Source organism: Mus caroli, unplaced genomic scaffold (genome assembly GCF_978045245.1).
Source record: "Mus caroli unplaced genomic scaffold, Mus_caroli_1 scaffold_7, whole genome shotgun sequence".
NCBI lineage: Eukaryota > Metazoa > Chordata > Mammalia > Rodentia > Muridae > Mus > Mus caroli.
In genome coordinates, this window is record NW_028227262.1 from 22,075,481 (window position 1) to 22,147,569 (window position 72,089).

The window sequence follows — 72,089 nt, forward strand, 5'->3', positions numbered from 1 at the left end:
TAGAGGTCCTCATTGCCAGACTTCCAGAGTCCTTTGAGCACACCCCTGACGTAAGCAACCATTCTTAGAGTAGTCTAAAGGGCACAGGAAGGATACTGCTCAGAATCTGAGCAGCTGCACCCTTGAAGGCAGTTTAGTCTTTGTCCCCAGTGACTTTACATACAAGGGTCTCCATTTCTTCCCCCATTACCATGTTTTTAGCAAACACTGAGGCATGACTTACCTGTCTATGGCTTCTTCTTCTTCTTCTTCTTCTTCTTCTTCTTCTTCTTCTTCTTCTTCTTCTTCTTCTTCTTCTTCTTCTTCTTCTTCTTCTTCTTCTTCTTCTTCTCCTTCTCCTTCTCCTTCTCCTTCTCCTTCTCCTTCTCCTTCTCCTTCTCCTTCTCCTTCTCCTTCTCCTTCTCCTCCTCCTCCTCCTCCTCCTCCTCCTCGTCCTCGTCCTCCTCCTCCTCCTCCTTCCCATTTTCTCCCTGAAAACAAAAGGTTGTCTGATTTCCAATTGACTACATAAAGTGAGAGTTCTTCCAATGGGCATTCCATAACCCCCTAGCCTCCTTCCCCTGACATCCCTCAGCCAAAGCACTGTTGGCATGCACACATTCTCCATCATTGTCTGGGCCTCATCTCTGAAGAATGCAGCCAACCTCTGGAACTTCATGGCAACCTTGTGGGCACCTTGCATGTCTTTGATAGCTTCCAGATCAAAGTCACCTGATCACACCTGACTTCTTAACAGCCCCAGGAGAAGGTGAGAGCCATGGTCCTACTATTTTATTTTATTTTACTTTATTTTAATGCAAGAGAACACCAAGACTTAAAACAAGCTATTGGCTGAATCAAAATCCCGTGGACAATGAATTGTGCCCATTTTGCTGGCATTCTGTGCATTAGAGCTGTGGAATCCTGAAGGAAACGCGTATATCAGCTTCCCCTGAGAGATCATATGGTATGAGCATTTGGCTCTAAAGCTAACCTATCTGAGGGTTTCAAACTTACCTTGCCTTCTCCTTTGGTCAGGGAAATTTCCCCAGTCATTTCAGATTAGGCAATGAGTCTATAAAATAAGGATAGGATATCAACCATGTATGTCAAGTATCTGGCTCATTGCACTTCTCCAGCACCTCAATTGTTTATAGTTTGTAAAAAACACATGTTATTGTTTGCTTTCTGTTGTATGATCAGCCACTCAATCCAAAAGCACTGTGTGGGGGACAGTGTGTGTGAGGGACAGTGTATTTCCAGGCCATAGCCCATCACTGTAGGAAATCAGATTAGGAAGTCAAGCTTAGACATCCATGGGAGAATGCGCCCAGACTCGTATTCTGCAGGATCACCTGCCTAGGGATGGTACCTCCCATACATTCACCAGCAATCAAGAAAATGCCTCACAGATATGCCCACAGGCCAATATGACAGAGACAATTCTTCAGTCGAGATTCTCTGATCAACCAAGATTAGCTGTCCCAACAACATCCAGCTGTCTCTGAAAAGTGTATGAACATTCACAAGACGCTACTAAATTTGAGAATGCGTGGGTAAAAAGACACCATGCTTGACTTCAGGGAACTTACAGCCTCTAATGAGGAGGCTACTCTAAGAGTGGTTGCTTACGTCAGGGGTGTGCTCAAAGGACTCTGGAAGTCTGGCAATGAGGACCTCTATATCATCCAGGAGCAGTGAGATTGGACTCAATCCTATGACCCAGCTTTACCGCTGCTGGACACATGCCCAGAGGACTCTAGTTCCTACTACAGAGACACATAGCCATCCATGCAGACAGCCGCTCTATTCACAATAGCCAGGACATGGAAACAGCCTAGATGCCCATCGGCTGGCAAGTGGCTAGTGAAATTGTGGTATGTATACACACTGGAACTTTGTACAGCCGTGAATACAAATGGAGCAATGGGATTTGCAGCTAAGAAGATGGAGCTGGAAAGATATATTGAGTGAGATAACCCAGCTCTAGAAAGATAGATACCATATTTAGATTCATGTGCGGATCTCATTGTTGAGTCTTCAGAATTGTGTGTTTGGCTTGGATTTGCAGAATCTAGGGAACTAGGAAGGGTCCATTGTTCAGGAGAGAGAATAAAGAGTCTCAGGAGAACGATAGGACACAGATAATATAAGCAGGAAATGGAATTTTGATTGGGGGAGGGGAAAGAATATGATCAACATATGTTATGAAAAAATTGTATTAAAAAAAAAGCATTTGGCTGAGCATGGTAGCACCCACCATTAATTCTAGCACTGGGAAGGCAGGGGCAGGCTGATCTGAATAAGTTAGATCCCAACCTAGTCTACATTGTCAGCTCTATCTCAAAATAAAACAACAAAAAAGAACTTTGGTTTACAAATTATTTCTTCTTCTTTATGTACCTTGCAGTCTGATAAGTCTGCCAAAACCAGGAGATTCAGTTTAGAAAATAGAAGGTAATTACTGTGTACAGCTATAGACAATTACATATTAAATAAAGATGCACTTACTTTTATTTATGTTTTACCAGCATGTATCTTTGTGCCTCACATGTGTGCAGGGTCTCCATCAGCCAGAAGAGGATGCTGGATCACCTCACACTGGTGATACAGAGGAATGTGAGCCACCATGTGGGTGATGAGATTTGAACCCAGGTCTTCTGGAAGAGCAGTCAGTGCTCTTAACCACTAAGCCATCTTTCCTTCTGCTAGTGAGACAAGTGTGACACTTCAGCCTGTGTATCAGTCTAATAGTGGGCAGAACAGCTTCATGATATGTAATCATTAATGAAAAGACAGACATGCTATCTGTTCTCAAGTGTCAGTGAAAAAGGACAGGTTTGTTTGTTTGTTTGTTTGTTTGTTTCTTGCTTTTTCGAGACAGGGTTTCTCTGTATAGCCCCGGCTGTCCTGGAACTCACTCTGTGGACCAGGCTGGCCTCGAACTCAGAACTCTGCCTGCCTCTGCCTCCCAAGTGCTGGGATTAAAGGCGTGTGCCACCACTGCCCGGCTAAAAAGGACAGTTCTATCAGCCCATTAACATGTGGTAAAAGTCATGGTGTAAAGGTGATGATGGGACAGAATACAGATACCAGGAAAAGTGGCACAAAGGGTTCCACCTAGGGTGCACAATGAAAGACCAGAGGGGCACCATTAAACTGACTTCTGAAAGCTGACTGGCTCTGGAAAATGTGTGAAAGCAGAGAGTCAAAAAGAATTCCCATTCTCTCCAGGGATAAACAGCTCACTGCCTTGGCATCTCTTTTTCTTTCTTGAAGCATTTTTGTATGAAATTATACTAATAAGCACACTGAAAAAAAAGTAAAATAACCAACCAACCAGCCCACTTCCCCCGCTCAACACTTCAAAGTATTCGCTTTCGAGTGAGCATTTTTCTAGACACAGCTACGTATGTATTCAGAGGAACAGGTAGGCATATTCAACACACGTATTTTTGTAACAATGAAGTCACACGATACTATGCCATTTTCTTAGACAAATATGTTTAACTCTCACTAGCATTCAGCATAAGGAAACAATGGGAGGCAGGCTGTAGGGCTTGATGAACAATCCATGTGTTTACACAGGAGACTGTTTCTATAGAACACACCACATCTAAGACAACAGATTATGAGAGCATTACAAGAGCGTTCTGAGGTGAGACTGTTGCATTGATATGATACAGGCATAGGCTATTTGTGGCTGGGTAAATGACAGGGGCAGTAGGGGAAGCAGCACCTCTCCCTCATGTCCTAGGTTTGCTAGTAGCACCCTTAGGTGGTGCTTAGAGAGGAAGGTTAGCTGAAGGTCAAACTCAGCAAATGACCCGAGCAAGGGTCTGAGCCTAGACCTGTCTGTGTCAATATTCTGTGTCTTTTATAGCAATAACCAGGTCAGGGATGGGACCTGGGATGTCTAAGTGGCTAAGACTCCTAACAGCACCATCTTGCCTGACCCCTTTCCCTGGAGCGCTCTGTGAGAACCTGGGCCTGCTGTAATTCCTCCAGCCTGTGCTTCACTTTCCTGCATTGTTAAAGCCCCTAGTGAGTGCATCTGGAGAGGACACTTGGTTTAGCAAGCAAGAAGTTCCTTGCCTTTCTCTACAGGGTGGATGGCTCCAGAGTCAAAGGCGGGAGCACAACAATTTGTTAAGACTCCATCAGTCTGAGTTTACCTTCTGGTATTAAAAGGAATGCATTTAAAATATAATTTCAGCCCTAAACGCAGGACAAGGTGTCCAGGCTTTGTGAGAGACTGTCATGGCTCCACTGTGGTATCCCAGGGATTCAGAATGCCCATTTAGACTCTGTACGGGTGTGTCTTCAGGAGCTTCAGTTACCAGTCTTCTACTCAAACAGGGATGTCACTTGTTCAACCTTAGACTCTCCATAGAAGGGTGTGACTGAGCAGCCAGCACACATGGCCTTCCACTATGTTCAGAGCTGGCCTACTTTCTGCTCGAAGACCAGGCTTTGAGACCTGTGCTCTCTTCTACATGACCCTGTGACTTTCCTTCCCAAAGAGCTTGGTTTTCCTCTCTCCTCAATGCATCCTGTTACCCTCAAAGCTGGAGGATACCTTCTTCATCCAGATGCCATTTATTCCTTGGCGCTGGGATAGTGACCTCTGCTGGGGTCTGCCAGTGATGGGAACTGAACCTGGGTCCTCTGCAGGAGCAAGAAGTGCTCCCAACTGCTGAGCTGTCTCTCCAGTCCCTCAACAGCTTTCTTCCCCATGTTCTTTAGTATGCTTCTGTTGGTACCCTGGCATGCTAGTCACAATTCAAAGTCACTGAAAAAGACTGACCCTACAAGTACAGTGTTTTTTTTTTTTTTAAGATTTATTTATTTATTATATGTAAGTACACTGTAGCTGTCTTCAGACACTCCAGAAGAGGGCGCCAGATCTCGTTGCAGATGGTTGTGAGCCACCATGTGGTTGCTGGGATTTGAACTCTGGACCTTCGGAAGAGCAGTCGGGTGCTCTTACCCACTGAGCCATCTCACCAGCCCTTTTTTGGTTTTTCGAGACAGGGTTTCTCTGTATAGCCCTGGCTGTCCTGGAACTCACTTTGTAGACCAGGCTGGCCTCGAACTCAGAAATCCGCCTGCCTCTGCCTCCCAAGTGCTGGGATTAAAGGCGTGCGCCACCACCTCCCGGCTACAAGTACAGTGTTTTAAGGTCACCTATCACCATGCACACCTGTACACTTGGTTATAAAAAATCTAATTCCAGCCTGGTGGCTCATTCTGGTAATTGCAGGACTCGAGAGGTTGGGACAGGAGTATTGCTTTGAGATCAAGTCCAACTATGGCAGAGAGAGAGAGAGAGAGAGAGAGAGCGAGCGAGAGAGAGCTCAGCCACTTTTACATAATGTGTAAATAGGCCCAGCAAATATATTTCCATCTGTTGTCCTCGTCCTCGGGCATGGCTGCAGAGATGGCAGCTGGTATCAGTTTCACAGAGCTGTCCAGAAGCTGGGAGCTAGGGACCCAGAAAGAAGGCTGTGGAAGGGTCTGAACTTTGGAGGCTCCTGTCTGACAGTCTCAAGCAAGATGTGGAATAGGACATGGTCATGCGGCTAGAGGACAGGGTCCACAAACTTGACTTTAGGGAAGTTAGTGAGGCTGTTTCACTGAAGGTCAGCTCATTAATTCTGTATTGGTATTTAGAATTGTGTGTGGCTGTATTCATGGGAGTCACATGTACCCACGAGTGTGAGCATGTGAGGCTTGAAGGCAGAGGCTGACATTTGCTGTCCCTCCACTGTTTTCCACCCTCTTGACACATTCATATTTTATTTGATTATCTTATGTATATGAGTGTTTTGCCGGTATATATGTCTGTGTGTCATGCGTATGTCTGGGGCCTGAGAAGGTCAGAAGAGATCCTCTACAAGAGCAACAAGTGCTCTTAACCATCGAGCCATCTCTCCAGCCCCATCCTCCTTCTTTTTTTGAGAAAGGATCTCTCCCTGAACCTGGGGCGACACTGGCCAGTCTGTGACCTACTGAATCCACCTGTCACAGACCTGGCCCTCCCATAGTGCTGGGGTTACAGGTGCATGCAGCCATGCCTGGTCCACCATGGCGGGAAGGTGTGGTAAAGCAACTTCCACCCTGGGGAGAGGATGCAGAGGAAGAGGATGGCACAGCCTTTCTCCCCATCATTCCATTCTGCACCCCAGCCTATGGCATGCTGACACCCATATTCATGGCAGGTCTTCCCCTCTTCCCTCTTCTAAGTGACTCTAAATCTAGTCAGCATGAGAGTGAAAGCTAACAAATCACCACACTGAGCCAGGACTTTCCTTTTTTTCCCCCAGTCATGATTATTGTTTATCTTCATTATTTTTCTGGTTAGCAGAGGAATACATTCTTGTGGTAAGAAACTCATTCTTGGTACGTGAGTGTTCCCTACACCCCCTTCGAGGGGAAGCCACAGTCAGGAGTCAGCACTGTATTTGGGTCTGTTTAACTAGGCTCGTGGCATCAGACGCCTAGGTTGTTTCCAATTTTTCATTATTAAAGATAACGTTTTGACAAATAGCCTCCTACGCAGACTCGTGTGATAATTTCCTTTGTGTAGATTCCTAGAAGTGAAATTACTGGGCTAAAGGGCGTGACGTTTTCAAAGCTCCTGACAGACACTGCCAAAGTGCTTTCTGGAAGGATCGGACCAGTTGTACTGTTGCCAGCATCCATGAGCACACGTGACTCTCTCCACCTTCCCTGGGATTTCTCAACTTCTCTCAGCTCTTCCAGGGAAGCGACGCAGCTTTGCAGAAGGCACATGAAGCCGGACTCACTTGACTAGGATTCAGGGGACCAGATTTGAAGTTCTGACTCCACAGAAAACTCACGTGTGAAGTCACCCCATTTCTCTATCTGGTTAAAATAAATAGTCACTCTGCAATGATTCCTAGTCACAATTATTCCTCCCTCTCTGTTGTGCGAGACAGGAGCTTACTATGCAGCACTGGCTGGCTTGGAACTTGCTGTGTGAGACCAGGCTGGCCTTAAGTTCATAGAGATTTATCTGACTCTGTGTCTTGAGCACTGAAATTAAAGGCTTGGACCACCATGTCCAGCTCCCTCTGTGACCTCCTAACAGAACCTGATCAGATGTTTACGCCTCCTCTGAAGCCTTAGCACTGAGGTGGATGTAGCTCTCAGCCCAGTGGGTAGACACCATTCATATGAGTAGTGGTTCTCAAACCTTGCAAACTCAGGACCCCTTCACACTGTTGGAACCCAAAGAACTCATGTGCATATGGATTGGGTCATATTTTCTGTGTTTGCTTCTAAATATGAGAAAAATCATAAAACTATTAATTTAAATACAAACAAGTCTATGAACATACTTTACAAAAGTTAAAAAAAAACAAAAGCAGAAATAAAAAATCCTTGCTGTAAAGAAAAACAATGTATCTTTCATCTCTTTATTGTCTGACTTAATAGAAGACACCTGGGCTCACACATCTGTCTTTGTACTCAGTGGGGTGGGTAGCTGTCCATCATGTACCTAGTCCACCCATCACCTAGTTTCTGTAAAATTGACCCAAGAGAGAAAAAGACAATAATTGTCTGCAAACCACTTTGACCTTACAGAACTCTAAAAAGATGGCCACAACTGCAGGACACTACAAAGCCCAGCTGGAAACCTGCCATGGTGACTCCATTGTCCTAGCCAGTGATCAGCTGGGGGTAGCACATGACCCAGGATTGCCCCATGAGGCACTGGCAGAAGCTACTGGGGAACTCTGGGAAAACGCTTATTCTCACTGAAAAATGTAACAAAGGTGGCATCATGTCTGGACATAAGGTCAGGAAATAATAAAGCCATAACCAGGGTCTGGGAACAGGTAAAGGGGGGGCTGGGGGGAGGGGAGGGGCTTGCTCAGGGTCTGACCTCATGTGAGGTAGACAGACATGGCAAAAGAATGAACCATGAGGAAATGGAGGTGTCTTAGTGCCATGTCCTGAAGTGAGGAACACACCACTTGAGGGATGTTGTCACAGAGTGGAAGCTGGGTTGGTATTAGGTGGCTGTGAGGCGACCAACTCGGCATTTCTCACTGGTCCATAGGACTGGAAGTTCCCACTGAAAGTATAAGGGTAGAGGAAGATGCTGGGTGATTCAGGATGTTGGGGTGCGTTGGCTGTTCTTGGGTAGTTCTCAGTAAAGACCTGTTGGAAAGACAAGTGAATGCCAGACACCTTCCCTTTAGCTTCTGTGCTTGAAACACTGGGCAGACTGTGGTCAAGTTTAGCTTTGTGGGGTGATGCCCTGCTTGAGAATTCATTTGGATTAGCTTTGCACAGGGGTCTTGAAGCTAGGTGAGGGAGACGGGCAGAGTGCAGAGGGAGACCCAAATATCTTATCCAGATTAAGCCCACGGCCATGCTTAATAAGCAGTGGAACTGGAGCCAAATCCAGGAAAGCCTACTACATTTTCAGAGACTGGAATTAGCAGGCTGGTCAGAGAGGAGCCATGTTAGATCCACACAGCAGCCCTCATTCTGTGAACTTGTGTCACTCAAGCTTGTCCCTTCTCCAATGGCCATCTGCAAACCATTTTTTTTTTTAATTCTAATGTTTTAGAGGGCCTGGGGTCGCTGTAACAAATGACCATGGATGGGGTGGCTTGAACAAGGACTTGCTTCTCACGGGACATTGGTGCCTGGGAAGTCCACGATCAGGATGCTATTTCAGGACGTGGTTCCAGGGAGGGCTGGCTTCCTCCTCTCTGGAAGGTTGTCCTTGTGCTGTGTGACCTTATGTGGCAGAGAGTGCAGAGAGTGAGGGTAAATTCTCATGCTTGTCAAAAGGATGCTAATCCCACTCAAGCGGACTGCATCCTCACCCAAGATTCTACCTTCTAACAGCAGCACAGGCAGGAGTAGGATTGCAACACAGAGTTGGGGGCATAGAGAGCAATTCACTCCATATCCCCCCCAGGGGGGTTACCTCCAACAGAACGCAGAGTAAATACGAATATTTCCAAGATCTAGCAGCAGAAAAGATCAGCGCCTTTCTGTGTCCCAGGCATTTGCATGCACGGTCTCTGTTCTAGTTTCCTTTCTATTGCTGTGATAAATAAAACACCACAGCTAAAAGCTACTTGGAGAGGAAAGGGTTTCTTTGGTTAACACTTGGTGTCACAGTCCATCAAGGGAAGTTGGGACAGGAACTTAAGCAGGAACCTGGAGGCAGGAACTGAAGCAGAGGCCAGGGAGGAGAGGCTTACTGTGTTTCTTTCCCTGGCTTTGCTCTCTTTGCTTTCTTATACCAAGAATGATGCCATTCATGGTGAGCTGGGCCTGCTCACGTCAATCACTGACCTAGAAAATGCCTCCATATGCTTACCTACAGACCAATCTGACCAAAGCATTTTCTCAGTTGAGGCTACCTCTTTCCAAGCATCCCTAGCTTGTATCAAGTTGACAAAAACAAATCAGCAAAATCTTACTTCACACACTTATAATAACTCTGAAACTTTGATGTCAGGCTCCTTGTCATTTAGGGAGTTCAGATAGTATGAGAAACCTGCTGGGTTACCTTAGAACCTAGTTGCTGCTCTTTCCAGATGCTGCCTCCAGCCAAACACTGCCTGTCTGTGCGCTGTATGAGAGCTTCCTGACTGTATGCTGTGTGAGAGCTGCCTCTCTGTGTGCACTGTAGGCAAGAGTGGCTTCCCTGTGTGTGAAACCAGCCAAAGATACATAGAAAGACCCTGTCTCACAGCAGCAAAAAGACAAATAAGAAGTAAATTAGCTGTAGCACTTAGCAACACAAAATAATGGTTCCTGTCTACTAAAACTCAAGTGAAGTTATCTTATCTCAAAACAACCCCACAGGTCAGACATTTTCTAGGCAAGCTATCAAGAGGTATGGTAGGGCAGGTGGGAGGATGCGTCTCCATTCTGGCCACCACACATCACTTCATATAGGTTTCTGACTCTGCTGGCTGTTCCTGGGTAAGGGCCATTCCAATCACTTCCAGCAAGCACCCCCAAGGACTGTGGGACACACGTGGTTGGTCCTGACCTTTATCTCGAGTTTCCAGTAAGGTTCATCTCCAATACACTCTCCTGATTAACACAGACCTCTCTGACTCTTGGTGGATCTCACATCCCTCAGTGCTCGTACAAGAAAGCAACTACCGAGATGACATTGGAAGTCCCGGTACAGAAAAGGAACATTCACTATGAAGTGATGTACAGAGATTTCTTTTCGGGGCACCAGTTACTATGTGACATCTGGCCCTTGTATTCTGTTTCTCCCAGAAGCCCCAGATGGCTTCTTAGAACAGTTGAGGACAAAGGGACTTGGAAACTTTCCAGGCCAATCCTTTGTTCCCCAGGTGAAGTATCTGGGGCTCAGAGAGGATGGGTGTCATGTCTGAGTGGTCAGAGCAGAAAGTGAAGAAACAGAAGTCAGGTGAGGACACACCCCTTTTTTGGATGCTAGCCTCTTGTGTCAACTGACTCCAATCATCTCCAATACGACAGCTCATTCACTGACTTATTGCAATTGTTTCTTAGGCTCGTTTGTCAATCTACATAAGCAATTATGAATTCTATGTCTTTACCACCTGTGTTAAACATGTTAATATTTTGCATTTATTTTCAGCTTATCTAGAACCTTTAGAGGTGTTAATAGTGAGACTCGGAAGTTTAACCTTTAGTGTTTGTAATATTTTTAATTGTGGGGTGTGTGTGTGTGTGGTTTTGGTGCAGGTGCCCTTGAAGCCCAGATGAGGGTATTGTTACCCCTGGAGCTGGGATAACAGGTATTGAGAACCACCCAACATGGTGCTGGGAACCAAACTAAAGGTCCTCTACAAGACCAGTATGTGTTCTTAACGGCTGCGACATGTCTTCAGTCCAAATTTTAATATTTTGCAATTTGCTATATAAAGCCCAGATTTAACCTAATTTTAGGTTAATCTGACTTTGATCAGATTGTATTGATTGTAGCCTTTTTATTGATACTAGTTTTTATCCATTGAGACTTGAGCTCAAACGATCGTAAGATGTAAAAAGCCAGAAAAAGATCATGGGACTTGACACAACCTTCTATAGTTTTGAAGGCATCTTCCTCATAGACTTTAAAAGAGTCCTTTACTTAGTGTGTTTATAATACAATTCATGTGCACTAAATCTGTTTCTGAATGTTGTTTTTATGAAGAGAGTTAGTGGATAAAATGATGTTTTTCAGGCCTGGAGAGATGGCTCGGTAGTTAAGATCGGTTGCAAATGATCTGTTCACATCCCAGCATCTATACTGCAGCTCCCAGCCTTCCAGTTCCAGGGGAGCTGACCCTCTTATCTGGCTGCTGATGTCACTACACACGTGTAGTGTACAGACATACATGCAGGTAAAACACCCATACCCATACAATCAAAATATCCTTTAAAACCATATTATTCTGCACCAAGTTGTTTTCTGGAAGCATCCTCTTATTGGTCTTCAAAATTCCCCTCCATGTGTGTTGTCTTTCTGGTATGACTGACCCCCACTACAGGGCCAGGGTTTAACCTAAGTGGTGGTGACCGTAACCATCACTGAGGTACCAATACTTATCAGAGCACACAAGAGGTCTCATAAGCAATGTTTGCTGGACAATGGACTGAGTAAGTGCTTGCTGTCCGCTGAGGGAGATGGGTAAAGAGGCAGAACTGACATGCTGATTCCAGCAAGAGCAGCAAGGATGCCATTCCCGTAAAGACAAGAGAATGCTTGTTTCCGGCCAGCATCTGCCAAAGATGGTCCAGGAAGGAGGACAGGGATGCGGATCATTTCTCAGAAACGTCTCCGTTCAGGCACAGATTCAGTTGGACTGGGAAGCAAAAACTTGCGAGGGAGTAGAAAAGGAGCGAACAGGGTCTTTCTGGCTACTCCCACCTTCTCTCGCTCCAGCTTTCTCTGTCTTTCCCCACTGCCTTGTTAGCAGTGAATGCCCGTTGCAGAGTCTAAGAACTGCTGTGACCCAGGAAGAGCCTGAAATCTGAGGGAAGAGAGGCTACAGCCAGGTGCCTTGACTGTTGCATTGTGAAGCCTGACTGGCTATAAACTCTCGTCTCCTCATTAATGAAAAGAGACAAGTACGGCTCATATGGGCAGGAAGAAACCAGAAATCACATGCACAAAAGGCAGGGAGCATTTAAGCAGTGCCAGAAGTTGATGTTTGGAGCATATTGCCTGAGGGGTCTCCATCAGAGAGGACCAGTTGAGTCCAGGTAGCCTGGCCTAACTAAAAGAGAGTCACTTGGTTGGTGTTGTGTCACCGTGACTGCTAGCTTTATTTTGATTGTTAAATAAGCTGGGTGTGTAGGTTCTCTCATGTGTATTTGAGCACTTCTGAGTATTCTGACATCTTGGTCATTTTAAAAAAGTACAATCAAGCATAAAAAAAATCATGTAACAATCTGATCTAATTTTAAAGAAAAATTCAAGTACTTGACATACGCAGCCAAAACCTTTGCTTCTGAGACATAAGATAGGAAATGTTAACCACTTCCAATCTTTCTTTATATGTTTATTTATAAAATTATGAGAGGTACAATTCTTTCTTCCCCTACCTATGCAGAAGGTCAGACAAGATCAAGGGGGACTTGAGGGGAAAGTCGTGGGATTTCAGGAGCATTCCAGCATTCCCTTGAGCTTGAAGGGAAAGTTGAAACTCATTATGGTGTAATTACGTAAGGGGAATAGCGAAGGCTGTTTCCAATGCAGTCTTGAAGTTCACATGTGGGGACCAGATGGACCTCCTGTAAGCCTGAAAAACAGCATTGTTCCTAAGTGTGGTGCCCCCCACCTCACTCCACCCTGCCCCACACATAGGGCTTCAGTCTCCTTACATGTAGAATGAAGCAACTGGCAAAGATTATTCGTTCTCTACCCAGACTGTGGACCATGCTCCTTGAGCAGTTGCTAAGCCTAACAGAACTCAAAACATTTAGGAAAAACCCCTGCTATAGGTTGCATTTTAAACGTTTCTAAAGTTCTAAAGGCCTTGTGAGTCCCACTGGCGGCGTGCCCTTGAAGGGGACTATGGGACTCCAGAATGGTACACGCCTCACCACGGGGCCCAAAGCTCTGGGATGCCCAACTATTGACTGAAACCTCCAAGTCCATAAGCCAAATGAGCCTTTTCAATGTATGAGTTGATTGTCCCAGGTAAGCTGACTAAGGCATCTGAAGGGGTGACTAACATGCAGCTGGGGCTGACACAGTAACATCAGAAGACCTCTGTGGTCTCATACACCAGGAACATGCTATCCCTGTGACTTAACAGGGATGGAGAAATGGCAGTGCACATACACAATTCTTCCTCTCCAGTCCGTGAGACAAGGCTGAAGGTTACTAATTAATTTCATAATTGATGATTGTTAGTCACATTCGTTACTCAGTTCCATGCTGTAACAAAACACCTGACAGAAGTAGCCTTAGGTATGAACAGTTTATTTCCTGGAAAATGATGTGTGTTTCCAAAGATTTCAGTCTGCAGTCCGTAGCTCCATTGGTCCTGGGCTCCCAGGGAGGCAGACCATCACAGCATAGGGAAAAGGTTAAGGGCAAGAGACAGAGTAAAAAAGATGGGTGAAGGGAAAGATTAAGCCCCCAAGGACATGACCCAGTGACCTACTTTCTTTGGTTAAGTCCATATCCTGAATTTCCCAAAATAGTGCTGCCAGTTGGGGACTGAGCTTTCAAACACAAGAGTTCATTGAGGGGTTGGGAAGAAGGGCATAATATCAATCAAGAATGTTGTTTGTTTATTTCTGTACATATTTATTTATTTTGACAGTTCAATAGGTATAAATGACCCCTATGACCACATTTTTCTGACTCTTACATGATTGTCCCTATCTCCTTTGTTATATCTTTGGTTCTCTTGGCTTGAGCTGCTTGGTCTAGACTCTCATTTCTTTGGTTTGGTTTTGTATTTTAGGGAGCTGAGGTCTTAGATTCATATTTAGTTTAGCCTTGCTCTCTAGGGAGGACAATAGTGTTAACCCTGACTTATATATCTGTGGTGCATATTCTTTTATTTTATCATTGCATTCTTCTCGGTATTTCAAATTAGACTCTTAACTGTGTCTTATTTCCTATAGTTGTGGATTACATCGTGTGAAACATGGGTGTGCAAATGCTGACAGCTTCTTCATTTGCTGGTGCTGGGAAATATTTTCTCTCAGCACACAGACACACGGACACACACGCAGAGGGAGGGGGAGGGGGAGGGGAGGGGGAGAGGGAGAGGGAGAGCTATTCCTGCAGGCACGTTTCCACGCCCCCCCCCCAAGCTTCTTCACCTTCTAGCCCTCTTTCTCTCCTTCTTCATCGGGCTTTTCTAAATTATTGGAAGATAACCTGCTCTAGCTCAGTAACTACACAACCACATTCAAGACACTCAATGAAAGTATCTTTTTGTTCCAGATCATGTGTGGAATGTTTTTTCTAAAAAAAGACTTGGGGAGGGGTGTCCTGATTTCAATTGGGGTCCAGTTTCCATGTGTATTGTTTCTCATGTGGGGGTGTACACATGAACATTTTTCTTGTGACTCAAAACTATTTAGGGCAGAAAAGCATAATCCAAGTAAGAAATGTTTGGTAATTTTGTTAATAAGGTAAACAAGAAACTTCTAGGAGCAACTTTGTAGACCACCTGATTGTCCATCCACCCAAAACATTTACCAAATGATTACCCTTTATGTAAGAAACTGTGCCAATCACTTTCTGAGCAGAGCTAATCATTTCTCAGGGCTAGCCTAGCTGTCCTGCTCTTTGACACTGGACACGTTTTCCAATGAGTAGGGGACAGGTCCACCTCTGACCCACAAGAGCGTTTCTGCCTAAACAACATCAGAACAGCATCAGATAATGCTTGGACATCCTCAGTGTGTATCTTAGTTACAGCTACTATTGTTGTAAGGAAACACCATGGCCAAAAGCAACATGGCAGGAAAAGGGTTTGTTTGGCCTATGCTTTCATATCGCCATCCCTCATTGAGGAAAGTCAGGACAGGAACTGAAACAGGGTAGGAACCTGGAAGCAGGAACTAATGTAGAAGCCAAGAAAGGGGTGCTGCTTACTGGCTTGTTTTACCTGCTTTCTTACAGAACCCAGGGCCACCAACCGAGGAGTGTCACCACCCACAATGCACTGGGTCCTCCCTAATCAATCACTAATTAGGAAAATGCTCTACAGTTTTGCATAAAGCTCAATCTTCCGGAGGATTTTCTCAATTGAGTTCCCCTCTGCCATGACTCTAGCTTGTGTCAAATTATCATAAAACTAGCCAGCGCAGTATGTATCTGTGTTGTGCTTCGCATGGGTTGCCTCTGTGTCTTCCCAACCACTCCAGCAAACATTTGAGTAGCTGATTACTGATGTGGGAGGAATGCTTGTATCGCAATCTCCAAATCCATATATTAACCTGATCTCCCATATGATGGTCATCTGAAGATTGGGCTTGGGAAAGGAGGTTAGGGTTCAATGAAGCCTTTACAATGGAATAAATGCTTTCATAAAAGGAAGAGAAAAGGGCTGGCGAGATGGCTCAGTGGTTAAGAGCGCCGACTGCTCTTCCAAAGGTCCAGAGTTCAAATTCCAGCAACCACATGGTGGCTCACAACCATCCATAACGAAATCTGATGCCCTATTCTGGAGTGTCTGAAGACAGCTACAGTGTACTTACATATAATAAATAAATTAATTTTAAAAATCTGATTTAAAAAGGAAGAGAAGGAGAGAAGACTCAAGGTCTCTCTGAAGACACCACCAAGAAGAAAGCCCATGCCAAGAACTTCATCATGGCGGCATCCTCATCCCAGCTCTCCAACCTTCAGAATCCACGATATAAGCCACAGTCCATGACATTAGCATTAAGATAGCCAAGATGGAAATTCTCCATACAGGTGACAAAAACCAAGGATCAGGGATGTTCATTATAATATCTTGTCAAAGCTAGTCTACTGTTTCCTCCTGCACTCTGCACTCAACACAGTTGACCCCTGTTCTGAGCCCTCTCCTTAGCACTGTTGAGTCTATGCGTTGCTGATTGATTCTCTGGGTCGTGACCTTTTTCCACCTGTATGTTATAAGCACTGTGAGGGCTGACCTTTGTTTTTACTGCCCTCCACTATACCCAAATGAAGGCACAGTGCCTGCCTTATGATTTGACAGCACATGGACAGATATTCTAGCTCCAATTCCAGAGAAAGAATCAAACCACCAGATGCTCCCTGACACGCATTAATTTGACCGTATGCAATGTACATTATGTTGGTAAACTGTCCTGTGTTGCTTGAGTTCATTGACGAGTTGTCTCTAGAAATGGGGCCCTCTCTCCCACTTCAGACTCAAGTGTGTTTACGTCATGTGTCCTCCAAGACCTCTTTTCGGGGGATGGTGACAGAAGGGGAAGAGAATAACCAAACACCCCTACAGTAAAGACACCAGGCCTTTGAGAAGGTAAACCATCACCACCAGATGCTAATGTTTGCCCAGTGATGCACAAGGGCTGCCCTGAGAATGAGAAGACTCAAGTCTAGCCAAAAAGAGAGCACTCAATCAGGAATTCCAGCTAAGTGCCTCTACTTCCCTGGTCAGGGTTTGATGAACTTTAGGAGTGCTCAACTGAGTGATTTTACCTTCTTGCTGTTATTCATTCTTTTCTTTGGAAGGCTCACCTCAGGGAACATTGCTTCACCAGGACGTCTGTGTTGGAAACTCCAGCTGGCTGCCTCGAAGGGGCTTCCCCAGTTAATTTCTGCTGGACGTTCAAAGCACAGGATTTGATATTTTTGCATGATCTCTCTCATCCAAATCCTTGATGTTTATTTATTTTAATTTTTGCTTGTTAAACTTCCAGTAAACACATTAAAACAAAAAGTATGGCTATCGTAGATTATTCTGATGATTACACAGCATTTAAACATTTACATGTGGCAAAATGAGCATGCTCAAAAGACTTGAAGCACTGTGTGTAGACGTTACCAACTGTGGTTGTTTTAGATTATTGTTAAGAAAGTCCATTTTATGTATATGAGTGTTTGCCTGTATGTATGTCTGTGTCCCATATGTGAGCAGAGTCCCTAGAACTGGAGTTATAGATAGTTATGAGTTACCACGTTGGTGCTGGGAATCAAACCTAGGTCCTCTAAGGAGAGCGATCAGTACTGCTGAGCCATCTCTCCAGTTCCATTCACCGGATGTTTTTACATGGTTCCAAAATGTATCTTCCCACCTCATAAAACAACAGGAACAATAAAATGCAGGCCTGTGTTTTGAAACTTGTAGTTTGGGTTAGAAATAAGGTTTAGTAAGTTTGATCAGATATCTAAAGACTAAGAGCCAACGAAGTAACCACATTGCCCAGAGTCCAACAGCCAATTCCTGTCAAGGTTAACACTATAATATGGGCTTCCCAACAATTTCAAAACCTTTTGAATCTGACTAATTAAGACAGATGTATCCATTCATGGTCTACATTATTTTAGTATCTCCCCAGGCCCTATGTGACAAATAGCACTTCACCCCAACTTTCTATCCTCACTAAAAAAAGAGCAAGAAAAACCATTTTTCACAGTGGTATTTTTTCAGTGTTAGGGATGAACCCAGGGTATACCCCCCACCTTGCAAGTAAGTCAAGCGCTCTACCTCTGAGCTACATCCCCAGCCTCCTATTTGGATGTCTCAATCTTTTTCTGTTGTGGATATGAGCATTCATATGTGTGTGGTCATGTATGTATGCACTCTGACAGGGAAACAGGCACTGCACAGGAAGGTTAGGAGCCCAGGATCTATTTCCAACATGGATTGTTATTAAGATGCAGATGAGGGGAAGAGCCTGCAAAAGGTTGGTGGTATATTAAGTTCTAAACTTATTCTCACCTCGAAACAGCTGTCTTTCTTGCTTATTCTTTTTATATGAGATGCAGAGTAAAAAATTATTCTCTAATATAGAATACACATCGTGCCATGGGTGTTATTGACGACCAGTTTGTACTTAATTGAGTGCCATAAAGGGCTGTAATGATGGCTGACCTGATTTGTTTGTTGCTGACGGGCCACTGTCTGTTCTAAGAAATTCAGCTTTAATTCATGGGATAGATCCATGAGAAAGCTACTTAATGATCATGTCCATCTTACAAACAGGGAAACTGAGTCTCAGAATGAAATGACTTGTCCAAGAGCATACATCTTAGAAGGAATAGAGTCAGGACTTGAACCCATGTGGTCTGTGTCTGGCACCCATGCTCTGTTCCCCTCTTATGCATGGACCCCCTTGGCATGGGGACTCTGTGTGCCTTATTCTCTGCCGCTCCTCTCATCATGGGGAGATAACAACGGAGCTGCGTTGAACTGAATGGGAAAAGGTACTAGCTTAAAATGAACTCCTTTTCTTGGAAACTTCCAGGACAGATGCTTCAAGGCAACTCTGAACAACACCTTAAAGACAGCTCAGAATGCAGTGGTGTCTGGAGTGGGTTCAGTCTGAAAGGAACATTCCAGCCCGCTAGCCCCCGTGGGTTTTTTTTTTTCCCAGACATAAGGATTCAATGTTCCCTTGATTCCTAGAATTGTTTGTTGGCCAAAGTCGGAATGCTTACCAAAAATCACAGCAGAGGGACCAAAGGTGACAGGAACCTTGTGTTATCTTGTGGCCCAGGCACCTATTTACTAGGTTCCCATAGCTGTGCAGGGCTTTCCCCATCAGCTTCCTTTAGAATTACTCACAAGTACTGTAAGCAGGGGGCGGGGCATGTGGGGAAGAGATCCCTCTGGCTCTGGAGTGCCTCGGTGGCAGAAAGCCAAAGGGGTCTTAGGACCTCTGAGCCCTGCTGCCTGGACAAGAAAACTTGGCAGTCCATGTAGGCAGCTCAGAACCCGGAGCTGACTTAGCCACCATCAGTCACGGATCTCATTCACCAACTAACTGGCTCAACGAATAGGAAGGGCTTTTTCATGTCCCAGTTAGGAACACTAGTTTTCTAATCATTTTTTCCCTAGCTAAATCCTGTGTACTCTCAGTGTGTCTATTGTATATTCTTCCCAGGCAGGCTCACCTGTCAATACTGGTCATTGATTGGGGAAGCCATGATGCCCAGAGAACTCCTGCCTTCAAAAGGCAAACAGAAGAAAACCGAGGAAAATCCATAAGGCTGGTTGATCATTTTGATTTAAAATATAGAATTTTTTTGTGCTATATCATGCACTTAGGTCTTTAGAAATTCAGACTAAACTGTATTTATACTGATTATCGGGTTTTGGAGCCCCTTCTTAATTTTTTTGCCCTCTGGGATAAAGTTTCTCTCTCTTCATGTTCATTCTGCTCTTGACTCCATAGCACGGGTCTGGGGAAAGGCCCGGATGCGAGGTCAGCCCCTCCTCACAACGATCTATTACCAAGAGACGATTGCTGTGGGCATGTTTGATGGTTAACGGAGAATGGTTCCTAACAATGAATAATCTCTGAATTTCTTCTAATAGGCTGGGCGTATAGGCAAACGGTGATTTCTCATAAGGAAGTAGAACATTTCCTCATGGAAGGACTTAGGATTATTCGGGGGTGGGGGAGTAAATGATTTAAGTCTGAACAGGACTTACAATTTATTTATTTATTTATTTATTTATTTATTTATTTATTTATTCACTCATTTATTGGAATCTAAAGACCAGGATCGGGCCACTCCTCTCAAGACCCTATGAGAGGCCCCCTGCACATGCGTCTTCTAGAGTCCCTTCAATTGGAGAAAGGCAAGTGCGGGCCCCACTGAAGGAGCCTTTAGCTTGAAGCAGACATCCCCGAGCGTTGGGGTCCAGAAATCCTTTCCAGAGCCCCCGCCTTCCCCCCATGGGACAGAGCTCAGCAGAGATGCCAAGAACCTCATTCTAGAGTTGCTTCCAGCAACCTAGCACCAGGGTAATGATGTAAGTCTCCTACAGTGCCTTCCCCTGCCAGGAACTTAGCTGGGCAGGGCAGGCAGAGGCTTGAGGGTGGGTCAGGGTAACAGAGATGCTTGAGGGGCTTCTCTGAGCCCTGCCTGCCTCTCAAACAGGCTTCCCATGGCTCAGAAGTCTGGGGACCAAGCCAGGCAGGGATCATATCAATGGTGTGTGTGTGGAAGCCCCAGACCCCATTTCTAGCTGCCCCTTTCCAGCATCTCAAAGCAGACCAAATAAAATTGGCCAAAGACTGCCAGGGTGGCTGTGATTTGGGGCTCTCTGGGCCTGTCAGTCTAGTCCCCAGCCTGTCGCTCATGCAGCAGATAATTTCTGTAAATGCTGGTGACATGAGGGTGGATAAAATCCATTACTTCCTAGTTGGGGCTAATGTACCAGGAATGTTTGCCCCTTCTTCCTTCCTTCCTTCCTTCCTTCCTTCCTTCCTTCCTTCCTTCCTTCCTTCCTTCCTTCCTTCCTTCCTTCCCTCCCTCCCTCCCTCCCTTCCTCTCTCCCCCTCTCTCCCTTCCTTCCTCTCTCTCTCTCTCTCTCTCTCTCTCTCTCTCTCTCTCTCTCTCTCTCTCTCTCTCTCTCTCTCTTTCTTCTTGACAGAGTCTCTCTATACAGTCCTGGCTATCCTGGTACTAGCTATGTAGACCAGGCTAGTCTCGAACTCACAGAGATCCTCCCACCTCTGTTTCCAGAGTTCTAGGATTAAAGGAGTGTACCATCACATCTGGCTCTTTAAATTATTTTGTTATGTGTATGTAGGGAGGGGTGTGTGTGTGTGTGTGTGTGTGTGTGCAGGTGCCTGTAGAGGTCAAAGGAGGACATTAGATTCCCTGAAACTGAAGTCAGGAGCCACCTGACATGGTTCTAGGAACCAAACTCAGGTCTTCAGCCACAGCAGCAAGGACTCCTGGCCATCAAGTCATCTATCTCTCCAGCCCCCTGTTTATCTGCTTCATACAGTATCTCTTTACAGCTTCTCTGGGCAGGAAGTATCATCATCAAACAAGTCAACGAAGCTGAGAACTAGTTGATTGTCCATCAACTGCATATGGAGCTGAGGTGTGCACTGATAGCCCTCTACCTTCACAGGCACATACGGCTGAAGTAGGGAAAGCACACAGGAGGCAAGGGCCTGCCGAAGGCATGAAGGGGCATTGAGATGGGACTCTCAGGGAAGACACACAAGACATCCCAGTAAATTAAGGATGAAGAGTGAATAACTTCAGGCCATCTAGATGACTCAGTGGATAAGGACATGTGCCACCAAATGTGACATTCTAAGTTTGAGCCCAGGGACCCACATGGTAGAAGGAGAGAACTGACTCCTTCCAGTTGTCCTATGACCTCCGCATATGCACTGTGATATGTATATATTCACACCAATACCCACACCCACATAAACAAACAAACAAACAAATATAAGCAATGGAAATTTCTGAAAAGAACGACTAATTTATTGTATTATTGTAGTGGAAATAAGTAATAGTAATTGTTATTGTCATAAGCTACATGGTCTTATATAGCCCAGACTGACTTCAATATATGGAAGTAACTTGCTGTTGAGTCTCCCCTTTTCTTTTCTGCATCTAGCAACCTAACACAAGAAGCAGGAAAGCTATACAGTAGGTGAGACCAGGGATCCCAAAGACAAACTTGATGGTCTCAGTATGGAGTCAAGCTAGTCTGCATCCCACTTCATTAGCATCATGTGCCGATGTGGGATGGTTTTTTGGATGTGAGAAGGTGTCTTTGAATTCAGCCTGCAGCTACAGTCATGAATGAGCCTTGAAGTCATAACACTAATGGAAAAAGTCAGATGTGGGAGGATCCTTCCTCCAGGAACCATGTAGAATAGGCAGGCAGTGCACAGAGACAGGAAGTGGGATGGGTGTTGTCATGAGATGGAAAGAGAGGAGGAATTGGAATTGTAAATTGGTGGTTTACAAGGGCACAGAATGATGGTAAAAGAGTCATAAAGAGGATTGGTGATGGTGGTTACACATGGTAAGCATCCACCCAATGCCATCAACTTGGTGCATATATCAGTACTGCATTGTTGCAACAAAATGCCCGAAGCAGCTGACTTACATAGATAAAAAGGTTTTGTAGATCACTGTCTTTGAGATTCAAAGTCTAACATTGGGTAAGGTTTGAGTCTCTGTTGGTTTGTCCTCTGGTGGGAACACTAGATTATGGTGGAAGTCTATGGGAACAAAAGTCCATATGTTAAACAGGAGTTCAGAGACTAAAGATAGTTAGGAATTGATTTTTTCAGAAAAGTCCTCTACCAAGACCTTCTACCTTAGAACTTCCTACTAATCCCACCCCCCAAAGGCCCTATTCTCACCCACAGTGTCACCATGCAGACCAAGCCTTCAATGGCAATGGACCCTTGGCAGACACTCACCAAACTCTAGCTGCCTTAAATACATTTTTTTTAGTCAGACGTGATGGAGACACTTAAAGTCTCAGCTACACCTGGACGCTCATGGGTAGCCTGGGTAACACAGAAAGATCCCATTTCTTTTTTTAAAAAGGGAATCCTATATTATATGTATCTATACAGAGCAATACAGAAAGCCCCCAGACGGGGCTGCAGACAGCTTGCAGCAGGTTGCAACAGCCATGAGAACTCTAGAATCATAGAAGCAGCAGACTCTTCCTAGATGCTTCATATGCCTGTCACTGGGCTAAGAGCTCAGTGCCAGTCAGGCAAAGAGAGGCTTTTGGAACTCAGCGGAGGGCATACTGCAGATAGAGGCTCAGCCTCCACAGCCGCTCATTCTTCTGCCTTACAGGGTTAGGAGCACCAGCCTCTGGCTCCCTTGCTCTCCTCCACCCCTGCTGCAATGAGCTAATCTCCAAAAAGAGCCTTCGCACTTCCCAGAAAGATGGTCTATAAATACAGCATCTTCTTGTAAACCAGGACTCCAAGGTGATGGGCAAATCACCAGAGGTGTCCAGATGGGGTAAAAAGGGTCTCAGTACACTTAAATTTAGTCCCGGTCATTCAGCTCAGATCACTGGCTCCCTCAGCCTCATGAGGACTCTGTACACTGTCTGTGACTCAGGGATCCATCGTCAGCCTCAGATAGAAGCTTCATGAGTTAATGTGGGGTTTGGAAGTGAGTAAAAATATCTATCAATACTGTTGATATATCCCCAAGGTCCCAACTTTGGGCACCCTGTCTCTGCTAAATTCAGATCAGACACATTTATCCACTGATCAGACAAGACCTTACAAGGAAGCATCAGGAAGAGGCCAGGGAGGGCGATGAGTCACTTGGTGATGGGTCTCCATACTCTCTAGTAGCAAGATGGAATTCAGCAGCTCTCTACCCTGACACCCCAACACTTACAATAACAAAAATTCCGGGTTGTCATCTTTACTATGTGCAATGAAGCTCACAGTCGATACAACTCACCTATACATTCATAAAAGCTTCAACTGCAGGAGAAAGAAAAGGCAAGTAGCTTAACATACTCTGTTGTCCAATGCCTTAAACACTTGGACACTGCTACATAACAGGACAATAGAAGCAGTGAGTCCTGGCACACACCCTTAATTCCTGTCTAGAGACTGAGGCTTCAAGGTCTGGAGTTCCAGGACAACAAGGGCCACAGGAGAAGACTGTGCCTCAACCAACAAGGACAAGAAGACCATGGCTTTCACAGATACTCACATGGAGTTACATAGATGCATGTGGAATTAGGAAGGAAGGACAAGAAAAAATTCTGCTGAAAATTATCTATGGATTTTTTTGAGATTTGAAATAAGGGTTAAATAAAAGTGTGTGTGAGAGAGACAGAGACAGACAGACAGACACAGAGATAGAGACAGAGACACGGAGAAAGAGAGAGACAGAGAGACACAGACACAGAGAGAGTGCCTCTGTGAACGATACACTATGATTATATTAATATGATTTTTCCAAAACAGTAAAGGATTCAAGGGTTTCACGTAAAAGAAATCATCATATTTCCTCTCCATCCACACTCTAGCTGGAAAGTTCCGGACGCCTAGACTCGCTTGTGCCTTCTGTGAAGCAGATTTGACTCTGGCTCAGACTCACAAGCCCGTGTTTTAGCCATGTGACATTCCAAAGGCTGAGCGGAGTAATTCTTCATCATGAAGACTGTATACTCTGCAAAGAGATCTTTGCTTTCAGTCTCTGCCACTGACAGCTGCCACACCAACCCCAGTGGAATCTGTGTGACAAGTTCCACAGACTGGGGCAAAAACTTCAAGGGAAGGTGTCCTCCTCGAACCAGTTATGGAACTCTTGGCCGGAGAAAAAAATATTGAGCCGTAGTTCTCATGGCATTTTATATGTTTTATCTTCTTTCATTCTTTTTCTTACTTATGAGATGTTCCTGATAGTCTAGGCTAAAATAGTTAGTGAAAATAAGGGGTACGAGAGCATCCCTTGGGATGGGGGCACTAGCTATGACCTTATCTCTGGGGAAACTAGTGCTTCACTTTATAAATCACTTACAAGATAGTAATGATAGATTAAAAAAACTTTCCCAGTAGGGAAATGCAAATCAAAACGACCCTGAGATTCCACCTCACACCAACCAGAATGGCTAAGATCAAAATTTCAGGTGACAGCAGATGCTGGTGAGGATGTGGAGAAAGAGGAACACTCCTTCATTGTTGGTGGGATTGCAAGCTTGTACAACCACTTTGGAAATCAGTCTGGCGGTTCCTCAGAAAATTGGATATAGTATTACCGGAGGACCCTGCAATACCTCTCCTGGGCATATATCCAGAAGATGTCCCAACCGGTAAGAAGGACACATGCTCAACTATGTTCATAGCAGCCTTATTTATAATAGCTGGAAAGAACCCAGATGCCCCTCAACAGAGGAATGGATACAGAAAATGTGGTACATTTACACAATGGAGTACTACTCAGCTATTAAAAAGAATGAATTTATGAAATTCCTAGGCAAATGGATGGACCTGGAGGGCATCATCCTGAATGAGGTAATCCAATCACAAAAGAACTCACACAATATGTATTCACTGATAAGTGGATATTAGCCAAGAAACTTAGAATACCCAAGATATAAGATACAATTTGCTAAACACATGAAGCTCAAGAAAAACGAAGACGAAAGTGTGGACACTTTGCTCCTTCTTAGAAGTGGGAACAAAATACCCATGGAAGGAGTTACAGAGACAAAGATTGGAGCTGAGATGAAAGGATGGACCATCTAGAGACTGCCATACACGGGGATCCATCCCATAATCAGCCCCCAAACGCTGACACCATTGCATACACTAGCAAGATGTTACTGAAAGGACCCAGATAGAGCTGTCTCTTGTGAGACTATGCCGGGACCTAACAAACACAGAAGTGGATGCTCACAGTCAGCTATTGGATGGATCACAGGGACCCCAATGGAGGAGCTAGAGAAAGTACCCAAGGAGCTAAAGAGATCTGCAACCCTATAGGTGGAACAACAATATGAACTAACCAGTACCCCCGGAGCTCGTGTCTCTAGCTGTATATGTAGCAGAAGATGGCCTAGTTGGCCATCCTTGGAAAGAGAGGCCCATTGGTTTTGCAAACTTTATCTGCCTCAGTACACGGGAACGCCAGGACCAAGAAGTGGGAGTGGCGGGGGGAGTGGGAGGGAGGGATTGGGGGGACTTATGGGGTAGCATTGGAAATGTAAATGAAGAAAATACCTAATTAATAAAAAAAAGAAGAAAAAAATCACAGCAAAAAAACAAAAAACAAAAAACAAAAACAAAAAACTTTCCCAGCAATAAGTTCCATATGGCTACACGTGTGTCATCAGAAGTGGGCTTTGGTATATTGTTCTAGAAAGCTTTAAATAAAAAGAATTAAGATAGCTTAAATTTACATTTTGAAGATTTACAGAAAGAATAGGTACTAGATGTTGAATAATAACTGACCACAACAATGTATTAACCCATTCCCGGAGTTGTGCCACTAGCCTTGGATGATATTTGTGCTTTACTGTGCCAAATGACTATGATGATATCTGTCCTATCAGTGACTGCTTCATTGAATGTATCTTTTCAGAATTGTAATAGTTGTTTCTTTATATATAAAAACCCTCAATTAAGAGCAGCAAAATACACTCAGATTCAAACTGTGTTTCTGTTTGTCACTGATGAATCCTTATCCACCTACCCTCGTCCCAGGAACCCCTATACCCGACTGGGGTAGTCCGTGGCAGACAGTCACTTTCCCCAGTCATTGTGACAAGCAAGCACCTCCCCTAAGAAACCCGAGGGCTCCCTTGAGAACTCTTGGCTTAGCCTGTCTGTAAGCACCCAGCACTCACAGAGCCATCTCCTGTCCCCATCTTCACTTGGACGTCTTTACTCTGGAGTAGGGAAAGGAGGCAGAACCACTCTGTCTTGATGTGCTGGAAGGGTCAAGTCAGCCAGAGGAGTCTACTGTGAGATGACTTCAAGACAGCTTGTGAGACCCCAGGGCTTGACTCCTGGCCAGCCTGCCATGATGTGTAACCATGTTGCGCTGTGAGGTGGACCAATGGATGTGTCCGCTTTGTTAGAACAGAAGTCCCCAGAACACAGCTTCCTGCTGCCTCTCTTGCCCACCATTCTTTGTAAACACTCTGCCATTGTTTCCAACGAGTAGCCGGAAAATATTCACTAATTAGCTCCTTCCAATCTGTTATCCTCTTCCTGTGATTCTCTTTGGGTCATGCTTCTTGGTGGCAAATGTCCATGGCAGGCAGCTCACCACTGTCTAAAAGGTAGTTTGGGGCTCCTTAGCGTAGCCTTCACATTCTGTCTTCAACTCTTATTTCTCTGCACATTCATCCACGTACGCCACCCATTCTCTAGGGCAGGGCTTCCTAAACTGGGTCTCATGACCCAATGTGGAGTCACAGAACTCATTGTGGAGTTGTGAAAAAAAATAGCAACAATAAACAATTCTCAATCAATGCCCAATGACTAAAAATAAAAATTCAAAATCAAGCACGAAACGAATCTGGTGTGTGTGGCACTGCTTGCATGTGGCGAGCCATGCACTACTGCCTTGGTACCAAAAAATAGTGTACATTTCTGTGCCTCACATGCCTGTGATGCTACCTGTACCACCACCCAGATTCCAGATGGCCGTGTATTATAGATTGCTTCCCTCCACCCCCAGCAACACAGCTTTCTACTTTATATAAGCATAAAGATTTAGTTATGGAAAACAGACTTCTAATTTCTTACTGTAGAACTCAGCAGGCATCAGCGCTTTGGGGTTGGATTGAATGAGACAGACAAGTGCAGCCATCTCACAGTATGCAAATTAGCTCTCATCCTTAGTAAATGGTAAAGTCATAGCTATGCCTGTGCTTGATTCTGTTGCTGTGATTTAAAAACAACAACAACAATCAACCAACCAACCAACCAACCAAACAAACAAAAAACCATTCTAACCAAAAGCAGCTTAGAGATAGAAAGGATTTATTCAATGTAACTTTTAGGTCCCAGTCTGTCTGTAAGAGAAGTTGGGCAGGAACAAGGGAAAAGCTTGAAGCAGAGATCACGGAGGAACACAATGCTGGCTCGTTCACTCACAAGCTCCACCTAAGGATAGTGCCGGGGTCTTCCTGCACCAAAACTCAATAGTCGAGGCTAATCTCCACTGACATTCTCACAGACCAATCTGAACAAGGCAGTTCCTCCGTGGAAGCTTCCCTCTCTGCTAATTCTAGGCTGTGTGTAACTTGACAATTCAAGCTAACTAGGACAAACTCCAATGGGTCATTTTAAAATGAATGCCCTTGTGATTCATTATCAGCCAATGCTTTGTCTGGTAACCTATTTTATGTACCTTTCTCTGAGCCACCCTGTGCCACTTGCCACTAACAACTCCATTAGCTCATTTTAAGGGCGAGGAAAGTGCGGAACTCTCAGTTTAACCTTCACTCACGTTCATTTTCATGGAAGAGGAGACTGAGGCTGACACAGCATGCCTAGGACCAACTATCTCTAGAACGACGCCCTCAAGTCTCTGACTCCTGATGTCTATGCCATCTGTGCATGCTCTCGGCCTCCACTGAGCAGAACCCATGCTTTGCTGGGGCTGGAGCCCAGACAAGGGGCCCTCTTCGTTTAGAATGTCCCCCCCCCCGCCCCCACCGTTCCTTCTAGCTCTTCTTCTGTAAGTCTCATCACCCTCTCTTCTCAGTGACTCACTTCAGCAAAGTCCTAGGCAAATTGTGTAAGCCTCAGTTCCCTCTTCCATAAACTTCAGCAAGTTTAAGTGGGCTCTGACTTTAAGCATCACCGAGCTCTCTCTAGGCAGGGACTGATCTATTTAAGCCTAAACCCAGCATCCAAGCCCCTACTCACAGTTGCCCTGCTTAGGCTGTAGCGATGAGTACTGCTTAGGTAACAACCACAAGGGGGCAGAGCCCATGGCGCTGGAGGCAGGAAGTGAAGCTTGGAAAACTGAAGTGTGTTTATTCAGAAAAATAAGCAGCGTTGTGATGCACGTGGAAGAACACAGAAAGAAGGGTAGAAAGAAACAATTTTGGGGGGAATTTTGGAGTTTCTAAAGCGTTCGAAATGCACTGAGGAATTTAGCATTTTCTGATGAACAGCTTTCTGTACTGCTTAGAATGTTTACATTTTTAGTTTCTCAAATAGGATTTTATCAACCAGCCAAGAAACTCACAACCCAGTCGGTATGCTTACAGAAAGCATACATTTATATCTTCCAGGATGATTAAAAAATAATTAACATTCTTTTCTACAAATTTCTCCCTAATTTGGCTGCCTCTCATTTCTTCCCAGTGGCTGCATATGAATTTGAAATATTTTAAACAGAATTATACGGGGCGGGGCTTCATGAAGCAGGCATGTTTCTGGAGAACCTAGCTTGGACATCTGTTAGTGAAGGTGATGGAGGTCTTACCCCAAACCTTTGCCTAGGAAAGTAGAGCACAGAGAAAAAGCATCAGTGAGTGGCTGGGTTTCTAAAGAGGCAGACTGAGGGAAAAGGCCCCCACAGAAGATAAAGTCACTGGACTCTGGACTTCGGGAGCAAGGGATTTACAGAGGCAGGAGCCTCTGAAGAAGCCAAAGCCACTCCTAATGAGAGTGTGGGCATTTTGGAAGCCAAGAAAGCACAAGTTAATCTTCGAACAGACCTGCTCACGTGGGAGTCTCCCTCTCACCTGCAGCCAGCATCCATTGGTCCAGAGGAGGAGACTGGGGGACAGAGAAGAAAGGAGCCACAATCTCCCCTCCTTCTCGAATCTGAGGGAGGAGTCTTATTGTAAATGAAGAGCAATGTGCACTCCACTCTGTTACCTGGATTTATTGTTTCTGACTTGTCACTGCATTTTGCAGCTTGAGAGGACTCCAGGATTCTTCAGATAGCTGTGAGGGGACAGACAATTTGCCAGGCTGCCTTCTTTTGCATCCAGGGACACTAACCACTGACTGAATTTTAAAAGAGCAATGAGAGACAGAAATAAAATTGCTCTGCAATAGCACCCTTCAGCTGTGCTTGTCCACATACTAAATTTGTTTTATACGGAAGGCTGGAGGAAGTGCTGACATCGGAGCCGCTATGGCCTTCAGGAGGGGAGATTATTAGTGGAATTATTTCCTAATGTCTGGGAGCTTTGGCCAGCTTTCAGGCTAGGTAATAAATTACCTGGGATAAAGCAAATTAAAATAAACATAGACTCTTTTTTTAAAGTGTGCACTGGTGTTTATATTTCTGCATATATTTCTGTATGAGGGTGTCAGATACCCTGGAACTAGAATTACAAGTTGTAAGCCGCCATATAGGTACTGGGAATTAAACCCAGGACCTCTAAAAGAACAGTCAGTGTTCTCAACTCACTGAGCCATCTCTCCAGCCCCAAGAAAGCGATACTTTGACAGATGCTTCAGTCCAACACTCACTATGAGGAAGCACGCGTACAGGGTCTGCTCCCTTTGTGGTGGCTGGGAAGCAAAGAGGAGGATGGAATATGGCATGCCCTTCAAAGGCGCACTCCTCAACCCTGAATGTTCTCTCCCACTAAGACCCCCATAGTTTTATACTAGAGAAATAACCCATGGTCTTGTGCACGCTAAGCAGGTGCTCTAGCATGAAGTCACAGTTCCAGATCACTGGTGCCGTCTTTTGAAGATGTCATGACCTCCAAATATTTGCCAAGAGGCTGGAGAGCAATTGTTCAGCAGAGGTGCCTTGGAGGGGACATTTACGATTCAAGCCATAATAATGGTACTTTCTACATTTTTGACCAAGGGGATGTCTTAATTTTATAATCAGGACAATGATTTGGTAAGGTGGGGGGATGGCTTAATGGTTAAGAGTACCGGCTGTTCTTCCAGAGGAACCATGGTGGCTCATGGCTGTCTGTTACTCCAGTTCCAGGGGATGCCTTCTTCTGTCCTCCAAGGGTACCAGGTTCACACATGGTATACAGACACATGTAGGAAAAATACCCATAATCATAAAATTTAAAATTTAAGAACTTTAGAAAGGATTGAAAAGAATAAGTTTTTAAATAAATAAAATTCAAGTTATGTAAGAAGAAATCCTACTTGGCTTCTGTTCAGAAGCAAAGTCCTGCTGACCTGTGATGGAGGAGGCCTGATCCCCATATGGCAGAACAAAGGGTGATGATGGACACCAACAAGAGTGAGTGTCCACTTCCTGTGCCCATGACTATGGCCTCTCACACTGCCCCATCTCCCCTGGATCTCTTTCCTCAGTGCCAACCTATGTACCCTCCACTCTAGGCAGAACCTGAAAACCCGTAACGCTTAGGAATTCCAGGTGGGACTTGCTTAGGATAGGAATTTCCATGCTCACATAAATGCTTCTTTCCTGTCTTTCCTTCCCAGCCCAGGGTGTGAGCGAGAGGGTCTTCCATAGAGAAGGTCATATCATATAACATGGTTGTTTCACCACGGCAGAGGGCTTCTTAACCTTGCCTCCACTGCTATTTGTGGCCAAATGGTTCTCTGTGTTGGGGTTCTTCAGCAGATGTAAGATGTGCAATAGAATCCCTAGCCCTTTCCCCCTAGATACTAAGTAGTATCCATCAAGTGGTTGTGATAGCCAGAATAGTCTCTAGACACTATCAAATGTCCCCTAGATGTCAAAATCCCTGCTTCAGATGTAACAGCCTATTTCACTTGTCCACAAGAATAGGGTCCCCAATTTGGGTCTGTTTATATGCATGGCAGAAACCTCCCTGAGTGTAGTGCATGTCCCCACCACTGACACTTTCCTGGAATGTTGTTAAAAATGACATCAAATATGAGGTCAGGCTTCCCCAGGTGGCAACGAGGCTCTTCAATAGACTGTTCTCCTTCATCCACCAGCTCATAGGTTGAAGCCCTGATCTCACATGTGACTGTATTTGGAGATGGGGTCATTAAGGAGGCCATTAAACTTAAAGCCATTTGGAAGGGTCCTGATCTGACAGGATTGTGGATCTGTGGAGGAAAAGACATTGGCCAAGGTTCCTCTTCTCACACACAGGGAAAGCTGTGAGCAGAGACACGAGGAAAGCAAGCCAGCACTCACTGAAGACCGTTGCCATCTGGCCTTGACCTTGTACTCCAGCCTCTAGAACAGCGAGAAAATTAGTCTGTTGTCTAAGATGCCATCTTCAGGATCCTGTGGTGGCAGTTTAAGATGACTAATGTAGGCATTAATGCACTTCCAGGGAAACAGGCAACTTCTGTGACTTGGGGACCTAGAACAATCTTGACTCAGGAAGTTTGTAGGACCCGTGGCAGAGGGAATGTCCCACCAAAACAGGAAGAAGTTTTGATGAAATTACTAATTATTAATCATTGATACAGACAAGAAATCCCTCAGTTGGCCAGCTCTGAGAATTAGGCCCTCTTCAAGCCTCCCATATAGTAATGGTCCTTTATCCACTGTACAAGCTAGTTTTGTGTCAACTTGACACAGCTGGGGTTATCACAGAGAAAGGAACTTCAGTTGGGGAAGTACCTCCATGAGATCCAGCTGTGGGGTATTTTCTAAATTAGTGATCAAGGGGGAAAGGCCCCTTGTGGGTGGGACAATCCCTGGGCTAGCAGTCTTGGGTTCTATAAGAGAGCAGGCTGAACAAGCCAGTAAAGAACATCCCTCCATGGTCTCTGCATCAGCTCCTGCTTTCTGACCTGTTTGAGTTCCAGTCCTGACTTTCTTTGGTGATGAATGTGGAATGTGGAAGAGTAAGCTGAATAAACCCTTTCCTCCCCAAGTGCTTCTTGGTCATGATGTTTGTGCAGGAATAGAAACCCTGACTAAGGCACCCACTTTGTCTACTTCAGGATCTCTCCATACTTTGGTTGTATGACTTTTTTTCCTAAACTGAGCATTGAATTCATTGTGGGTTGGGATCAGGGATGCATCCAAAGTGTTATGATGAAATACCATTACATGTTGAAACACCATTGGCCATTGAGAGTTTTGCATGTCTTGCAATTTCATTCAGCACGAGAGTGGAGGAGAAGCTGGGCATCGTGGTACACACTCAGAAATCTAGGATTCGGGCTGGTGAGATGGCTCAGTGGGTAAGAGCACCCGACTGCTCTTCCAAAGGTCCGGAGTTCAAATCCCAGCAACCACATGGTGGCTTACAACCATCCGTAACGAGATCTGACTCCCTCTTCTGGAGTGTCTGAAGACAGCTATAGTGTACTTACATAAAATAAATAAATAAATATTAAAAAAAAAGAAATTTAGGATTCGAGAGACTGAGGCAGGAGCATCTTAGCTTGAGGCCAGGATGGGCTGTGAGACCTTGATTGTCTCCAGAGATTGGGGTGGGATAGAGAGTAGGGTAGGGGTAAGATCGGGGTAGGGTGGGGTAGGGGTAAGGCTAGAGAATAACCAGGACAGATGTTTTGAGTGAGTATGGACAGAGTATAGCATATTCCTGGAATATTGTTGTCACAATAACAAAACTATTGGATATCTGATATGTAATTGTTCTTTGTCACCATGGTTCTTTTTTTTCTAAGACATAGGGAAGGAAAGACAGTTGTCCTTTTGTGGGTGTCTGTTTCCCAGGTGAGGCAGTGCCCTTTGATCTATGTCCATGTCAACATGTGTTTGGTCTGAGAGTCTCATGCTGCCATGGGCCTGACAAGCTAGCTTCCTTTGACCCTTTTAGGGATCATGAATTGTCATGAAGAGAATCTGAGCCCTCCAAGGTTCATCTCAGCCAATGGTGGAGGCGTAGATTCACCCTGTAAGCAGCATCCTGGGGTCAGGGCTGTGGTTGAGGTGGTAGGTCCAATGCCTCTCCCCCTCCCTCCACCACTAATCTATCCTTCCAGAATCTCCTCTAACCTGAGACAGTTCAATTGGAAGCCTCCAATTTGTTCTTGCTTCCCAAGTTATTTCAAGTCCACCCTCGGCGACATGCTCCTACCAGCAAATCTACCCCCAAAGTTCCATCAGCTGGGGATTCAGTGCCCAAACATTTGAGCCTAAGAGGGACATTCTCACTTCTCACTTAAACCACTACAATGCAATAACAATATATCTGAGAGCTTTAACTTCACTTATGGTCAGGAGTCTACAGGTCTGAAGGTAGGGGTCTCACAAAGAGGATGTGTGATGGGATCAAACATAATCTTCATGGCACAGTCTCTCGCTGCCTTTCCGGAGCATCCTGAACCCCATCAACACTGCCTCCTCCACCCAGATCTATCATTTTGTACCTGCAACAATGACTACATTTTAGATCCAAGAGGATGCCATGTTCTCTCCCCATTCCCTAGTAGCTTTACCTTCAAGCATCTCCGGACACTCCCTCTCTCTTGCCTTCCAGTCCCCAGCTTCTCCCCTACCCTCAGTCAAACACCCTTAAAATTTCAGCTTTCTTCAGGATGGATTCTCTGATCCACGTGTGTGAGGTCAGGGTCTTGTTCTAAGCTCCCCACTACACAGGAGGTTCCATACTTTCATTCTTGTTTCCTGGAATTATTTCACACCTTCCTTGGGAGTCAATAAACCCATGTAAAGTTTGTCAAAATTATATTCTAAGGGACCAGCATGGGTTCTGGAGCATAGAAGGAGGTTAGAAATATGAACTGCATGAATAAATTCAGGAATATGCCAACCACCACAAGGTTCTTCCAAGAATGTCTGCAGGTATCCAGAACCTAGCATCTCTCAGATGAAGTCACGTATTCTTCTCCCCATGTGGTAAGCACGGGAGGAAGCATGTGGGAGAGGGGATTGTTAGAACAAGAATATGCAAGGGACTGGTAATGGCCTGGTGATGGGAAGTCAGGAAGGGCATTGTGAGGGGTAGAGGGGCTTACAGTCCTTTGTCCTCAGTGTCTTCACTCAATCCTAGGGACGGACTTCATATGGAGCAGGCCTGCGGATCTATGGGGTAATCTGATGGTTTTTTGTCCTCACCCAAATTCTTTTTGCAATATCAAAAATAAAATCACCCGGGGGGGGGGGATGGGAGGAGTTGGGAAGAAGAGAGAGATTGCAAAATCTCCTCCTCTGTCTTTTCTCCCAACTCCTCTCATTCCCCACAAGGTGAGCATATATATATATATATATATATATATATATATATATATATATATATATGTACATATTTTAAGTTTATGCCTATGAGTATTTTGCCTTTATGTATGTCAGTACCATGTGCACGCAATGCCCTCAGGGCCAGGAGAGATCGTCAGATCTCCTGGGATTGGAATAACAGACAGTTGTGAGCTGTGGATACTGGGAGCTGAATCTAGGTCTGCTGGAAGAGCAGCAGGTTCTCTTAACCATTAAGTCATCTCTCTACCCCCACATGAGCTTTTATAATGCCTATCTCTGAGCGAATGGCTGAGGTCTGCTGTGTTTCTCCTGTATTCTCCAAACTTACTCCAGCTCAGGATGCGCCACTCATTAAGTAGCTCTAGGTGTGTGAATGAATAAATGGATTCCAATGTAGAAAACTGCTTATAATTAAGGCAGAGAGAGAAGGTGCTGTAGCTTCCTTATGTATTTGATCGTTTCCTTTCCCCCTTTTGGACAAACACCCTATTAGTAACAAGAGTGATGGGCTCCCCACAATTTCTTCCTGCCTTCATCATCCACAGCACCAGAAACCTTTGTCTGCCTCCCCCCCCCACTGCCCCCACTTCCTGGTTCCCAGATAGGGGGTAGACAATTGAATAAATAAATAAATAAATAAATAAATAAATAAATAACTACAACCCAGAGATTTGTGGTCAGTTTTAATAGGAGGGGCGGAGTCAAACAGTTTAGAGAAACGTATAAAAAGACCTTTAACTTCTTGCTGGGACATGTTATGGTTTGTGCACAGCACATACATATTAAACATTAGAAGCATCACATTTCTCAAGCACATGACTGAACAGCTTCTGGATCTCCTATCTACCGTCCTCAAGCTTGAGAACAGTTCTGCACCAGGACCCAGCCCGAGGTCCTTAACAATGAAGACAAAGAGAACCTTGTTGGAGGCTGGGGTTTCAGTAGTTTATGAGGTATACAAACATGGTTCCGTTTTGACTGTCTGCATGCTGCCTTAGAGTCAAGAGCTGGTTGAAGGTAGCCACTCGCCTCCTGCTCGGGGAAGAGGAGCCATCCACTCAGACGGTAAGCACAGGCTGCAGTATTTCTGTAGGTTCTAGCCTTGCCCCCAATATCCCTGCCTTTGGTGTTTTCTTCAGGAAAGTGACAAGAGTGGCTGGTCTGTCTTGGAGAGGGAGGGTAGGAGTAGCTCATACAGACCCACTGTTCAGAGGAACTGTCACGTGTTCTGTAACAAGTGGCTTAGAGCTTATCTTAGGGGGAAATGTAAGGATAGAAAGTTGTAGAAGGCTTCTAGCTTAGCTTTGCACAAAAAGGGGAAGGAAGGGAATCTTAGTTGAGATGCTATACTGGAGTCCTGGGGGCCAGCGACCACACATGGTAACTGTTCGCCCAAGTGACCACAACACCAATGACAAGGGCGATGGGCGTCATGGACTCTTCAATGTCCTTCCTTTCTCAAAACTCACACAGAATGAGAACCTGGGAAACCTGCGGTCTCAGGGCAGGAAAGAGGGCTCAAAGCCATACAGAAAGAATGTCAAACTTAACAAGCTAGGACTGGGACAGCATCAGATTTCAGGTCTGGACTGTTCATCTAGAGATACACTTCTAAGAGAAAGACAGGTTGTACTCTGACTCAGATGACAAGAAACAAACCGGTTCTTTTTAAACCATACTCTGGTTGTGACTGAGAGCTTGGAGCAATGTGTGAGGATAAGTTTGTCTGTCAGAGGAACTGTGGGATGCAGCAGTCTGTGAAGGGTAATGATGAGGTATTAATGATCAGATTGCATACTGTCTTCGTCAAAAATGTATCAAAAGTCGGAAGCAAAGTGGTGTCACTAGGTGGTGGAGCAATGCAATGTTTGCCTTCATATCTTTGCATGTGCGTTCAGTGTTCTTGGAGCTTGGAGAGAGAGACTGATAGACATTAGGGAGCTACAGATGGTTGTGGCCATCTTGTGGCTACAGGGAACTGAACCCAGATTCTCTGGCAGAGCATCGAGTGCTCTTGACCACTGAGCCAACTCTCCAGCCTCGCCCCCAAGCATTTCTAGAACACACACTTGTGAGAGAATTACGAAGAACTGCTTCAAGGAGTGCAGGTGAGCAGTTAGGAAGCAACACTCCACCCTGTGCACAGTAGCAGGAGAGAAGGGATCGGCAGCATCTCTCGCTGATTTTTTTTTCTGCTCTTGTCCCATCCCTTAACTTGCCTGTGCATTGGGTTTGACTTGTACAAAGCCCTAAGTCACTTTAGGTCAAAGAGAAACCTCTTAAGAGAATTTCTTTACAGGAAAAAAAGTTGAAAGTATGATCCATGCATTGAACCAGCACAGCAAAATCCCGGGGCCAACTACAGACCCCAGCTTCTCACAACTGATGTCAGTCATAGGAACTGCCGTGCTGCTGTTGTCACCAGGCAGGTGAACACTAGGCCGGCCCCATCCAGGGCTTCCGGAGCTTCTCTTTCTTACCCGGAGCATGAAGGGTAGGAGTGGAGAGCTGGTGGAACCTTGTCAGGATTTGAGCCACTTCATGAGCTCAAGCAAAGAGACAGAAAGATCCAGCAGCCCAGGGTCTTGCAGTCTCACTAGATTTCATTGGCTCAAGGCATGTAAGCATAAAGATCTAGAAAGGAAGGCAGGATGGGAGGGAGGAAGGAAGAAAGGAAGGAAAGGAGGCAGGGAAGCTGGTGGTTGACTATCTAGAGGCGTAACACATTTCCTCCTATCTGGATAGCAGTTCCCAGCCCTAGCCATCCTGTCCACGCAGTTACATCAGGAATGAATGCTCATGAAATCAGAAGTGGCCCCATTTCTGACAATCCCTGTGATACCATTGATGATAACTGGCAAAGATATCTTAAAAGAGTATGGCTTTCTCCTTCCCAGATGACTTGAACTTCATTATCCAAGAAGTTAATATGGACCAATTTTCCTCCCCCTTTCTACCTGATCCAAGACTCGGTTCTTCCAAGTTTCCATCCAAAGCTTGAGGATGTCCACATGGCTGAACTCTTATCTCATCCAGCTCTGGCCTTTTTCTCCTCTCCTCTCACATGTCCACCCTGACACTTTCAGGGCAAAGGAGGAAGTCAGAATGGTGTCTGCCTCTTGCATCGCCAACCCCCACCCCGTCTGCAGCTCAGAGTCCCTGAGTCCAGATCTGTCTATGGAGGGGTGCATCTACGAATAGAGAGGTATGTTGAAGACGGAGGTATTTGCAACAGATGAGGGGATTGTCTTGCAGGTCAGGGCTCCCAAGGGTAGCAGAGGGTGTCAGGTCATTTTGTAACATATGCTGAAAATATTTGTGCACCGATACAGCTCTCTCTGGTGTCAGATTTAGGAACATTCCAACAGTTCAGGAATCTGCAGGCTCTAGGCAGACCACATTTATAGTCTCTCAGGGAACCACGGTTTAAAATACTCTCAAAGGACAAGAGGCAAGAAGGCATTGTGGAGCAAGGAGCCACTTGGGCTTGGCTGCCTGGATCCTGGGATTATCACACCTCTCCTACTGTAGTGAGGAAGAGGGGCTAGAGGTCACAGCACCCAATTCTTCTGTATCCAGGAGCATTGTGGATGTAAGCTTAGGCCGAGTGAGAAGGAAGTGAGGGTATCGGGTGAGAACTTGGGCGAGTTTCCTGGACATAGTTGGAGAGGGATCACCACGGCAAGTCCAAAGCCTCTGGACTTCCTTCATGCCCTAATTTGCACACTGCCCTTCCTTGCCAGGGAGGTTGCCATTATTAGGATCCTTGTCATCTGAGGTTAAAATAAGACCTGGTTCAAAGCAAGGAAACGTTACGGGCAGGCAGCCTGGTGTTGGCCCATTCTTGGAGCCACACACAGCTTGAAGCCCTTCAGGCAGAATGGTTCTCTACAGAACATCCAGTCCCTCTGCCTCCACAGATCTCCCCAACGGGCCCTGTCCTGTTCTATTACTTTCTTCTAAGGAGGGGAGCCCCTTCTCTCCCAGTTATCCATGACAATGCATCTTAACATCCCCAGAGCCCCAATGGGCATGGAATCCAGGGTGCCAGGTCACCTTTCTTTTTTTTTTTTTCTAGTTTACAGTTATATTTTATACCCCTACCTTCCTCCTGGCACATAAAAGATAGCTGCTCACTGTTACACAGACAACTGGATAGATAGATGATCAGAAAACGGCAGAATGGGGTGCATCTCAATCCTGCTGACTTGACAAGCGATGCTCTGACAGGCAGTTTCCTGCGGTGATGATGTTGGGAGAAAAGAACTCAGTATCCTAAAATGCCTTTGCTCTGAGAATCTACGACTAGATGTGTGGATATGCACGGACACATGCACACTCCCACTTTGGCTTTTTCGTATGCACATGGCCACACGCTGCAAGAGTCATCTGTATCGTCTCTCCTCGGGTGAGGCCGAAGCACAGGAGCCCCCGCCATCCTGAAGTGTGAACTGAAGACCCTCAGCCACGTGGCTTACACGCCATGCAGTCCAGTGGCCCAGGGCATCGATGCAGATCTTCCGGCCGAGATAAGCCAGAACTCAGAAGTCACAGGATAGGAGCAGAAGTGTTCTCTTATTGTAAAATCCTGACGGAAAAGACGCGGCTGTCACCCCGTGAGCCTTCATCCATGGGTCCTTATATCCTGGGGAGGAAGTGAGTGACAGTCATGATTGGGGACACCTTGCTGCCCCGCTTTACGCGTCCGTATTTGCTCAGTGCAATGTAGGTCCCTCGGTACAGGTCTGACTCGTAGGCGTTATAGTTGTTTGGGAGGAGGGTTTCTCGGAACTTGCATTCGTCGTGGAAGCTGGGCTGTGAAAACGAACAGACAGCAGAGACCCGGTGATAATTAAGAAATATCAACCCACGGGGTGGGGGAAGAAAGGGGCACCCTCCTGGAGGCGAAGGGGAGGCAGGATGGGGTGAAGAACTCTGGGAGGGGGGACCAGGAAGGGGCAATATTTGGAATGTAAATAAATAATTAAAAAAAGAAGTGCCCACACACCAGCTGAGCCACTCAGAGGAGGCCTTATTACCATGTCCCTTCCCTCCCCTTTGTAGAAACACTGCCACGGGGTATATGGAGAAACGTGAGGGGTTAGAATAGAAGACACTTCAGAGCCCTCACAGTTCTTCCTCACATGCCCTCTGACACCAGGAGGAATCCAAGGCCAGGGACATAGAGGGATGATGCTTGGCTCCTGTGGGGAGATCAGAGCCGACTTCCAGACTTCCAGGTGGGGGTGCTTTCTATCAAGTCCTCAAATGAGAACGTGTTCTATCCAGAGGAGGGGTCGGGGTGGGTGGCACCGAGCTACTGCCAGCCTATAGTGAGAGGTTGCCTGGTAGAGAGGGATGGAGGACCCTGGCTCTACTTGGTGACTTTTCTACTTCCCCAAACGGTGACTTGGATTGTCTCCTCCCCTCTCAGAGCCTCAGTTTCCTTCTCGCAAACTGTGTGGGTGCCAGGGAGCTTGCAGGGTAGTGAGTGGAGGGGCGGAGGAACACATGAGCTCCTGAGATGTCCTTTCCAGGATTGTCCCTTTCCATCTTAGTTTCTGGGTTCAAAGCCTGCAGCCCCTTAAAAAAATAAAAGCTCTTTCTCAGTTTTGACTTTGAGCCCAAAAGGTGAGTGAAGCTTTATAACCCAGACCATTCTCTGGAGCCATGTGAGATCTGAGATAGGAGTCATTTTTATAGAGAAGAAGAACCTGGCAGCCACGAAAATTAGGCAGAGAGCTATAGACAAGTTGCCTTGTCCCTGTCTAGCTTCCATGTGGACACAGACATGTGCACCTAGGTATGTGCACACACACACACACACACACACACACACACACACATACCAGCAACCCCAGCTCAATGGCTTCTCCCTGGTACCAGAGGCATTGTCTTTTGACTTCTGAAAGAAGTCTGTGCACCTAGGCTCACCAGCCATGGGACACACAGGTGTCCCTTTATGGGGTGGTAGAGAGCCTATCACTAGTACTCTAGAGCCCTTGGGACAGATGCCTCTAACACCATTTAAACAGCCTCTGAACCCTATGGACATGTTTCCTTCCCAGTAGACTCCAAGCCCTCTCTGGGACAAGGATTCCAGGGATCAGTGGTCAGATCGAGGAAGGTATTTGATACTATAACTGGGGAGGGACCGAAGACTAGGGATTCTCAGTGTTCCGTAGTGTATCGTGTTACTACTTCTATATACAACAATTCACAGTGTCTACTGGATTTTTCTTTTTAAATGAAGATAACAGATGATCAGCAATTCTCCTAGGAACAGATTTTGACGTTCGAGTCCCACATGTGTACGACACTTTTTAAATAGCAAGAATCCCAAACAGGCAGTCTGTAGCAAGAGGGGAGTAGTTGTCTCAGCTGTGACCAAGCGACACTATGGGGTGCTATAAATCATGAAAAGAAACCCTTTGGCACATTGACACTGGACTGTCTTGGAGACATATTACCAAGCAGAGATGCTCAGCTTGAACCCATGTCCTGCAGAGAGAGGATCAGGGTTTGGCTCCCAGCACCCACATGGTAGCTCACAACGGTCCAGAGTCAGTAGATCCAACACCCGCACCTGGTCTCCAAGGGCATCAGGCACACAGGTAGTGCACAGACATACATACAGGCAAAACACTCCCTCACTCACATAAAATTTAAAAACACCTTGAACGTCTGTAGTGTGACTTTTCAAACACGGAACATACACTCATGCATGACTAGGTTATTCCCAGAATGGTCCACAAGGAACTGGTCACACAGGTCGCCTCTCAGGAGTAACTCATAGACATCAAGACCATGGGAGGAGGAAGTTTAAGTCCTGTGGAAATCTCTTGCATTCTCACCCGTCAAAAATCTGTTTCTTGTGTTATCTACCCACATAAACAATGTATTTAAAATGGTAAAGGAGTTTGGGATCCAAAGCGAGCCAGGAAGTGGAGGGAGGAGTCTCATTAGACTAGCGGTCTCTGGGTCTCTATCCGTTTTGTTGCCCCGCTCCACCTTCCTGCTTTCTCTCTGTTCTTACTTTGTATGACCCTGTCTGTCCCTGGAGAGGAACTTGCCTTGCCAGTTTCCAGGAGAATTTTTTTCTGATCTGGATGGCGGTTAAGGGAGAGGCTTCGGTGTGTTGTTTGCAAACTGGTAAGAGGAGAGCAAACCGTAGGGTGGAGAGCAGAGTGGAACAGAGCAAGAGGAAGGGGTGTGGGGGGGGGGAAGAGTGAGCCCTTGGGTTGAGAACTATGGACATTGCCCACATCCCATTGTCTAGAATGAGTCTGGCTAAGAAGCAGCGTTTTACAAAAAACATTCGCATCTTTGTGGGTGCATAGACAGATTGGCACGTGTTTCTGAGAGTTCTGTACCCCTAGAGTCAACCAACCACGGACCAAAAACATTTGAAAACAAAATGATTGCATCTGCCTTGAACATGCACAGATTTTAAAAAATTCCTTAATAAATTGTTTCCTTAAGAAAGTGTTACACTATCTTTTTACATAGCCTTTGCAGTAAGTATTTAGAATAATCAAATGTCTAAGAGGATGCACACGGGTCATATGAAGATGTTAGACCGTTTTTTATGAGGCACTTCAGCACCTAGAGATTTGGGGTTCCTGTAGTCCATGGGTTACTGGAACCAAGTCCCTGAGGATATCGAGAGAGGCTACAATTCACTTTGTTCTCTGCGCAGCAAAAATTTTGCAAGGGCGGTGCTGGGAATGGAACCAGGAGCTCTGTGCTCTATCTAGACCCGCTCCCAACCACGCCCCAGCCCTGCTCAGCAGATTTGATTATTCAAATCTGTTCCAATCGCCCCCCCCCCCCCGCCTTTTTAAAAATTGACTGCTTTCTTTTCCTTTTTGTCCTTTCTCTCCAGCCTAACAGCTATCCCTGGCCTTCCCAGAACTCTCTACAAACAGGGAAAGGAAACGGAGGGTTCCTATTCTTTAGAAGCCTCCTGCCCCGCCCCTACATGCCCCGCCCCCTGCCTGCCCCACCTACTGTCAGTCCCCGACCCTACGTGGCATTCCTCATCTCCAGGTTTGAACTGAAGGCCTTTTCCACAAGACTGCCGCAGTGCCTAGGGCCCAGCCTCTCTGTAGCCTCCATCACACCCCTGGGCTTTGAGTTCTCATGGCTCAGGAACGCTGGATCATTGGCTTGGTGAGAAAGGCCCCCAGCCAAGCGAACGCCGTGTTAATAAAAGTGGCCACCGTATATTATTACTTGAACAAATGAAAATAATTCCACCAGATCACATTTCCCGGGCCTGCCACTCTCAAGCGCCAGCGTGACAATGTCTTGAATTCCACCAAATCCATATGAGAAGAAATAGCCTTTCAACTCCCTTAATGCAAAAAGCACTATGGAAAATAGGTCATCCCTGGGTGTTCAGGGGGAAAACGCTTTTGGTAGAAATGGTCCCAAAAGTTGGGGATGGGGAGCGCGGTTACCACACCCATTCTCTTGTTCATATGCGGAGCTAAGCCATCTCTGTCTTTAACAATCTTCACCCTGTATGTGTTCTGGCCTTCTGCCCCTATTACTCCCAGTCAAATGAGGAGAGAGAGCAGGAGTGAGGTAGCGGGGTGAAGTCAGCCTTGTGGTTTGCAAGGCACTGTGCTCCTACAGATTAGAAGTTATGTAAACATGGTATAAACCCTCCAAAGTGCAACGTGTATTCTTCTCAATCAATGAATGGCTACAGAACTACCGTCAGGAGCGGCTCCATGATGTCTTTCTGCGTTTTAAGGGGAGCGAGAATGTTGGATTTCCTCATTCTGCTCCAGTCTCCATCCAAGATGGCAAAGAACCAGCACCAGCGACTTAGCCTAAAGTAGAGGGTGGTGGCAGGGGGGGGGCGGGGGCGGGGGGGGTGGGGGGCAGTGCTGGGCCTCAATGGGAACCCTGGCCCCAGTCTGTCCCGCCAATGCACTTCCCCCACAGTACATTTCTGGCCATTATCTGCAGAACCTAGCACATTAGCTGCAACCAGGCAAAGGAACAGAGCTGGAGACTGTAGACAACCTGTATCTATCTCTACCTGCAGAGGGAGGCTAGAGACCAAATGTTTCTCCAGACTCTGCGGGGCAGTGCTTTATACCTCATAGCCACTCAGCAGGATTCCAGGTAAGCCCTACGGGCTCCCTCCGTACAGGAGGGCTGCTGCAGAGAGAGCCTAAAACTGCCCTTAGGTCCCACAAGAAGGAAGACCTCTTCTAGGTGCCTTTTCCTTACCCCTTATTCTCCCACCGGGAGGGCTGCCTTTCCTCCTTATCGGCCCCTTTCCCCTCCCCTCCCCCCACCATGAGAAATGCCATTTAGAGGTTACAGCAGCTGATCTACCAAGGGAGGAGGCAGCTCAGGGGGGGCTTAAAGGGAAATAGTGTGAATGAAATCACCACCCAGCAGGAGTCTTCCTGGCTCCTGGGATCAGTTGGCAATTGTTTTTTTAGACTGTGGTAACTGCTGCGGAGGGGTGGAGGATGGGGAGGGGCTCTTCAGAAGCATCTGGTTCCCTAGCTGCACACAGAGCATCAGGTGTCTCAGCTGGGGCACTGTTGTCCAACCGTAGCCAACTCTCTGGTCCTGGGGTCTAGGGAGGAGAATCTCCTACCAGGAGCACCAGCTCTCAGGCTACTGGATAAGGAAACCAGAGAGTCTTCTCTCAGAGCAGCCCCCTTCTCCCCAGGGACAGCTGCTTAGTGGTTACTCCAGGTCCCTTGGGACCATTTGCCCAATGAGTCTGGGGGTCCCGCACTTCAAGAGGCTCTACCCCCTGGGAGCATTTTCTCTGATAGCCAAAATGTTCTCAGTCCTCAACCTCTCTTAGAACCAGAGATTCCAAGTGGAAAGTGGGTGTATTTATCCAATCTATGTTTGTGACCCTCTTGCCATAAATGAATTCTTTTCTAATTGATAAAATATGTTAATTAAGGTGGCAGAAGTAAGTGATTATATAATTTGGGTTTCTAGCAGATTTGCCTGCTAAAATGCCCATTCAGAGTCCTAGATCCCTGCGGAGGGATTCTGGGTACCACTGGGGCTGATGATAAGAAGCTCTTTGGAGGACCCCACCCCAAAGAAGGATCGAGCAGCCAACTCCTCCCCAGTCTCAGGTTGTTCTTACCCTGCCACTTTCTCAGAGACTGGTACAATTGGCATCTGAGAATTCCCTGTCTAGACTATGTCTTCTGCTGTTCTGGAGGCTGGATTAACATTAGGCAGAATTGACTAGATTCCTTGTTCTCCATAGGCCATACAGCCTGGTAGCACCCACACCTACCTGAGCAAAACAAACAAACAAACAAACAAACAAAACACACACACACAAAATAAAAAACACTAAACCCTCAGAACCTAAAAACCCCTAGACAAAACAAAACAAAAAACAAAACAAAACAAAAAACAAAACAAAACAAAACAAAAAACCCTGAACTCTGAGCAGGACCGATTGACTGTCTTCATCCCAGCCCTCTGAGCCTCTGAAGCAGGTCCTAAAAATCCATGCATCTAGCAGATTACAAAGTGATGGGTGCACAGGAGAGCCCACAGAACGGTACTGGAGGAGCAATGGTTTTAGCTCACACCATAAGCCAACTTTGAGACATTTGCTCAAAAGGTTGGGAAGCAGACACCCTCTGACTAGCTCACTTTAGTCTTTTCCAGATATCCTTTGCTGGGAGATTTCCCTGGGGACCTAGCACTTGTTCCAGGTCAGCTCTTCCCTTTCTATCCCCCATCTTCTTCCCCCCAGTGATGGGAGGATCAGACTGTACGCTCTTTTCTAGTGCATCTGAGGTTCCTTTCTCTTCAGCCACTGCCCTCTCATTTTTTGATGCTAGGGGCCGAACTTCCCTGCGTTCCCACACATATGAGATCTACCACTTACTAGATCCAGCTTCCTTACTTCTGTCTAAGACATAAAAATTTCATAGACTGTTTTTCCAACACATTTTGAAATAGGCCATGTTGCAGGCCGAGAGCCCTGGAAGTGAGTGGGGCAGAGAAAGCAGAGGCCTTAGAGAACACAGTAAATGCTTGCCCTTACACCAGAGGAGAATTTGTCTCTTAGCATTGCTCCTTCCACAGTGGTCTATGGTGTAGAGAGGCGGGGTTCAGTGCCTTCTGGGAAGGTATGACAGAGGGAGATACTACCATAGACTATGGGATCAGAGACCAGAGGATGTTAAACTCAGCTATAGTCTCTCATCATGAGTGAAGAGGAGAGATAGGCTCCTTCTACAGATCTGTACCACACTGCCAGCAGTGTCTCCTGGAGGGGTGTCATGGGGGCAGCTCACCCAGGCTGACCCACAGGCCTGCCTTTCTGGGGCTGTCATGGGGGTGGCTCACCCAGGCTGACCCACAGGCCTGCCTTTCTGGGCCTCTCCAGTTCAGCAACTCAGACCTGACTATGAGCTTGAACGACAGTTTTGGTCAGAATGCAGGCTTCCCTACCCAAGAGCTCTCTGAACGATGGCTTCTTTAAGGGCAAAGGTCTCGGTTGTGGGGTTGGAAGAACTGCAGGCTTGTGCAGAGGTTTCACGGTGAAACAGAGGAAGTGTAAGCTTCAAGGCACCTTGCCAGCAAAAGCTCCTTTCACAGCCCTTTCTAATTCTCAAAAAACAAAAACAAAACAAAATAAAACCCCCTCAACTCTTAGTGTTATATGTTTTCAACTGTGTGACCGGGAAGAACCCAGGAGCACCCCCCCGCCCCCCCGCGGAACTCACCGTTGTGTACAGTCTTCCTTTACTGTTCATGGCAATGAAGAGAGCACTCTTCACCCCGAAGAGGCTCACCACACCCCGTTCTACCGTGGAGATCTCCAGTAGGCCTGACGAGGAAACAGAGAACACACTCTCATGCTCACATCAACCCGAGTGCTTCAGAGGCATCCTGCTGTCCCCCTTCTCCAGAGGCTCCACCTCTCCATCACATCTGTCCTTGATCTATACAGTCCTATAGCATCCCTACACTACACTAGCTGCATCCGGTCACATCCTGGTAGCACATTCACTTCCTTGTGGAAAGGTTTTTACACTGGAGTTGGAGATTGCAACGGACACTCAAACATCATTTTAAGATTAGCTTTGAGTCTGGGCTTTCTGTAGATCTGTCACCTGAGGTTCTTGACTTGAAGGATTGGGGTGGGGGGTGGAGATATAGCTCAGTGGTACAGTACTTGCATGACATGTCCTGGGTCCCTGGGTTTAATTCTCAACAACACACAGACACACACACACACAAGCACACACACACAAGCATACACACACACACCATACACACACACACCATACACACTCACTCACTCACTCACTCAATCAATCAATTAATCAATTTTGATTATGTAAAGTCTGTTCTACATCCTTCAACTCAGTCCCCAAACACTGCAGCTACACTGAGTCAGATGGCTTGTCTGGGACCCTACAGCCCTTATCCTGCCTTGGCCAGAAGACTGTCTATGCAGGCACCTGAAGCATGGCACCAAGGAGATGCTTCAGATGGGCATTTTTCAGATGACTTGCCCTTCCCTTTCAAAAATGACAGTTGAATAGAAACTCATGGTTTTAACCAAGATAGAATATCATAACTTATCTCCCCTACCGAGTAGTTATAATTCTTCAGGAAGACCAGATCTGGACCTCTAATACTGGAGTAATTAGGACCATTGATGGAGTTACCTGGGATGATGGTTAAGGACACCAAGATGCAAGTAAGGGTCTTACTGAGCCTGTACCTCTTTCTGGGCAGGGCAGGGTGAGATCAAGCCATTTAAACGTTACCCAGCACATCTTCCCTTTAGAGTGCAGCCCCACCCACCAGCATAATTTCCCTTCATCTTTTGACTCTGCTTGTGCCCAAGCCAGCAAGCACCCCAACTATCTTCTAGTGACACTCACTGTAGGGGTTCTCCTCGTGAGTTCCACTGATGCGGCCGTCAGGAGGCACCTGGAGGTGGAAGCCAATGCCCACGTTGCAGTAGAGTCTCCGCTGTCGCTTAATGCCCACCAAATAGCCGCTTTCCCAATTCACACCCGAAATCTCTCCAGCTAGCCCAGCTCGAGACCTGGACAAGAGGGTGCCCCAGCCTCTGGAGTCCAGTAGTGTGCCGTTGGCGCGGGCGCCGGCAGGTGAGGGCACCACCATGCCCACTAGGACGCCTAAGAAGACGAGAGCCTGCAGCGTGCCCTGAACACGTCCTCCTCCCCGGGACATAGTGATGAACAGCCTCTGTCCCAGGGCCATCCACCTTGCCTCTCAGGCACGTGGTCAGAATTAATGGCCCTAAAAATACCGCCCTTCTTGTTTTTCTCCCCTCGGCATGGCGGCAGGGGCTTATTTTTGGAAGGCAGATGAAGGCTGCTGACATGAAACCAAAGCCTGCTTCAGGCACTCGGATTGAGAGCAGAAGAACCCAGGCTGAGCTGTGGCCGGTATGGACCATGGCGTGGGGACGTTCTCTAGCCGGCATGCAGGGCTCTGTCCCAAGGTGATTCTCTTTGATTTGACCTATAGTTCAGTAACCCGGCCCTCCCCTTCACCCATCACCACCCTGACGTCAGCCGGCCCAGCTCACTTACCCAGGGCTGTAACATTAACCTGCTCCTGGGCCTGGCTGCTTCCCCAGACCCTCACCACCCTCTCCACTCCCCAGGGATTCTGAGAGCCACTGTCATTCCAGCTATGAGGCAGGAATGAAGTTAGCAGAGAGCATCTCTGCGGGAGGGTGGAGCTGGCTGGGGGCCCAGGGAAGAGGGAGGCAGAGGCCACCCAGGACCCAAATTGGGCAGTAGCCCTTGGCCCCACTGCACTGGCTTCCTTAGAGGGCAAAGGGTAAAGAAAGATGGGGAGGGTGTGATGGCAGGTGATGGATGGTGGCCTACAAGTGACTCTCAAGACCTATTCATGGAAAGAGCTCATGGCAGAGAAGGGCCCATCTTCCAGAACAGGGCATATTCTGTATTGGGCATATAGGAGAGGGGTTGTCCGGAGAAAGAGACAGGGAGGGATGGGTCACCTTCTCCTGCTCACCCTTTCTGGCCATGGTCTTCAGTGACAGTGGTATCAGGCCATCCTCCTGCTTCAGTTCACCATTGGCCTCTAATAGCATTCCCACTTGACAGTTGCAAAAGTCAAGTCACAAAGAAGTCACGTGGCTTGTCTGAATTACTGTGGGCAGGCAGTAAGTAGAAGGGTCAGAACCTGCAGATTCTGCACAGGTCCAGAGGCTGTTCATGACATTGCTTATAAATAAATTTTCAGGGACCACCACGCATCTTCCTTATTATACAACCATTGAGCGATCGTTTCACCAAGACAAAACGTTCAAATTCATTGTGTGGTCGAGGATCCTGACCTTGATCTTCGGAACTTGTACAGCAGGAATAAGCGAACAAGCCTGGTTTTATGTGGTGCCGGGGATTGAACACGGGATGTCACACATGTGAACTGGCAGGCTATCAACTGAGCTGTAATCCCGGCTGTAAAATGACCTCTCTGTTTAAGAACCACTTATCAAATGTCTCAGTGAATCTCTGTGCTTTCAGACAGCTTAAAATGATTTTTAAAAAATTTACATCACGTGTATGTGTGTGTGTGTGTATGTGTGTGTGTGTGTGTGTGTGTGTGTGTCTGTGTGTAAGCATATGTGTGCGGATGCCCATGGAGTCTAGAAAAAGAGCCTTGGGTCCCCTGAAGCTTAAATTACAGGTGATTGTGAATTATGCAGCATGGGTGCTAGGAACCAAACTTTGGTCCTCTGTGAGAGCAGGAAGTGCTTCTAACAGCTGTGCCATCTCTCCAGCTCCTGCAGTTAACTTTTATTAGGCTAATATTACTACTAAAAACACTTCTATAGTTATTAACTACTAAAAACACTTCTATAGTTATTCCTACACACAACTTATCTTCTCATCTAACATCTAATCTGTTGGTGGAATGCCAGTAATTGCAAGGTGTATGTCCTGGGGAGGGAATAGGGTGGAATAGTGTGCTAAGGATGGTTTTGACCATAGTAGGTGACCAGACCCTGTCCCATGCAAGTAAGACCTGGATGCCACCTCCCTTGCATGCCACCTCACATGCTACCTCGTCTGCATGAGACACTCTCACTGAAGGCTGCTGGACAAGCTTCCTTCTGCTTGGGGATACCACTGTACCTCCTCTGTGGTCCTAAGTCTCCTACTCATGTCTGAGACTAAGTCTCCAGTCCATGGCTTCTACATATTTTCTGTCTCTGTCTTGTTCGATTGATTGATGCTTTGATTAGCATGTTTTTTGAGTTCTGCCCTAGACACTTGTTCTTAGAGCCCTTGAAGCCTTGTGGGCATCAATGGAGTCTACCTCACAGGAAAAAAAAAAGTTAAAGTTTGTATTTTTAGAAGCATCCTTCTGCAGAATGGGGGTGGGGTGGGGTTGAATAACCCAGAGATGGAAGTTCACTTTGGACTCCCAACTTGATTTCATAGATTGAGCTTTGATGTGTACAAGAACAGAGGCATACTCTTACAGATGTTCAGCTTGGAAGCCTATGTTAACCACACTCCTACCACCTTGGGAACCGGAATCCTGGTTGCTTGCCGGATGGTTCAGAGAATGCTATGGTTTGCACACAGAGTGGCCTCTAAACCCTGTGGTGCCCCTGGAGGATGGAGGGATCTTTAAGAGGTCTGAGAGGAGGAAGTTAGGTCATTGGAGTTGTGCTCTTGACGGGGACATTGATGACAGTCTCTTACTGCCTCCCCTCCATGCATCCTGGACACCATAAGGTGAACTTCTCCACTGTGTGTTCCCACCGTATGAAGCACTGCCAGCTGAAGCCACCGAGACCACGAGACAAAACAAAGCCTTCCTTCTTTAAAGCTGATCAGCCCAGGTGTTTTGTCACAGTGACAGAAAGCTGAGAAATAGAGAGAAGTTGCTTTGACATTAACTTTCTATAATTAGTGAGGGCAAATCAGAATCCCCGGGGAAATGAAAGTATGACAAGCTCCACGCTGTCGCCCGGTGACACGAGAGCCCCTCCTTGGATCTACCTCATTCTCCATTCCTATCCATTCAGAGGTCTCAGTTATAATGTCATTTTATAAAGCAGTGTGCTTTACTAGAGAAATCTCTGAATTTAAATTCTAGTGGTACCTCTTATTGGCTGTGTGATCTCGGATAGGTTTTGGATGTCTCTGAGCCTCATTTCTTCTCATCTGAAAAGTGAGATAATTACCTCATGTTTATTATTATTATTATTAATTATTGTAATCGTGTGGCACATGCAAAGGAGTATTGCTGAGCAGTATGGCTTTCAGCTGACCATTCCCCGAAACGCATCGAAAATCTCTCACCCAATTAAGGAAGGACAAACTCGAAGTGAGAAGGGCCATCTCTCATCTCAGGGGCTGGGAGCGACACATGGGCATCCAGTGCTTAACTGCTGCCCCCCACGGCCCATGCAGTGATGACTGTTAACATATGCAGCAGCAGGCAGTCCAGATTCCTAAAATATTCTGAAAACCAGTAATAGCCTTGGTGTTGTCCCCTGTTAAATATAAAACTTAAGTAACTCATTCTATTAAAAAGCCTCAGTCGTATTTTTATCGGGTGATGTGATGGGGCCCCACTCTAAATGCACCTCCTGTGCCTGTCTCTATAGCAACCCCACTCTGCTCAGATAGCCACATAATTTTCCTTAAGGCTAATTAACCTGACAACTGCTAGGGCGGCTTGGTTTACCAGATTTGCACTTGACCCTTCACTTGGGGCTTAGGGACCCCTCTGGATACGAAGTGATAAAGAAAAGAGGAACAGGTGGAGGAGGCCTCTCCCGGACCCCTCTTTCACATAGTTGCTCAGCAGCCTTTGGGGGCTGTCAATCACTCTTGCTTGATGAGCCAAGACTTAATGGCAGTGAGCGGGAAAATGCCCCTGCATATCTTCTTCTGGGACTAGGAGCAGCGTAAACTACGGTTGGCTCAGATTAGGAGCTGGGCTACACCAACCTGTCCTAGCGGCTGCTCGCGGAGCTACCTCTGCTCAGGATGCTGGCTGCCCGCAAGATTCTGCTTTATTACATAATATGGTTCAACAGCCCCCGCCCCACACCAGGAGTGTCCAAGGGAAAGCACAAGCAGGTCCTAAGAGCCACACACGTGGACGGCCGAGGATTCAGCTTCTTCTGCTTCTCACAGTTGGCTCTGGAAAAGGCAGCATTGCGTTTTCGAATGACAGCCTAGAGAATTCAGAAAAAAAAAAAAAAAAAAAAAAAAAAACGGCAGGTAGAAAACAAGACAGTAGTTTGTGCTCTCTGCATCCGTACCTTCTTGGATTTGCTCTTTTGGGCCTTGATGCCCCGCCCCCTTTGCGCCTCTGTTCTGCTACACTGGGCACAGAGCACCTAGATGCTCACAGCCTGGGCATGTAGAGAGGTGAGGGTTGGAGAAGGACCCCTGTTTTAGGTCTGAGTAGAGGCGGTCACTTGGGGGCTCGTGAAACTTGTGACAAGAGACTTCAAGAGAGGGGTCTGTTGTCCTGTGGCTGTTCAACTGCACTGTGCTTTTCAACTTCCTAGCAGAGCTCAACCAGCCTCCGGCCTCCAGTCCCCAGGCTTCACTCAAACTTTCCAATTGCTGTTAGCAATTCGTGTGTGACCTCACCCACTGCAGCTCACTCCCAAGGGATTTCTGGAGATGTCAAACATGCCTCACATGTGTACCTGGGCACATGACCAGTCTTGCTGGAGCTGTCTCATGGAACATCTGCTTGGACCACACACTCAGGATCTGACTTCCCGCTCCATCCTTGAAGCCTTCTAGGCACTGTAGCTACTTTGTGTCTCTCTTCATGTTGATCCTATAAAAGGATGTGCATACACAGTTGAATGTGATATTTTGACCTCCTGCCCATCAAAGAGCTGTGTCTCTCGGTGGGCCCAACTCATCGGGTGAGCTGTCTTTCCATTTAGGATGACTTTTTTTCCTCAATACATCTCCCCTCAATCCCTAAACACAGGGTCTTTGCTGAAAGCAGTCAATCCTTGTCCTGACATATAAGAATATTGATAGACAGGCCGGGCGTGGTGGCGCACGCCTTTAATCCCAGCACTCGGGAGGCAGAGGCAGGCGGATTTCTGAGTTCGAGGCCAGCCTGGTCTACAAAGTGAGTTCCAGGACAGCCAGGGCTACACAGAGAAACCCTGTCTCGAAAAACCAAAAAAAAAAAAAAAAAAAAAAAAAGAATATTGATAGACAATCAACTGGAAACTCTGTCCTACCCCGATTCCCTGAACTTGGGGATGTGGCAAGAAAGACCTGAGTGTTCCACTTTGAGGTGTAGCTGACCACACTCTTTCCTCTGCTCCACCTCGGAAACCATCCCCTTGGGTTTGCATGCTGTGGGGATGCATTCCTTCAACTGGAGTCTCCATCTGGTTGTGTCCCTCAGGGTGATTGACATCCAGCTTCCTGGCGTTCGGATCTGATCTTCTCTTATTTTTTTTCTCCTGCCTCTCTTGGTGCCCCCCTCCTCACTGTGCCCTAGCTAGAGTTGCCAATGTGAAGGGCCATCTGGTGCTGCCGGAGGCAGCGCGTGGGACTGACCACCATGCTCGTACTCCTCGGCTGAATCTGCAGAGTCAGATAACTTTCTGGAACTTCACAACATAAAGGGCCTTGGCTCTGCGCAGAGACGGCGATGTCTCAGGTTTGCCTTTCGTGGTCATCGGCTAATAATACCCCATTCGTGCTGAGGCGGGCATGCCCCCTGCCAGCCGCCTCCAAGAGTTATGTAAAGCCCTCATCCCTCTGTGGCAGGCTCCCCAGTGTGGCACAGAAGGCTCTCGTGTCCTGACCTCCCCTGGCCTCTCTGGCTCTCTCCCCTTCTCCCCTTCTCTCGGAACCTTTCCTTCACCCACCTCAAATGGCCTTCTCCTCTCAGGCATGCTTTACACCATTCCTGCCTCGTGGCTCTGCTCAAACTACCCTCTTTTTGCTGGTGGATGGGGTCTCATCCTGAAGGACAACACAAGCATCACCTTCAGAAGCCATCTTTGCCATGCTCACACTTGTCTCTGGCTGCCCTGTGTCCTGTCCTCATTTCCCTTATTCCTAGGGTTTGTGCACATCTCTGCCATTGGCCTTACCTGATTAACAGTAGTCACGTGACACATTCCCTTTAATAGTGAACTCCACCAGTCTGACAAGGTATACTCATCTATGGATATGCAAGCCTGTCATCCCTGCCAGAAAGTATGGCTCATGAGCCATCAGTGTAACTAGTGGATAAAAGGCTTGAAGCCACGGATTTCTGTGGGTCAGTGATGCCATATATGGGAGAAGTCCTTTGAATGAGGGAGATTGGAATTTTAGTGCTGGTGGGACACATTAATTTGAAAAGCACACTTTTAGTAATAGAGCTATTTGCATTTTGTCATTAAATGTGACACTGGAAATGAAGAGTCGAGATAATCGAGAGTAGATGCCATTTTTTTTTACAGCAGATGGTGATTAATAATAAAGACCCAGCCAGGCAGTGGTGGCGCACGCCTTTATTTCCAGCACTTGGGAGGCAGAGGCAGGCGGATTTCTGAGTTCGAGGTCAGCCTGGTCTACAGAATGAGTTCCAGGACAGCCAAGGCTATACAGAGAAACCCTGTCTCAAAAAATAAAATAAAATAAAATAAAATAAAATAAAAATAACCCATAGCTGGTCGCCATGTAGAGAATAAGAGACAGTGGAAGGATCTACTTTAAATGAGCCATCTATATCACAGCCTGCCCCCGACAAGGCTCACTGATCACTACAGATGAGGATGCTAAAAGTTTATAAGAGCCCAAGGTGTGGACATGTGCACTGAGGCAGTGCTTTCGGATATCATAGGACCACTGCACACATCGTTTTACAGCAGCAGTGACTGCAGGCACAAGACGTACATGAAACCATGCCAACCGCAATTCTGGCGTGCATGGAAGATGGGCTCACAAAGTCTCACCTGTAACTGAGGAGCTATTTATTGGCAATTTCAGGCTTCTAGGGGTGGGAGAATCCTTTTTCTTCAGAGATGTGGCCCCTGAGAGTCTTCTTCATGTTTCAGTGGGTGGCCATACACCCACACACTCAGGTAGCAGTAAGGGGGTTCTGTGGGTTTGTGGGGAACCAAGAGAGTAAGTAAGAACATGAAGTCATGAGGAAAAAGTAATTATAGGGTGAATAGGGGAGGAGTTGGGGGAAGTAAGGAGTAGATACCATCAAAAGGCACATACACAGGTATGAAATTCCAATGAAATTCTCTGTGGAGGCGTGATTAGAATCCTGGTGTTGGTGGGACACATCAGTTTGAAAAACTCACTTTCAGTAATAGTATTATTTGTATTTAGTCATCAATAATAGTTATATTAGGATTGAGAAGAGTCAGGAAAATGAAGAACAGGGCATTCTTGGGACAGGAAGAGAGGAAGAACATCGGAAACCATAGAGTGGGCAGCAGGACAGCTGACAGTACAGAGAAAGAGAAGGGCGAGCCAGTGTAGGGAAGGGACACAGAGATCCAGCCGCTCAACTCAGCCGCAGAAGCCTTATCTCCAGACTAAGCCAGGTAGCCTGTGTGCGAAGTCCTATCTACCCATTAATCCACCAGCTCTTGAAAGCCCCAAGTCACTGCTAAGATACCAAGTCCTCTGGTGGGAGGAACCAGCAATGGGGGTACTTCCCCAGCTCGGAGGACCAGGGCTAGCTAGCTGCATGATGAAAGAAAACCTATTGTTTAAAACTGATTTAATCTCTGAGTTCGAGCAAACAAAAAGAAAATCGTAAGTTAGGGATCCAGAAGTTAGCCCACCACAGCTCCATAGTGACAGACAGCCACAGGAAGCAGTTAGGGTGAGCAGGACGGGCAGTAGCTGGCAAGCAAAAACGCGCAGGTGTCAGGAGACTCGGCCCAGGCAGCGAACTTTACAGAGGAAGGTAGATCTGCCCTCGGAGGTGAAGTCCTGACCTCATTCACTTGAGAATAAACGTGGAATCGGATAGCCTTGAAAGTACGTGATCAGCAGGCAAACCAACCTCCGGAACCACTTATGTGCCACAGAGCACTCTGAGAACTCTAAGCCCCAGCACAGGCATGATGTCAATCCTCCCGGGAGGGGACTTTAATGCTCGGTGTGTTGTGAGAACACAGACACTCCACCTGTACAGGTCTCAGTAGTTGCTTCCTTGACTCTCAACATGTTTGAGAGACCAACTTCTCAGTCCAAATAGAACATTAGTCACCCTAAGGTGCATATCCTGGGAAATCTCGCGAGGGTGGAAAAACTTGCCCAGCCAACAGACTACAAAGTATGCCAACAGAGGCCTCTGGTACACAGATCAGGGTTGTTACTCAAGTGCAGACACCTCTGCAGGACATTTGTCCACTACAGACTCAGCAACAGCGGAAAATGCAGGAAAGTCAGGAGCCTGCAGGTTTAACCAACACCTCTCTGCCCACCTCCCCCACCATCCACCTGGTAGGTTTCTATTTCAGAGGACTGAGAAACAAAGCCACCCCAATATCCCATTTTTTTCTTTTTAACCACTTACATCGCATATCCTTTTTTTTTCCTTCTTTTTCTTTTTTTTGGTTGGTTGGTTGGTTTTTGTTTTGTTTTGTTTGAATTTTTTTTATTACGTATTTTCCCCAATTACATTTCCAATGCTATCCCAAAAGTCCCCCATACCCTCCCCCCCACTTCCCTACCCACCCATTCCCACTTTTTGGCCCTGGTGTTCCCCTGTACTGGGGCATATAAAGTTTGCATGTCCAATGGGCCTCAATTTCCAGTGATGGCCTACTAGGCCATCTTTTGATACATATGCAGCTAGAGTCAAGAGCTCCGGGGTACTGGTTAGTTCATAATGTTGTTGCACCTACAGGGTTGCAGATCTCTATAGCTCCTTGGATACTTTCTCTAGATCCTCCATTGGGGGCCCTGTGATCCATCCAATAGCTGACTGTGAGCATCCACTTCTGTGGTTGCTAGGCCCCGGCCTAGTCTCACAAGAGACAGCTATATCAGGGTCCTTTCAGCAACAACTTGCTAGTGTATGCAATGGTGTCATCGTTTGGAGGCTGATTATGGGATGGATCCCTGGATATGGCATTCTCTAGATGATCCATCCTTTTGTCTCAGCTCCAAACTTTGTCTCTGTAACTCCTTCCATGGGTGATTGTTTCCAATTCTAAGAAAGGGCAAAGTGTCCACACTTTGGTCTTTGTTCTTCTTCAGTTTCATGTATTTTACAAATTGTCTCTTAAATCTCGGGTATACTAAGTTTCTGGGCTAATATCCACTTATTAGTGAATACATATCATTTGAGTTCTTTTGTGATTGTGTTACCTCACTCAGGATGATGCCCTCCAGGTCCAACCATTTGCCTAGGAATTTCATAAATTCATTCTTTTTAATAGCTGAGTAGTACTCCATTGTGTAAATGTACCACATTTTCTGTATCCATTCCTCTGTTGAGGGGCATCTGGGTTCTTTCCAGCTTCTGGCTATTATAAATAGGGCTGCTATGAACATAGTGGAGCATGTGTCCTTCTTACCGGTTGGGACATCTTCTGGATATATGCCCAGGAGAGGTATTGCGGGATCCTCCGGTAGTACTATGTCCAATTTTCTGAGGAACCACCAGACTGATTTCCAGAGTGGTTGTACAAGCTTGCAATCCCACCAAAAATGGAGGAGTGTTCCTCTTTCTCCACATCCTCACCAGCATCTGCTGTCACCTGAATTTTTGATCTTAGCCATTCTGACTGGTGTGAGGTGGAATCTCAGGGTTGTTTTGATTTGCATTTCTCTGATGATTAAGGATGCTGAACATTTTTTCAGGTGTTTCTCAGCCATTTGGTATTCCTCAGGTGAGAATTCTTTGTTTAGCTCTGAGCCCCATTTTTAATGGGGTTATTTGATTTTCTGGAGTACACCTTCTTGAGTTCTTTATATATATTGGATATTAGCCCCCTATCTGATTTAAAATAGGTAAAGATCCTTTCCCAATCTGTTGGTGGCCTTTTTGTCTTATCGACGGTGTCTTTTGCCTTGCAGAAGCTTTGCAGTTTCATGAGGTCCCATTTGTCAATCCTCGATCTTACAGCACAAGCCATTGCTGTTCTATTCAGGAATTTTTCCCCTGTGCCCATATCTTTGAGGCTTTTCCCCACTTTCTCCTCTACAAGTTTCAGTGTCTCTGGTTTTATGTGAAGTTACTTGATCCACTTAGATTTGACCTTAGTACAAGGAGATAGGAATGGATCAATTCGCATTCTTCTACATGATAACAACCAGTTGTGCCAGCACCATTTGTTGAAAATGCTGTCTTTCTTCCACTGGATGGTTTTAGCTCCCTTGTCGAAGATCAAGTGACCATAGGTGTGTGGGTTCATTTCTGGGTCTTCAATTCTATTCCATTGGTCTACTTGTCTGTCAATATACCAGTACCATGCAGTTTTTATCACAATTGCTCTGTAGTAGAGCTTTAGGTCAGGCATGGTGATTCCACCAGAGGTACTTTTATCCTTGAGAAGAGTTTTTGCTATCCTAGGTTTTTTGTTATTCCAGATGAATTTGGAGATTGCTCTTTCTAATTCGTTGAAGAATTGAGTTGGCATTTTGATAGGGATTGCATTGAACCTGTAGATTGCTTTTGGCAAGATAGCCATTTTTACAATGTTGATCCTGCCAATCCATGAGCATGGGAGATCTTTCCATCTTCTGAGATCTTCTTTAATTTCTTTCTTCAGAGACTTGAAGTTTTTATCATACAGATCTTTCACTTCCTTAGTTAGAGTCACGCCAAGATATTTTATATTATTTGTGACTATTGAGAAGGGTGTTGTTTCCCTAATTTCTTTCTCAGCCTGTTTATTCTTTGTGTAGAGAATGGCCATTGACTTGTTTGAGTTAATTTTATATCCAGCTACTTCACCAAAGCTGTTTATCAGGTTTAGGAGTTCTCTGGTGAAATTTTTAGGGTCACTTATATATACAATCATATCATCTGCAAAAAGTGATATTTTGACTTCATCTTTTCCAATTTGTATCCCCTTGGTCTCCTTTTGTTGTCAAATTGCTCTGGCTAGGACTTCAAGTACTATGTTGAATAGGTAGGGAGAAAGTGGGCAGCCTTGTCTAGTCCCTGATTTTAGTGGGATTGCTTCAAGCTTCTCTCCATTTACTTTGATGTTGGCTACTGGTTTGCTGTAGATTGCTTTTATCATGTTTAGGTATGGGCCTTGAATTCCTGATCTTTCCAAGACTTTTATCATGAATGGGTGTTGGATCTTGTTGAATGCTTTTTCCGCATCTAACGAGATGATCATGTAGTTTTGGTCTTTGAGTTTGTTTAGGTTTTTGTTATACTTTCAACAGTACCTGATTTTTCTCCTAGGACTGGGAAGACGGCCTAATGGAAAGTGCTTGCTGTCCAAGTACGTGGATCTGGTTGCAAAACAAAATACAATGAAACAACCAAGGAAACAACCGAAAATCCTCACCCCAGCAAACCCACCAGGTGTGGCACGGTATGGCTGTAGCCCCAGTTCTGGGAAGATGGGCAGACACAGGCAGATCCTGGGGGTTTGTTGCCAGAAAGTATAACCAAATAGGTGAGCCCAGGTTCAGCAAGAGACCCTGTCTCAAAGCATAAGGTGGAGAGTGAGAAAGAAAACACCTGACAACCTGTGGCTTCTACATGAGCACGTGAAGAAGGCATGTATACCTCTATACACATGTGTATCCACATACACAGTTCTTTTTAACTCTTTAGATTCAGCTACTTTTGTTGAATCTACATTTTTTCATTTCTGGGTGTGGTGGTTTGAATAAGAATGGCTTCCATGGGCTTGTCGATTTGAATGCCTGGTCAGCAGGGAGTGGCACTATTTCAAAGGATTAAGAGGTGTGGCCTTGTTGGAGGAACTGTGTCACTGGGGTGGGCTTTGAGGTTTTAGAAACCGAAGCCAGACCCAGTGGCTCTCTCCTCCTGCCACCTGTGACTCCACATGTAGAACTCTCAGCTACCAAGTCTGCCTGTGTGCTGCCATGCTTCTTGCCACGATGAAAATGAAGTAAACCTTGGAAACCATAAGCAAATCCCAGTTAGATGCTTTCCTGTATAAGAGTTGCTGTAGTCATCATGTCTCTTCACAGCAAAAGAACACTGCTAAGACACTGGGAATACGTTTTTTTCCTTTTCAGATTTTTTTTTTTTTGCGCTTCCCTCTTATTCTTTATAGCATTTTCTACTATCTTTCCTTTCTTAAGCTGGCTCTTTGATAATTTCACGCACGTGTGTAATGCACTGCCACTGCTGTCTTCTAACTTTCTTTAACCTCCCTCCATCCTCATCAACAACTTTTCCTCCTTATCTGTCCCTTTCTCAGGATTATGACTTTCGTTTTGTTGGGTGACCCATCTGGTTTAACCAGAGCCAGCCACGTGATGGATTGGGATGGTTGATCGAAGTGTGGTGGAGTCATCAATGGCTGCCTCTTACCCTGTATCTTTCTACAGGAACTGGTTTATCACAGAGGGTATGGATCCCTGTGCCCCTTCCTCCACTCTAAGCTGGCTGATGATGTCCCCATTCCTGTACAGACCCTGCATAGGCAGCCACAACGGCTGAGTTCATGACTTCAATGTTGCTCGTGGTCCAGAGGATGGAATTTCAGTGTTCTTCCTTGGTTGGTTCCTGCCTCCAGGTTTCTGTATTGAGCTCCTACCATGCCTTCCTTTAATGCTAGACTGTGATGTGGAAGTATAAACTTTAAATTTTCCTCCTTGAGTAGCTTTTAGCCAGGGTGTTGTCTCAAGGCAGTAGAATAAAATCCCTAACACTATGTTAGCTGAAAAAGCTCAACCTCAAAACCAAGTGTGGGATAATTCCTGATGAGTTGCTGGCCATGGAGGCCATGGAGATTCCATAATGCCTTTCACAATGGCCTCCATGAGGAACACTCCTGCCACACACAAGGGGTCAGTGACTTTCCTTAATTGCAGAGGGAGGTTCCATAACCCCTTTCTTCTGTCCTTGACTCTAAAACCAGAATTACATGGCTGAAACTGACAAATTCTGTTGTTTGCTGGGGCTAGAACATGGCTCCTTCATTCAATTATATCTTTATCAGCCACTGCCTAAGCCTGGCTTTTCTGGAACTGCTCTGTAGACAGACATTGAACTTAGAGATCTGCATGCTTCTGTTTGCTGAGTGCTGGAAATAAAGGCGTATACCACCGTGCCTGGAACTAAGCTTTTCTTTAATTCCTTTTCATAACATGGAAGCTTGTCTGGATGGGATCTTACCTCAAGGTCACCATTTCTGTAATTCCATTTAATATCTTTAATTTGTTTATCTACTTGAATACAGAATTTAGCTCCATACCATTTCCTGGTGCCCTTCTAATCCTTGAACCATACATTTTGTATTTTTGCTTGGTCAGCTTGCTCTGTTTCATCAAAATGCTCTTCATAAGAGTAAACCACAGACCAGAGTCTATATTAACTAGGCAGTTTTGAGATTTCCTTTGCCAATACAGTTCATCTATATCTCTTCACCCTAGCATATGGCAGACTCTTTAGACAAGTGCAAAAACCAAACCAAACCAAACCAAACAAAACAAAACAAAACAAAATAAAAAACCCACAGTTCAAATCACCATCTCTACCATTGTCTTCCATGTTCCTGCTAGGATGGCCTGTTAAACCCCACTTAAAGCATTCCACTCTTTTTCTAATCCAAAATCCCCCTAAACCACATTCCTCCAAACAAAAGAATGGTCAGGCCTATCAAAATAAAACCCAAGTCCCTAATACCAACTTCTGTCTTGGGTTTTACTGCTGTATAGAATCCCTCTTTTCCCACATTGACACCAGCACTTCTTTCTAACAACATAACTGTGGCAACTCTTAGAAAACATATAATTGGGGCTGGTTCACAGCTTCAGAGGTTCAGTCCATTATCATCATGGCAGGAAGCATGGCAGCCTACAAGCAGATGTGCTGGAGAAGAAGCTAAGACTTCTACATCTTCATTAGCAGACAGCAAGGGCATAGCTTGAGTATCTATGAGACCTCAAAGCCTGCCTCTGCAGTGACACACTTTCTCCAACAAGACCACACCTCTGAATGGTGCCACTTCCTGTGGCCAAGCATTCAAACACATATGGGGGTCATACTTATTCAAACCATAATAACACCCTTCCTGACTACCCTCCTTAGGGTCCACCCCACCCCCAGTGGCCTCTTTCTAGGGACTCTAATTTGAACACACAGAATTAGAGATTAAGAGCTAGAATCTACATATGAAGGAGAACCTATGACATTTAATTTTTATGCCTGGGTAACTTCACTCAGTATATTTTTTTTTCCAGTTTCATCCATTTACCTATACATTTCATAGTTTCTATTTTTCCTTACAGTTGGATGAAATTCCATTGTGTATAGTTGCCATGGGGTTTGTTTGTTTGTTTGTCTTTTGTTTTGTTTGTTTGTTTGTTTTACTAATCTTCATCATTTGATGGACTTTAAACTTATTTCCTATCTATTGGGAATAGAGTAGCAATAAACATGAATAAGCGAGAATCTCAGATGTGGGATTAAAGTTCTTTAGGTCTATGCCCAGGAGTGGTACAACTGGGCTGTTATAATGTCTTCAGAATTATGTGCTATCAGGAAAAACTAGAGTTGCCTTTGAGATTTGATATTATTCCAGTCAGAATAGCTAAGATAAAAATTAAAAGAAAGAAAGAGAGAGAGAGAGAGAGGGAAGGGAAGGGAAGGGAAGGGAAGGGAAGGGAAGGGAAGGGAAGGGAAGGGAAGGGAAGGGAAGGGAAGGGAAGGGAAGGGAAGGGAAGGGAAGGGAAGGGAAGGGAAGGGAAGGGAAGGGAAGGGAAGGGAAGGGAAGGGAAGGAAGGGAGAGAAGTGCTGGTGGCAGTGTGGGAAAAGAGGGACTCTTGTGCATTGTTTGTGGTGGTGAAAACCGAAGAAGACACTATAGAGAGACTTATGAGAATTTCTTTTTTTTTTTTTAAATCTATAAACAAAACTACCTACAGCCTACATCTTCCATTATTGACTTCATAGATGAACTTGGAGGTGTTCCCTCTATTTCTATTTTGTAAAATAGTTTGAGGAGCATTGATTGCAGATTTTCTTTAAAGGCAGAATTCTGTTATGAATCCATGTGAATTTTTCTCTATGTGTGCGAGGGGTATAGTTTGTTGTTGTTGCTATTTCTTTAATGTCCCTGCTTGTTATGGATCTGTTTAAATTATTTATGTTATCTTGATTTAACTTTGGTTGGTCAGATGTACCTAGAAACCCAACCATTTATTAATCTTTCAAACTTAGTGAAATATAGGTTTTTTAAAAAAATATGCTTTCATAATTTTCTTATAATTTTCTACATTTCTTTGATATGTGTTACAATGCCTCCATTTATATCTAACTTAAGATGTCTAAAAACCTAAGTCTTTGGTTCACTGATGCTTTGCATTTTCAAGTGTTGTTTCCATTTCATTAATTTCTGCCCTGGGTTTTAATTATTTCTTCCTGTCAACTGGTTTTGGTTCTGGTTTGTTTTTGTTTTCCATACTCTTTTGAGTTTCCAAAAGAAAGTTTTGAGGTCTTTCTGATTTTTTTTTTGTTTTTATTTTATGGGTATGAGTATTTTGCCTGTATGTAAGTGCACAGCACATGTGTAGGTCTGCAGAGGGTCACTGGATGCCTTAGAACTGGAGTTACAGATGTTTGTGAGCCACCATGTGGGTGTTGGGAACTGAACCCAGGTTCTCTGAAGAGCAGTCAGAGCTCTTAACCCCTGAGCCATCTCTCCAGTCCTCTTTCTGTTTGTTTGTTTGTTTGTTTGTTTTACATCCTGACCTCAGTTTCCCCTTCTTCCTGTCCTCCATGCCCTCCACCACTCCCTCCATTCCTCTTCTCTTTCTCTTCAGAAAAATGGGAGGCCTCCCATGGATAGTGACCACCCTTGGCATATCAAGTTGCAGTAAGACTGGGCACATCTTTTCTTATTGAGGCTATACCAAGCAGAGCAGTTAGAGGAAAGTTTCCCAACAGCAGGCAACAGAGTTGTAGATAATCCCTGCTCCTGCTTTAGGAGTCCCACATGAAGACCAAGCTACACAACTGTTACATATGTGCAGATGGCCTACTCAGTCCCATGGATGCTATCCCCTATGATATGAAGACCAGAAGACAACTCTGTGGAGTCAGTTCTCACCTTTCACCTTCATGTGGCTTCCAGAGGTTGATCCCTGGTCACCAGGCTTCACCAGAAACCCTTTTACCCACTGAGCCATTCCCTGACCCTTTACCACTTTTCTATATGTTGCCCATGAGCAGGGGGAGTTTGAAGTCAGAGTTACATTATCATTTATATCATCACTCTTCCATGTGAAACATATATATATATATATATATATATATATATATATATATATATATATATGTGTGTGTGTGTGTGTGTGTGTGTGTGTGTATATACATATATATATATGTGTGTATATATATATACATACATATATATACATATACATATATATATATATATATATATATATATATATATATATACATATGACAACTCATTCAGAAGACCTATGTGAGGGAAATTATAAACTCTAATGAAATATGTCAGAGAGGAACCAGAGAGATACTCATGTTCACAAATGAATCAGTATTACATGTGTCAGTGTACAATTCCCTCAAACAATGTATCAGTGCATTAGACAATGGGAACCCACAGAACTGACAATGCTGAACACTATTAAGGATGTGGAGCCACCGAGAGTCTTGTCATTGCTGGTGGGAACACATATGATCCAGCAATGAACCCAACTTAATTGAAAACATGCCCATGCAAACGTTCAGAGTGGACACTTATTGAATCTTTACCAAAAACTCTCAAAGCTTAAAAGTGGGCAGCATGCCCTTTAGAAGGTGTACAGATATAAATCATGTCTTGTCTGAGCAATGGATTGTTCACTGAGAAGAAATTGGCACCTGCCTCAATTTGCTCAACGATGATATACAAGTGTGTCCCACATGGGAGAGATGCGAAGGAATACCACTCTTGGAGAATCTGACTATTCAGAGCCACCCCCTGTGCTATTCCAATGACATGGCATCTCAGAAAAGACAAAACTGTGATGATGTCATAAATCAGTAGTTTGTACAGGAGCAGGAGGAATGCATGACTAGACAGAGACCAGATCAGACCAGATCAGACCTATGGGGCAGAGAAACTGTTACACACAGTAATGTGAGGGTAGATACATCTCATTACTATCTGTTGAAGGCCACAGTACACACAGGGAGGAACCCCAACACATACCATGTCTAGGCTTCGGCGAATGATGTACCAGTGAGGTGTTCATCAGCTGCATCCATGTACCCTAGACAAACCCATCACTTAACTGCAACAGAGAAAGAGTAGTCCTTTACAAAAAGTGGTTCTGAGACAGTTGCCACGTGTAAAAATATGGTTTTAACCCCTACCTATTACCAGGCATAAAAACTTGATGAATTAGACTTTATCACAAGCAAGGCTTTTGTGTTTCAGAGGGTACTGTTAGGAAAGTAAAAGATGTGGGCCACAGTGGGACACACTTGTTATATCATCGTTGGGCAAACTGAGGCAGGAGGAGCTTGGGTTTACTTTAAGGCCAGCCTGGGCTACAAAAAAGAGCCTATTTCAGTATCCTCCTGCCTGTCTATTTCTTTACCACTAAATACTAGGAAAAACTACTTACAAAACATGTACTTGATAAAGTTTGCTTAACCAGGGTAAGGAACGCCCACAATTCATAAAAAGCAGCCCAATTATAAATCATGCACAGATTTTGTGTCCTACTGTAATGTTTAGTGTTGATTGTTATATTGTCTGCATATTTATTTACCCAAGTGACAGGAACATAAAGACTCACATGAAAGAAGATATGTAAATGCCAAATAAGGAAATGGAAAGATGTTTGGTGTCATTGGTCATTAGAGAAATACAGATTATAAACCACAGTTATATACCCATCCCCATCCATTGGGACAGCTCCATAGAAAGACAGATATTAAAAGGTTTGGGAATTTATGAAAAACTCAGAACTGTAATGCACTGATGGTGGGAATATAAAGTTATACAGTCTTGAGAAATACTTTAATATCTTTAGTGGGTCCTTGAAAGCTAGCCCATTTATTCCACTCCTACATTTACCAGTTAGAAGTGAAATATATACCCACACAGGGCTTGTTCATTAATGGACTTATATTATTGTATAATTAGTTGTGGCTCATAATAGGCCAAGAGTGGAGACAAACTAAGTACCAATATGTAAATGAACTTGCAATAGAAGAGTGGACACGGCACATGCTAAGAATGTCGCTTTTCGCAGTAACTTTTATGAAATACTGATGGACATGGAACAGTGGAAACATCTCAGAAACACACCAGAAGCTAGGCCCCCATATCAAGAAAAAAAAATCACAATCAACAATTACATAATTCTATTTACATGGAATATCTTTAATGGGGACTGTAGATTAGTGTCAGAGACAAGGATGTGAGGAAGGACAGCTACTACACAGGAACATGGAACGTCTTTGGAGGATAAAAATGATTTGAAAATTGAGTTGTAAGGAAGGTAACATAGCTGTGGGGAAAGTGTTTGCACACAAGCGTGCTCCCTGGAATCCATACAAAGGCAGAAGGAGGGAACTCACTCTGTACAGTTGTCTCCTGATCTCCATGTCACTCACTGAATGCAGGCCCACACACATGTATCATATAATGTATCATATACACGCATAACCATCATCAGCATATATAACATATATAATATACACACACATCATCGTCACCATCATAATTGTAAAAGCACTAACATTGAATTATGGGATTGTTACATAATTATGAATTCACTAAACCTCTAAATGTTACACTGAAAAAAGAAAACCCTGTGCCATCAAAATTAGCTTGCATTAAAACAATTTTTTAGCTCTTTAGCTCTCACCTTTCCTATTCTCTAGCCCTCCTTCTCTCTCTCCCTTTCCCCCCTCTCTCCACGTGGCCATGGTCAGCCTCTCTTTTTCTACCTTCTCTCCTTTCTCCCTGCCTTTCTACAATAAAGCTCTAAGACATTTTAAAAATCCTATTTTCTAAAACATAGACAATAAACTATTAAAAATGGAGAAATATAAAAATAGTCAAGCCAACTTTGAAAGAGAACAAAATTGAAAATTGGAAGTCTCAGTTCAAGACTTCTTTTTTTTAATATTTTTATTACATCTTTTCCTCAATTACATTTCCAATGCTATCCCAAAAGTCCCCCATACCCTCCCCCCCACTTCCCTACCCACCCATTCCCAGTTTTTTGGCCCTAGCGTTCCCCTGTACTGGGGCATATAAAGTTTGCATGTCCAATGGGCCTCTCTTTCCAGTGCTGGCCGACTAGGCCATCTTTTGATACATATGCAGCTAGAGTCAAGAGCTCCGGGGTACTGGTTAGTTCATAATGTTGTTCCACCCATAGGGTTGCGGATCCCTTCAGCTCCTTGGGTACTTTCTCCAGCTCCTCCATTGGGGGCCCTGTGATCCATCCCACTAGCTGACTGTGAGCATCCACTTCTGTGTTTGCCAGGCCCCGGCCTAGTCTCACAAGAGACAGCTATATCTGGGTCCTTTCAGCAAAATCTTGCTAGTGTATGCAATGGTGTCCCAACCGGTAAGAAGGACACATGCTCAGTTCAAGACTTCTATGAAGCTACAGAAATGAAGAGACTGAGGTATCGGCATAAAAATTACAAACGGGACTAGAGAAATGACTCAGCAGTTAAGGGTACTCACTGCTTTTGCAGAGGACTAGAGTTTTGTTTCCAGCACACACAGGGGCAGCTTGTAACTGCCTGTTACTCCAGCTTCAGGGGATCCATTGCCCTCTGCTGGTCTCTGTGGGCATCCTATGTGGGCCTGCGCACACGTCCACACATGTACACACACACACAAACACACACACACATATTGGAAAGGCAGGTATAGAAATGAATGAAGCTAGATATGATATAGAAATAGACATACTCAAGTATAGACACCTGGTTTCAACAACGATCCCAAGTGATTCAGTAAGTGATGTTGGGATAGTATATGGGTGTGGCAGGCACAATACTGCACCAACACCCTTTCCAAAGATGGCCGCGTTTAATCCTAGAACTAGAAAATTGTTACCTCACATTACACAGGAAGAGGGAGGGGATGTATTAGGACTGGTGAAGCCCAAGTTACAGTTTTTTACCTCCACTTGCTTTGATGGTATAGGCCAACTTCTAAGACTCTCCTTGGTAATCATGACCGCCTTGTGGTTATCCTATGATCAGTCTATGATCCTCTGTGTGGAATTAGGGCTGGGTTTGGTGGTGAATAGAGTCTGGTTAAGGTGCTGACTTACGGCTTCTCAGGGCAGTTCATGGAGGGCATTTCAGCTTCTGTCTTCCATAGCTTCTCTGGGAGGAGAGGAGAGGAGAGTGAATAACATGTTGTAAGGACACTCAAGCATCATGGAAAGGCTCACATGGAGAGGTCCTGAGGCATATGGTCCATAGCTCTGGCTGTCCGGTGTGGAGCAGAGCATCTAGTCTCTATGAAGTCTTAGGGGGCAGGCACCATGGTAGTGTGGCTGACCTAGAACTGTTCTGCATGAGAATCCATGAGCCGCACCACATGGCAACGCTCTTCTTTCATCTCTGACCCTCAAATCCAGTAGAAACAATAGATATTTAAGAATCTAACAATAGAATTTAAGTCGTGAGGTTTGGGGTTAATTCACTACATGGAAAAACCTATTAGAGGTGTCAAATTATTTTATGTTCGGATTCCAATTTTACTCTTCAGCTCATGATCAGAATTGCTTTTCTTACATATACCCACATATCTAAATTTAGGGGAGTCCCTAAATCTGCCCACAAATTAAAATGTCTACCCCTGTCTATGATGGCCATGGGCCCAAACACCTTATGCTTTTTTCTCAGAACAGCAGTTGTCTGACTCCATCTCTACCTATTGTTCTCTTCCCTGTCTTTTATTATTCTGAACTTATTCTAAAACTTTCAAGATTTTTCAGAATAGATCCTAATAGTATGACTCTAGAAGCAGGATTTAGAGAAAATATGGAGAAAAGCACCGGGGCAGCTGGGGCGCAGGGTCGACTGACACTCGCCAGCTACCCACAACACCCGCCACAGGATCTTAAGACTTCTGGTGAGTGGAGCACAGCTTCTGCTCCAATCCAAGTGCTCGGGACCTGAGACTGCATTAGTTAGGGAAGCAGAAACCGGCCTGAGTAGGGCCACAGGCCTCATCCGGCCGGATCAGCACCGGGGTAGCGGGAGCGCAGGGTTGCCTGACACCCGCCAGCTACCCACGACCCCCGCCGCAGGATTTTGGGACTGCTGGTGAGTGGAACACAGCTTCTGCTCCAGTCCAATCACGCAGGACCTGAGACTGCTCTGGTTGGGGAGAGAGAAATCCGGCCTACATAGGGCCACAACCCTCTTCCGGTCAGAAAAGCACCGGGGCAGCTGGGGCGCAGGGTCGGCTGACACTCACCAGCTACCCACAACACCCGCCACAGGATCTTAAGACTTCTGGTGAGTGGAGCACAGCTTCTGCTCCAATCCAATTGCGCGGGACCTGAGACTGCATTAGTTAGGGAAGCAGAAACCGGCCTGAGTAGGGCCACAGGCCTCATCCGGCAGGATCAGCGCCGGGGTAGCGGGAGAGCAGGGTTGCCTGACACCCGCCAGCTACCCACGACCCCCGCCGCAGGATTTTGGGACTGCTGGTGAGTGGAACACAGCTTCTGCTCCAATCTTTAAACAGTGACAACGATAACAACTAACCCCAGAGATTACCAGATGGCGAAAGGTAAACGTAATAATCTTACTAACAGAAACCAAGACCACTCACCATCATCAGAACCCAGCACCCCCACTTCGCCCAGTCCAGGGCACCCCAACACACCGGAAAAGCTAGACACGGATTTAAAAGCATATCTCCTGATGATGATAGAGGACTTCAAGAAGGACTTTAATAACACACTTAAAGAAATGCAGGAGAACACTGCTAAACAGGCAGAAGACAATAAAGAGGAAGCACAAAAATCCCTTAAAGAATTGCAGGAGAACACTGCTAAAGAGTTACAAATCCTTAAAGAAAAACAGGATAACATAATCAAACAGGTAGAAGTCCTTACAGAAAAACAGGAAAACACATCCAAACAGATGATGGAAATGAACAAAACCATACTAGACCTAAAAAGGGAAGTAGACACAATAAAGAAAACCCAAAATGAGGCAACACTGGAGATAGAAACCCTAGGAAAGAAATCTGGAACCATAGATACGAGCATCAGCAACAGAATACAAGAGATGGAAGAGAGAATCTCAGGTGCAGAAGATTCCATAGAGAACATCGGCACAACAATCAAGGAAAATGTAAAATGCAAAAAGATCCTAACTCAAAACATCCAAGAAATACAGGACGCAATGAGAAGACCAAACCTACGGATAATAGGAGTGGATGAGAATGAAGATTTTCAACTCAAAGGACCAGCAAACATCTTCAACAAAATTATAGAAGAAAACTTCCCAAATCTAAAGAAAGAGATGCCCATGAACATACAAGAAGCCTACAGAACTCCAAATAGACTGGACCAGAAAAGAAATACCTCCCGACACATTATAATCAGAACAACAAATGCTCTAAATAAAGATAGAATACTAAAAGCAGTAAGAGAAAAAGGCCAAGTAACATATAAAGGCAAGCCTATCAGAATTACACCAGATTTTTCACCAGAGACTATGAAAGCCAGAAGATCCTGGACGGATGTTATACAGACACTAAAAGAACACAAATTCCAGCCCAGGCTACTATACCCAGCCAAACTCTCAATTAACATAGATGGAGAAACCAAAGTATTCCACGACAAAACCAAATTCACACATTATCTCTCCACGAATCCAGCCCTTCAAAGGATAATAACAGAAAAAAACCAATACAAGGACAGGAACCACGCCCTAGAAACAACAAGAAGGTAATCCCTCAACAAACCTAAAAGAAGACAGCCACAAGAACAAAATGCCAACTTTAACAACAATAATAACAGGAAACAACAATTACTTTTCCTTAATATCTCTTAATATCAATGTACTCAACTCCCCGATAAAAAGACATAGACTAACAAACTGGCTACACAAACAAGACCCAACATTTTGCTGCTTACAGAAAACTCATCTCAGAGAAAAGGATAGACACTACCTCAGAATGAAAGGATGGAAAACAATTTTCCAAGCAAATGGCATGAAGAAACAAGCTGGAGTAGCCATTCTAATATCTGAAAAGATTGACTTCCAATCCAAAGTCATTAAAAAAGACAGGGAGGGACACTTCATACTCATCAAAGTTAAAATCCTCCAAGAGGAACTATCAATCCTGAATATCTATGCTCCAAATACAAAGGCAGCCACATTCATTAAAGAAACTTTAGTAAATCTCAAAGCACACATTGCACCTCATACAATAATAGTGGGAGACTTCAACACACCACTTTCACCAATGGACAGATCATGGAAACAGAAACTAAACAGGGACACAGTGAAACTAACAGAAATTATGAATCAAATGGATCTGGCAGATATCTACAGAACATTCTATCCTAAAACAAAAGGATATACCTTCTTCTCAGCACCTCATGGTACCTTCTCCAAAATTGACCACATAATTGGTCACAAAGCAGGCCTCAACAGATACAAAAATATTGAAATTGTCCCATGCATTCTATCAGATCACCATGGACTAAGGCTGATCTTCAATAACAAAATAAATAATAGAAAGCCAACCTTCACGTGGAAACTGAACAACACTCTTCTCAATGATACCTTGGTCAAGGAAGGAATAAAGAAAGAAATTAAGGACTTTTTAGAGTTCAATGAAAATGAAGCCACAACATACCCAAACTTATGGGACGCAATGAAAGCATTTCTAAGAGGAAAACTCATAGCTCTGAGTGCCTCCAAAAGGAAACTAGAGAGAGCACACATTAGCAGCTTGACAACACACCTAAAAGCACTAGAACAAAAGGAAGCAAATTCACCCAAGAGGAGTAGACGGCAGGAAATAATCAAACTCAGGGATGAAATCAACCAAGTGGAAACAAGAAAAACTATTCAAAGAATCAACCAATCAAGGAGCTGGTTCTTTGAGAAAATCAACAAGATAGATAAACCCTTAGCCAGACTCACTAGAGGGCACAGGGAAAGCATCCTAATTAACAAAATCAGAAATGAAAAAGGAGACATAACAACAGATCCTGAAGACATCCAAAACACCATCAGATCCTTCTACCAAAGGCTATACTCAACAAAACTGGAGAACCTGGATGAAATGGAGAAGTTCCTAGACAGATACCAGGTACCAAAGTTGAATCAAGATCAGGTTAATGATCTAAACAGCCCTATATCCCCCAAA

At 45.3% G+C, this 72,089-nt stretch overlaps 1 protein-coding gene across 1 annotated transcript; it reads right to left on the reverse strand.

Annotated features, from left to right (window-relative positions):
* Positions 1 to 39,160: 39,160 nt before the first annotated feature.
* On the reverse strand, positions 39,161 to 47,782 carry Fgf6 (fibroblast growth factor 6). The gene is made up of 3 exons (XM_021165749.2): positions 47,437 to 47,782; positions 46,267 to 46,370; positions 39,161 to 39,337 (listed from the first exon to the last, which is right to left on the reverse strand). The coding sequence occupies exons 1-3, from the start codon at positions 47,780 to 47,782 to the stop codon at positions 39,161 to 39,163; spliced, it is 627 nt and encodes a 208-aa protein (XP_021021408.1).
* Between the last annotated feature and the right edge of the window lie 24,307 nt (positions 47,783 to 72,089).

Bases quoted from the DNA above. Each gene is read 5' to 3' on its own strand.
- Fgf6 (XM_021165749.2), bottom strand. From the start codon at position 47,782: ATGGCCCTGGGACAGAGGCTGTTCATCACTATGTCCCGGGGAGGAGGA. The intron at 46,371-47,436 runs GTGAGTGTCACT...TTTCCTCGTCAG, and splicing joins TCACGAGGAGAACCCCTACA to GCCTACTGGAGATCTCCACG. The intron at 39,338-46,266 runs GTGAGTTCCGCG...TCGTTTTCACAG, and splicing joins AAGGAAGACTGTACACAACG to CCCAGCTTCCACGACGAATG.